Source organism: Castor canadensis, chromosome 16 (genome assembly GCF_047511655.1).
Source record: "Castor canadensis chromosome 16, mCasCan1.hap1v2, whole genome shotgun sequence".
Taxonomy (NCBI): domain Eukaryota; kingdom Metazoa; phylum Chordata; class Mammalia; order Rodentia; family Castoridae; genus Castor; species Castor canadensis.
The window spans coordinates 48,902,773-48,974,861 of NC_133401.1; the positions used below are offsets into that span (position 1 = coordinate 48,902,773).

The 72,089-nt window shown below is 38.6% G+C and overlaps 1 long non-coding RNA gene across 1 annotated transcript; it reads left to right on the plus strand.

Moving 5' to 3' along the window:
- Positions 1-47,689: 47,689 nt before the first annotated feature.
- On the plus strand, positions 47,690-53,527 carry LOC141417847 (uncharacterized). The gene is made up of 3 exons (XR_012442479.1): positions 47,690-47,872; positions 50,389-50,551; positions 53,457-53,527. It is a non-coding gene; the product is annotated as an uncharacterized lncRNA (long non-coding RNA).
- Positions 53,528-72,089: the final 18,562 nt, after the last annotated feature.

The window sequence follows — 72,089 nt, forward strand, 5'->3', positions numbered from 1 at the left end:
CCTGGGCTGGCCTTGAATGCCTGATTCTCCAGTCTCAGCCTCCCAAGTAGCAGGGATTAAATGTATGCTCCACCATGCCTGGTTGCAATCGTCTTATGATCAGAGCATCTTTTTTCATGTAACAAGGCTGCCGGAATAGTATTCTATGTTAGTTTGTGGCCTTCAAAGTTACTTATGCAAAAACTTAGATGAAAATAAACATGGTTGTGTTTAGGTCCCTCAGGAACTGGCATCCAAAGTAGATGAAAAGACAGAGAATGGGTAAATGGGTCATTTATGATGTCTCTAATTTTGATTACTGACCATAGTTTAGTTATGGTGGCTTGCCACTTGTTTATGAGAAAGTCTCACAGTTTATATTTTCTTTTCCCTCAAAGTATAGGTATGGCTGTCTTTGCCTTTGTCTAGGCACTGTGCCTTTGAATTGGGCAATTGTTTGTCTCTTCCTGTTGCCAGTCAGGTGATTTGTTCCTGATTAGTAGGAAATAGTGTACTATTGCCCGTGTCACCACGGGCTCAGGGAGAACTTCTCCTTAACCTTCCAACTCTTTTCCCAAAGCTGTTCTGAACTCCCATCTGAGAGAATGTGACTATTTATTTTTAATTCAAAGATTTCTGATAAGTACATAGAAACCAGAAAATGCACCCAGAATTCAGACAGATTAGTAACTTGGTTCCTCAATGGAGAGACAGCCAACCACATTGATTCTCATTCCTTTTCAATGGTTGAGTTAAAGGGGAGTTACTGGTTACTGAATAGAGATAAGGAATCTCCATTCCTACACTTTTTGACTGGCTCTGTGACTATCTGGAGCAGTTGACTAGTGGCTTTAACTGTGTGAGGTCTCAGGGAGGAGTCCTGCATCTGGGAAGAAGCTGTGCTGGAGAGCAGAACTCCCACAGCCAGCCTGGGCCTTTCTCCCTCCCGTTGGGACTGCTCAGAGACACTGCCTGCCAGAAGGACCCTCCTCGGTGACCCCTGAGCACAGCAGTGCAGTATGTCTGTGTGGCACCTGTCAGCAACACACAGCACTGTCTGGCACTACTTTCAGTCCACCTGCTGTTGAGGCAGGGGCTCTCTACACACAAAGTAGCCTGCGAGACCTCGGCTATGGTTGAGAGCACAGATCGTCAATGGGGGTCCCACACATCATGGAATCCTAGGTACAGAGCAAAGCAAACCCCTGTGAGGCCAACCACATCTAGTCAACATGGGAGTCCCATGTGGCTAGTAATCATCATGAAGGAAAGCAGGGGTTGTTAAAAACATTGACACAACTTTCAAAGTTCAATGATCCTGGATTACATTAGAGTGGAGCCAATGGTGCCAGTAACAGGTCCTAATTAAGAATTCACATTTTTGAGTCAGCTTGGTGAGTGGGGGAGAGCTTTTATGACTTGTTGGTTTGTTTTCAGCTTATAAAACATTTTCTATTTTCTCCCACAATTATGTTCAATTACAATCTCCAAAGGAATATTTTGCATATGGACACTGTCTGACCTGTCTTCCCTGATGTGTCTTTCATGCTGCCTGGGAAGGTCATTTGCAGTATAGCAAGGGGCTGTTTGGCCCAAGAATTGGCCCAGTCACATAGACAACTAGTATAATGTGGCTGTATTCTTGGATCTCTTAACCAATCATCATGCTTGTCAGAAAATTGGGGGTGGAAATCAGAACTTTTGCTGAAAGATATATTATAACCTGCTGCTAATTATCTTACTACAATTAAGAAGTTGGGCCTGGTGGCTCAAAGCTTCCAATACAGAAAAATCAGCTGCCATTTTAGTTGAAATGCTCCATCCTGTGACCTGTTTTTAATTGACTTCCCTCCTCTTCATTCTTCAAAGCAGGGCTCTGCCAAAGCCACCAGTTTCTGACTTTGAAACTCCCTTGAAAAATGAGAAAAAAACAAAGGCCAAAAGTCAAGAGCTTTCAAATGCATACATTTTAGGCCAAATTTAAAAATGCCTTCTTTTGAGTTTTCAAAAGGTTACTTTTAGTGAGCTCTTTGATCTGGAAAAACAAAAACAGAAACCAAGACACCCCATATTTATCTTTTTTTAATACCTCATTTAACAATTGGCCTAGTCATAGATGTCTACTTTTCTAATTTTTTTTCTAGAGATTGAAGTTGAACACTTCTGATATGTAGAGCATAAAAGATCAACCTTTTTCCTTTGAAATAACTTTTTTTTTTACAATATAGTCTTTACACAATTGCCAGTGGCTGGCTCTGTTACCCTAGGTTACATGAAACATCATAAATGAGATCTTTGCTAAATCGAAGGGACAGCAGCTGTGGTGTTATAAGAGAACATGTCATAGTCTTTAACCACCTCACTTTGTTATATTCATATTGTGGAAATAGAATCTTAATAATTTGTCATGTTCAGACACACAGGAAGAATGATTGAAAATTTATGGAGGAAACATTTTATAAAGAATGTTTTATTTTGAAACTGGTTTCAAATCAATGCTCAAAACTTTAAAAATAAAAGTATTTCTTTAAAAAAAAAGCCAAGGAGACATGCAATGTTTTAATTTATTCAATGCCAGAATACAATGTAAGGCATTTAGTTTGGTTCCATTTATGGGTCCTCAAGTCAACGCTGGCACAGGTTTCTATCTTAGCACGACCTTATTTTGACAATGTTGAATGGTTTAGGTTATCTGTGTAGCAAATTGCAATGGAGAAAAAAAAAATATTTTCCCTCTATTCAACTTAGATTCATTGGCTGAAGTCTTATAAATTAGATTGACCAAAGGAAATTGACAAGAGAAAACAAATAGAACTTATTAACATGTGTATCACTTACACATATGGGAAAATTCAGTGAGGAGTAAGTCAAACAGTAGTTAGAAGTTGTCCTTCTGTAACATCCTAACAAAAGAACAATGCATTTTAGAGAAGTGACAAAACAAAGGAAAAGAGCTTTGAGTTTCTAGGGAGGCAAATTGTGACAAAATGAAAGGTAGAGAATTCAACTTGGTATAAAGATTCCTCTATTGCCATCTCTGGGCTAAGGGTGTAGAGCTATCTCTGGTGATTAATTTCTGTCCCTTCTGGCAAAGAGGGGAGGAAAGACACCTTTATACCTTCATAGCCTACTTTTAGGCAAATAGGGAGAGGACAGAGAGCTTTCTTATAGCTGCTTTCTTCTCAGTTGCCTACATTCTCAGTTGCCTACAACTCAATAATCCTGTGTCAAAGTTGCATATTTTGGGGTGGTAGATTCTGCCATCCTTTGGAATTTCCATTTAGAATGGGAAAAACAAATAATTTAGGCCTCACTCCAATCCTATGACAGTCATCATCTCTATTTAATAGATGTAGGGAGATTTTTGTAAGTTTAGTTTGTAGGTGAGTAAAGAAGAAATCTGCTGAGGGAAGGGGAAAGATGGTTGATAAGAAGTGTCCAGTGTTTTAATTCTATGAATGAGAAGAGTCAGGTAACACAGGAGAGACTATATTCTTGATGAGAAAGAAAAAGCATTGGGTATCATGAAAGAGGTGACAGGATAGCAGAAAATTAGAGAAATCCAGGCAACAGAGAAAAGTAGCAAGCAGTTCCAAACTCCTTCCTTGCTCCCTGATCACAAGGTAAACCTGACAGTCCTGATGACAGGCAGGCAATTCAAGCTATAAGATAAGCCTTCACCTTCTACAAGACTAAAACCCAGTGTGGAGATTTGATGAGGCAGAGACTGCTCCCATTTGGAAAGCTAGCCTTGATGAGGAAAGACATTCTATCGCTCCCCTTATCATGGAAGGCTACAGCAAGGTGCCATCTTGAAAGAGGGCCTATTGTTTGAGACTGAGCTTCTGTAGGGGTTTGAGAAAAGGAACAATCTCAGTTGAGGAAGTCTTGGGATACCCTGCAATGGTGTCTAGGTGAGAGATGGTCATGAGAGGTGATAGTGGGGTGAGAGGGAGAGGGTCTGACTTCATCTTGCAGAGTTCAAGTAGTGGGGAGCTCTGGCAGCAAAGAGCACAATGCTCAAAAGCTCTGCCCTCCCTGATGACCACTAAACCTGTGCTACAAAAGATACTGAAAAGAATCTTACACACAGAAAAGGAAGATAAATGCAACCATGAAAATACTGGAAGGAATAAATCTCATTAGACAAGTTGATAAGCAAAGGACGAGTAAGGAAGAATTAAGCACTATAGTACCAATAAAATGGGTGGAGGTACTACATACCTTTCAGTAATAACTCTGAATGTTAATGGTCTCAATTCTCCAATCAAAAGACACAGACTAACTAGACAGGAAAATTGGATTGAAAAACAAAACTTGACCATTTGTTGCCTACATGAAATGCACTTCACTGGCAAACACAAATACAGGCTTAGAATGAAAGAATAGAAAAAGTGTTCTAAGCAAATGGAGCCCAAAAAACAAGCAGGAGTAAATATACTCATATCTGACCAAGCAGACTTCAAACCCAAATTAATCAAAAGAGAAAAAAAAGATCATTTCATATTGACAAAATTAACAATCTACCAGGAGGAGATAAAAATTGTAAACATATACACACCAAACATTGGCATACCCAATTTCATAAAGCAAACACTATTAGACATAAAAACACAGATAGACCCTAAAACAAAAACTGTTTTAATTAATTAATTAATTTAATACCCTGCTCTTGCCAATAGACAGGTTACTCAGACAAGAAAATTAACAGTGAAACTTCAAAATTAAGCACTAATATAATCAAATGGATGTATCAGATATCTACAGAATATTCTACCCAATAACCATAGAATACAAATTCTTCTCAGTAGCCTATGGAACCTCCTCCAAAATAGATCATATCTTAGGACATAAAGCAAATCTTAACAAATATAAGAAAAATGAAGTAATTTCCTGTATTTTGTCAGACTGAAAAGGAATAAAACTAGAAATCAAAATAAAAGAGAAAGTGCAAAAATATTCAAAACACAGAGACTGAACAATTCACTTGTGAATTGTGGATCATTGAAGAAATAAGGAGGGGGAATTTTAAAAGTCCTAGAATTAAATGAAAGTGAAACAAAGCTTGTAAGAACTTTTGGGTCACAGCAAAGGCAGTGCAAAAAGAGAAGATTATAGCTATAATTGCCTTCATTAAAAAATCAGATCCCAAATAAATAACCTAATGATGTACCTCAAGCTCTTAGAAAAACAAGAAAAGCCAAATCCAAAAGCAGTAGACAGAAAGAAAGAAAGATCAGGGCAGAAATGAACAAAATGGAGACTAAAAGGACAATTCAAGAATCAATGAGATAAAAAAGTTTGTTCTTTGAAAAGAATAAAGTTTGACAAAAACTTAGCCAAACTAATCAAAAAGAAAGAGGAAGAAAACCCAAATTTATAAAATTAGAGATGGGAAAGAAGATATTGTGAAGACCACAAAAAATTCAGAGGATCCTGAGGGAATACTTTGAAAATGTATATCCTAATAAACTAGAAAATTAAAAAGAAATGGATAAATTTCTAGAGCATATGAACCTACCGCAATTGAAACATGAGGATATAAACCACCAAAACAGATGTATAACAGGCAATGGCACTGAAGCACTGACAGAGTCTTTCCACATAGAAAACCCCAGGGATGTATGGATTCACTGTTGAATTCTACTTGACCTTTAAAGACAAACTAACAACAATTTGCCTCATAAAACAGATTGGAAAGGAATACTACCAAACATATTCTATAAAGCCAGTATTACCTTGATACCAAAACAGTAAGGATACACCAAAAAAAAGAAAATTACAGAACAATTTCCCTAATGAGCACTATCACAAAAATTCTCAACAAAATAATTGCAAACTGAATTCAACAACACATTTAGAAGATCATACAGTGTGATCAAGTCAGCTCTATTCCAGGGATGCAAGGATGGTTCAACATAGACAAATCAATACACATAACATATCACATAAACAGAATAAAGAGAAAAATTGCATGACCATCTCAATAGATGCTAAAAATGTCTGACAAAATTCAACATTCCTTTATGCTAAAACCCCGAACAAGCTAGGAATAGAAGGAACACACCTCAATGTATTAGGCTACCTATGATCAACCTATAGCCAACATCATACTAAATGGTAAATAAAACTGAAACCATTTCCTCTAAAGTGAGGAATGAGATAAGAGTGTCCAATCTCTCTATTCTTATTCAATACAATGTTAGAATTCTTTTCTAGAACAATAAGCAAGGGAAAGAAATAAAAGGGCATTAAATAGAAAAGGAAGAAGTCAAATCATCCCCACATGCAGATAATATGATCCTATTATAAATAGGATAAAAACCCTAATGACTCCACCAAATTTTCTTAGATTTCATAAATACTTTTGGTAAAATAGCAGGATACAATATCAACACACAAAAATCAGTGTGTGTAAGAAACAAATCAGGAAAAATTGTCCCATTAACCATAGCCTCAAAAAAAAAAAAAGTTAAATACCTAGGAATAAATGTAACAAAGGAGGTGAACATCATCTAAATGAAAACTATAAACCTTGAAGAAATAAATCAAAGAAGACATGAGAAGATGGAAAGACTTCCCATGTTCATAGGTTGGCAGAATTAATATTGTGGACATGGCTAGCCTACCAAAAGTACTCTACAGATTCAATACAATACCCATTTTTCACAGAAATAGAAAACTCAGTCACAAAATTCATAAAAAATCCAAATAGCAAAAGCAACCCTGAGCAACAATGGCATTGCTGGAGATATCACATACCTGACTCTAATTAAACTACAGAGCCATAGTAACAAAAACAGCATGGTATTGTCAAAAAAAAGATGCATAGACCAATGGAATAGAATAGAAGATCCAGAAATTAGCCCACATAACTACAGCCACCTGATTCTCAACAAAGTTGTCAAAAAACTAGTTTGGAGAAAAGTCAGTTTCTTCAACAAATGGTGTTGGGAAAACTGAAGATCCATATGTAGAAGAGTGAAACTAGGCTCTTTTCTATCACCTTGTATAAAGCAATTCAAAATCGATTAAAAATGTAAATGTAACATCTGAAACTTCATAATTACTCGAGGAAAACATAGGAAAGGCCCGTGAAGATACAGGCACAGGTAATGCCTTTCTGAATAGGACTTCAATTCAGGAAATAAGAGCATGAATTGACAAATGGGATCATATCAAATTAAACAGTGTGCCCATCAAAGGAAGCAATCACCAGAATCAAGAAACAACCTATAGAATGGGAAAAAATATATACCAGTTATTTAATGGATAAAAGATTAATATCTAGAATCTATAGAGAGGTCAAAAAAATTAAACACCAAAAAAAGAACAAATGCTTTACTTAATAAATGGGCAAATAAAATGAACAGACAGTTCTCAAGAGAAGAAACACAATAAATATATGAAGAAATGTTCAATATCCTTAGCCATAAAGGAAATGCAAACCAAAACTACATTAAGATTCCTTCTCACCATAGTCAGAAGGGTCATCATTAAGAAAACACAAAAATAAAAGTTGGTGAGGATGAAGAGAAAAGGATCCCTTACACATGACCTGTGGGAATCTAAACTGTGCAACACTGTGGAAATCAGTATGGAGGTTCCTCAAAAGACTAAAAATAGGATGTCCAGAAGATCCAGTGGAACCACTTCTGGGCATTTATACAAATCCATCAAAGTCAGCATATAGAAGAGACACCTGCACACCCACGTTTATCATGGCACTATTCACAGTTGCTAAACTATAGAATCAGCCTAGGTGTCCACCAGCCAGTGAAAAGAAAGCGTGGTATACATATGTATATATATGTATATATACAATGGAGAATTTAGTCATAAAGAAGAAAGGAATTATGTGATTTTCAGGGAAATGGATGGAACTGGAGATCATGTTAAGTGAAATAAGCCAGACTGAGAAAGACAAGTACTGTATGTTCTCTCTCATATCTGGAATCTAGATTAATTAAATAAATAAAATGATACAAGTGTAAAACAGAGGGACTTTTTAAGGGTAGTAACCTCTGGGAGGAGAGAGAGGGTAGAAGGAGTGGACCAAGGGGGGTTTGAATATGATCAAGTATTTCCTATGCATGTATGAAAATAAAATAACAAAATGCTTTAAAAATTGTTTTAAAAAGGAAGAATGAGGACATAAGAAATAGCGATATACTGAGTAAATATGACCAAAGTATATTATATGCATGCATGGAAATATCCCAGTGAACCCCTGCATATCATTAATTTATGCTAATAAAAGTGGAAAAATTGAAAAAAGATGGCATCTCCTGGTCCACATCCTTATAGGCACTATGCACATCTTTTACCCTGTGTCCAGGCTTAATGTCGTAAGGGAGTGGGGTGGGGAAGTGTCTATTCTGTACCCTATTCTGATACTTTGGTCAAATTCCTACATGCTTTTTATTCTAGCACACTTGTAAGTCCCACACTATTGTGCCATTCAGATTCATTCACTGAACATTTTTAAGCACTATTCAGTATTAGACCCTTTTCTAGGTACAGGGGAGACAGCAGTAACAAGATAGGAAAGCTCCGTCTCATCTCTTGGGAGGGGAGAAAAAAAATATAGATTTGTCCAAGCCAAAATACTTTCTGTTGGTTGCAAGCATTGTGGAGAAGTAGACCAAGGCAATGTTTAGGTGTGGAGGTGGGTGGGAGGATGGCTAAGAGAGGGTAGTTTAGGTGACCTGGGATGTAGCTCTTTTCCTGGGTGGCCATCGTCAGTGTGTCCAAAACATGTATATTCATGTTTTATAAGTCTGTGCTGGCTAACATAGATTCAGTCTGTGCCTTGTATGAGGTTTTCATTTTACAGAAGGGGATAAAGAAAACAAATAAAGGGGCTGAGATATAACTCAGTGATAGAGCACTTGCCTAGCATGCTTGAGGACCTTGGTTTGATCCCCAACACTGCCAAACAAAAGCAAATGTAAAAACTTGGACAGAGAGGGGTTCCAGGATTTGGTCAGTGTCATCAGCTGATTCATGCAAAGTTAGGGCTAAGACCTAAGTTTCCTGACTCCCAGGATGAATTGAGTTCATACTAGTCATATCATATCATCACATCGTATCATATCGTATCATATCATGTCATGTGGACAACATCTCCACTAGCCATGCACCACTGATAGAGTGACGGGGTCTGCCCTCCCTGCCTTAACGATCAAGGCCAGGGAACGCAGCAGGGAGGGAGACATCATGTTCTTTTTTGCTTGTTTTGTTTTGTTTGAGACAAGGTCTCACTGTGCAGCCAGGCTGATCTGGATCTTCCTGCCTCAGCTCAGAACCACATTCCCTAACAGCACTCTTAGACTGGGTGTTTAAGGAAGGATACAGCTTGTCACAAACTTTCAGGCTATTGGTTAGAAAAGGGGGAAATGCAAAAATTGCACACATGTGTGTATACTTGTGGCAATGAGGCATGTTTTTTTTCAGACTGTAAGCACCTCTTGCTGTGGCAATTTCTTGTGAAGAATTACAAACGAAGGGTGTGGCAAGGTCCATGATTTCCAGACTGTCTGTACCACGAAACTCAGACATGTCAGTTTATACCAAAACATTCTTTTGGTCTGGGTCTCAGCAGTTCACCTTTCTGTCTCTGTAACAGAGACAGGAAGCACAAAACTGGATGAAGCCATGGCCATCAGTCATGTGTGCTAGACCCAGATACCTTGTGTGCATCTCATTGTGAATTTTACCCTTTGAGCAGTATTTTCATATAATCGAGAAAGTAAAGCATTTCGAAAATTTTTTCACTGTAGAAAGATTCCATGTCTTAGAAATTATTGAAGAACATGAAAAAATTTTAATCACTCTTTTCTGTTTGTCTGAAAGTAATCATTAGTAACAGTCTATTTTTCTTTGTCTGAAAATATATATATATATATATATATATATATTTTTGGTGGTACTGGGGTTGAACTCAGGGCCTCACACTTGTTATGCAGGGCTCTAGCACTTGAGCCGCACCCCTAGCTATTTTTGGTTTAGTTATTTTTCATATAGGGTCTCACTTTTTTTTGCCTGGGGCTGGGCATAGGCCTATATCCTCCTATTTACACCTTCCATGTAGCTGGGATTACAGATGTGTCCCATCATGCCTTGGCTTGTTTATTGAGATGCATCTTTGCTAATTTTTTGCCCTGGCTGATCTCAAACTGCAATCCACCCTGTATTGGGCTTCTTTTTTGTAGCTGGGAATACAGATATATACCACCACACCTGGGGCTCTGAAATACTTTTTAAAAATAAAAATAAAATGGATTATACTATAATTTGCTTTTTTACAGGCTTATTTAAAATTTTTATTAGTAGTACAATAATAATATAATTCAAGGTTTTATTTACTGTTTACTGCATCTCAACTGCAAAAATCCTCTGAAATTTGCATTTTGCAATTGAAGAAACAGAGCTTTGATAGTGTTCTTTCTCGATCCTTATGAGATATTTTCATTTGGGGACTTGTCTCACAGTGTAAGCTGTAGTTGAAAATTATGTTGACCCTCATCTCCCTTCTCAACTTTAAACTTTTCTGTCCAGATGCCATCTAATTTAGATCTCAAAGATGCCCTGGACTTAACTTGTCCCCAGCTCTGTGAAAGTATTTTGCATTGTGCCATCATGGCCTTCGTCTACACTGCCTGCTTAGCTGGGCTCCTGCAATCCACCCTCGACCTTCTTGAATTTATTCTCTGTACAGCAGCCAAAGGATAGTTTCAAAATGCAAATCTGATTATGCTACCATCAGTTTCTAACACTTGAGTGACTTTCCTCTGCTCCTTGTGTACAGATCAGAATTCTCAACAGGTTGCAAGGTGAGTCTGCCACTCACCTTGGTGTCACTGACATCCTCATGTCCGTTCACACAGTGCAGCCCCACTGTCTGTACCCTGATCACACTCACATGCTTTCAGTTCATTTAATTGAACGTATGCAGAATTTTTGCACTTGCTGTTCTTGACTGCGATGCCCTTCCCACCCTCTGTCTATCTGCCCAGATGAGTCTTACTTGTTCTTTAGAAGTCGGTTCCATCCCCACGTCTGTAGCTATGACTTCTCTGAACCTCTGTGACCACATCAGTTTCTGGTATTGATCACTCTCTTGGTACCATGCTAATCATTTTGTAGCACTTATCACTACTACAAATTAATTTGTAGTTCTATAATTCTTTGATTCAAGACTGCAATTCCATTTAGATCATAAGTTCCATGAGGCAAGACACATTTGTTGTGTCTACCATTATCTATCTTCTGGAGCATTGCCTTGGATACATTTATTGGTAAATGTGTGTTGGATGGATGAGTTATGTGACTTGCTTGAATTTACCCAGGTGAGATGGTACTTAATGCTATTTTTACTATCTGATAGTATCAGGAAGGCAAAAAGCACTAAACACTGATATATGAGGTATTTATCTACCAATGTTCTCCACCATTCCTGACCATTTCCCAAATCATGGAGCCTACCTTTGTTATACCACCTCTCTGTACTCCATCAACCTTCCATGCACACAAAGAGAGAGGCTTTTTCTGCTTGCTGAGAATTTAATAGTTACATCATTATTTGAATTCTTACTTCTGGAATGTGACCTTTCATTAATACCTAAACCTTGGGTTAAGAACTGGGGACTAAAATGAAGAAGAAATTATGTTTTAAGGGCAAAATATGGAGAGGGTAGAAGCAAAGTAGAAATGTCAGTGAGCGCAAGTTTCATAGCCCTCATGTCCATGGCATGGACAGGGAACATAGGAACCAGAGGGTATTTATACTAGTAGGGACCCTGCACCCCCTCTAACTCAACCTTTTATTGCAGATGTCCATGACATTCAGTTATTACAAGTTCCAGGAAGGTCTGGGAGGTGAGGAGCTCAGTGATGAGGCACACTAACCTAACATGCATGCACGTTCTATTCCAAAAATGAATGCACAAACAAATGAATGAATAAGCCAGTGGATCATGGCTGTAAGCCTAGCTTCTTGGGAGGCTGAGATGCAGAGGCTCTTGGTTTGAGGTCAGCCCAAAGAAATGTCAGACCCCATCTCAACCAACAGCTTGTCATGGTGGCATGTACCTGTCATCACAGCTATAACAGGAAGCTTAAAACAGGGGGATCACAGTCCAGGCTGGCCCTGGGCAAAAAGCAAGAGCCTACCTCTAAAACAGCCAGTATGAAAAGGGCTGGAGGCATGGCTTAAGTGATAGAGCACCTGTCTAGCAAGAGGGGAAGTCTTCTTCAAACCTTAGTACCACCAAACATAAATAAATAAATAAATAAAAATGAATAAAAGCTTAGAACTATACTCCCATATCCTTCCCTTGTAGAAGGTGGAATTCCCAAATACTCTTGTTAGCCTATCAACAAATACAAACTGAATGTCTACAAAAAATATATTTAGGAATACAAGAAAAGGAATTTAAAAGTTAGTGAATTCCTTCTCCTCCTCCTCTTCTTCCTCCTCCTCATAGCAGTATTTATTTTATACAATGTTTTATTGTGTGCAAAATATTTCTTGCCATGCAGTTCTCACAAAACCTTGGGAGAAGACAGAGCAGGATCCCCATCATGTGCTATGTAGGGCAGACACCCAAGAAGATGATATAACTTTCCCGAAGCCACAGGACAACTTACCGAGTAGCAGATCTCAGCCTCAGATTTAGATTTCTGGGCTCCCAGTTTGGTCCCTCCTTTTGCCCAAAGATGCTGTGTCAAATGTGAAAACGTAGGCTGTGATTCTCCAAAACTTCTGTGGAGTTTCTCAAGGGGTGGAGACTCACGTTCCAAGTTTAAGAGTGTGCTAGGATTAATGACCTTGACCTCTCCTAGGCTCAGCTGGGAAATGATGCCAGACTCCTGAGCACTGACTCTGTGCCAAATTCAGCAGGGAGCCTTGGATTAAGCTTTTCATGTTGACAGCAATTTTGTCTTGTGAAGATGCACAAGACCTGCCTGATGGGCTCTATTCATACCTGGGAGGATTAGAATATATTTCTATTTACAAACCTATAGAACTTGATACCTCTATCATAAAAAGAGAAGTATGGTTGCTTTGCAAATAATCTATGGTACTCTTCTATTGGTGAGTTTAGAATGTATTTTTCTTTCCAGATTCCATGGAAAGTGTTTGCTTCCCCTCTCTTTTAGCCAGCTGGATGCTGACATTGTCTTTCCTTCTCTTGATCTGACGTAAGTTCAATGTTTTGCTTCTGTGTACTCTTCCAGCTGGTAACCTGCAGGTAGTGGGATGAAAGAAATCTCTCTCAACTCAGGCAATGCATTGAGCCCCACCCCAAGCACAGACACACTTACTCACAAACACACACACAAACCCTGTGGAGTACAATAGTCTGACGCACAGGATACTCTCCAGAACGAGGTCATATTGCTTCCACCCACAGTGCTATGTAGGCTGGCTCAGGGCAGAAAAATTGGCTGTGGTCTGTGCAAATCAGCATCCTGGAAAAGGAAGGTCTGGGTCAAGAGGAAGGAATATCCCATCCTGAGGAAGAAAGATTAGGTTTGTTCTGTCGGATTGAATGTGGGCAGCTTATTTACAATGCACTGTGGCTCTTAATTTAGCCTGTTATCAATTTAAGATTACTAAACTGTATTTAGAAGAAAGACACATTCATTATTGTTATTAAGCAATCTAATTTTAGAACTATTACTAGAATAAAACCAGGAATATAGTAATATTTAACTAGAAATGTGACTAATAAAACTCCCCTTTCCACATTTGTGTACTTAATTACAGATTAAAAGTAAATAGTGAAACAGGAAAACTTCTTTGGGATGAAATAGCAAAAAATGAATTGTTTTTAGCAGGCATTCTTTGGATGAATGAACTCTCAAATGACAAATTGCCTTTTCATATTTGATTACATTTCATTTAGATTAGAAACTGACTCTACAGCATGTTCTTTTAATTTAGGCTGAGTGAAGACCAGGGACCATTCCTAGGAAACAGAACATGCATGGCCACTTCAGTACAGATAACTCCAAGCAACCCCAGATTTTGCAAATGTAGGGTCAGATATATGTGAGAAATTGAGACAGGTAAACTCAGGATACTTGAATCTTAATTGTGTTGTTATTGATATGGAGATTCTGTACCTCCTCTCCTCCTTTTTGTCTTTTTGTTTTGTTTTCTTGCCTAATTAGCCTTGGCTATACTTCCGAAACAGTGTTAATTAAAGATCATGATTGTAGTTACTTTTTTGTCTTCAATGACAAAAGTTCTGGTTGGCTTTAATCATGATGCTGGCTGAGTGTTTTTAAATTTGTATTCTGTCTCTATCTCTGAAATTGCTGTATATGTTGGTAATCACTGAAGAGAATTCTGGAGTAAGGAATTTATGACTTGCATGCATGGTTTAGGGCCTGTGTTGTTCTCAGTCCCTACACTCCTGCCTTCACCAATGGCTAATGAGCCTTGTCCAAGGCTCCAGGACTGGAAGGCCAGTCTCTTAATCTGAGTCAGGAAAAACATTTGAAAGTCTAGCCTCATGTGCTAGGCTGCAGGATCAAGATGTCTTTAATGCTAGTCCATCACTAACTGTGAGCTCTGATTCTGATGTGTGGATTTCTATATTATTTTCAAGTCTTACCTTGAATGGAGTTCTAATAAATGAATGTCTGTGGTTGACTTTTTCTCTCTGTAAGTTGCCTAGGTAGGGACTGGTTAATATGGTGGCTGTGGATAAGAGGATCTTGGTTCAAATTCTTTTTTTTTCTTTTTGTAATCAGCGTCTGTTGACATTGGGCAAATTATTTAATATCCTTGTGCTTCTGAAAATTGGAATAATAGCAGGAATTTTCTCACAAGTTTGTTATGAGCTTTACCTTGAGTTATCTATATTAAAACTTTAGAAGGGTACTTGGCACTTACTATAACACGACTAAATTCTGGTAGCTATTATTCCTCGTGGAAATATGATGGTATTGTTATACTGTCATCCACTTAGAGTTGCATCTGACTTCCTTCCATCAACCCTCCTCTCAGGAACGATGTCCACTATCTGATTCTCATCTTGGTCAGGGGATCTGCTCCTTGTTATTAGGCTCCTGTTGACAGGGACACTATTGCTACATGCTGGTTTTCAAGATGACACATGTTCTTAAACTGTCCTACTGTCTGTCTATCCTCCGGTTACAGTATTCTATCTGCTCAAAGACTCAGTGCTGGGTTTAATTCTACTGCTCATCTTCCTCCTCATTGTTGTGAGCCTGCCCTTGTCTAGAGAATTTAATCAGATTGTTCAGGATTTTCTTTTTCCTACCTCGCATACTCATTTATTTCCCATTAATGCTTTTCCAAATGTGACTGTGATTTTGCAATAATGGATATTGTCCCAACTCTGCAAAATCACTTTTACCTATCTTGAACCAGTTCACAAAGATAAAAATCAGTTAATTAAGTACTTTGTTCGGTTAGCACATATTTACTTAGCCTATATCCTAGGATTATCACCACGTCAAGGCAAAGTGTACGAAAGATGGGGCCAATTACCTTGAAGAAGTTATGGTTTAAGCTGGGCTCAGTGGTGCATATCTTGATCCCAGTTTTTGGGAGGCTGAGGCCAGAGGATCTTAAATTCAAGGACAATTTATGCTACATAGTGATTCCAAGTCTCAAAAAAAGAAAAGGAAGTTGCAGGTTAGCTGAATAAGACAATGACTATAATTATCCAAGGCCAAGCTTTTGAAATGAAGGTATAGAAGGACTGCCTGGAAGGTAAATGAGACCTAAATTGAATCAGACAAATTTAAAACAGAATACAATGAGTTTTCAATGTACTTTTCTTTTTAGAGTCCATGAAACAGTGTTAATCTCTCTCCCTCTTTTAATTAGCTGAGTGTCAATATTTTTTTTTCTTTCTTTCTTTTCTTCCTTCCTTAGTTCCTTCCTTCTATCTCTCTCTCCCTCCCTCCCTCCTTCCCTTTCCTTCCTTCCTTCCTTCCCTTCTCAGTACTGGAGTTTGAACTCAGGGCCTTGCACTTGCTAGGAAGGCATGTCTTCACCTTCTTTCTTTTTTCACTTGATGTGAACAAAGAAATGGACTTTCCAATTGGGGCATCAATATTTTAAAGTAGATACTAATTTGGTGATATTAATTATAATGAATGTAATTAATTTAATTGGTTTACTTAACTATTCTTATAACATTTCATGGTTTTCCCATATTTACATATTATCTACATCATTAATTAATAGTTTTCCTTAAATCCTTGCTTTTTGTTTAAGTAACTTTATTAGAAATTTATTATCATTATCTGAAGAGGAAAAGTGTATATCTTGCCATCAAAAGATAATAGCCAACAGGCACAATGGAGCATATGGAGTAATCCTAGCTATTTAGGAGGTAGAGGTCGGAGGATCATGGTTCCAGGCCAGCCTGGGAAAAACAAAGAAACCCTGTCTCAAAAACAAACACAAACACAACCAAGCAACCAACAAAAAATTAAAGATAATAGCTGAGTATATACACAACTATTAAAAAATGTTAAAGTCCTACAAATTATCTAAACCTGTCTCACATACACTCTTAGGGCTGGCTGGCCTTGCTGTTCTTGTGTTTCTTGGGGAGGAGCATTGAACAGTGGACTGAGGTTTCTGTATAAATACTACTTTGCGTTTCTCCATTTCCCCAATCCTCCCCTTCCCTCACTGCCTTCCTTGCTTTGTTAAATTTTCTTCATAGCCTTGTTAGTTTCTAATTAGTTTATTTATTTGTTTTCCTGCTTTCCTGTTTTTCATAACTAGATTGTTAACTTTATGAGGGCAATGACTGTCATGGTCACTGCTGTTCCTGAGGGTCTGGCGCACAGTAGGTAGGCAATTGCCTGACTTTCATGGTAACCTGGTGAGAAAGCACTATGACGTAAGCGTCTGGCACTGGGTGAAGTAGCTCTTTGTGCTAGCTCCATTCTTTGTGTCTTAATTTCTTTTCCCTGTGTCTTTTCGATGGTTTACTGTGTTTTTGGGCTTTGTTTACCTACTTGTGCTCATGGGACTTCTTCACTTCTATGAATTATTGAAAATCTTCACAACTGTGGGCTTATTTTATTGTGTTTATTTACTTCTTTTTTAAACAGTCAACTGACCTACCTACCTACCTAACAGGATGCTGACTGATTCTTCTGTTCAGTTGAGTTCCTGACTTGTCCCAATCATTATGTGCCCAGATGGCCAAAAAAAGGCCACAACATTTATTTATACAGGACAGGACTATCTCAATACAATCATCCTAGACACTGTGCTCTAATATTTTAAAAGTAAGTAATAAAACAATGGCAAGCACAGTTCTCCTCAGAGAAAGGTTAATTTGTGTCTCTCAATTTTAATTCTTGGAGACGGTACTTTTTATTCTTTGGAAGTGGATGTGTAATCATTTGGAATGTCCTCCCAATTTTTGTACCTTCCTTAAGCAAATAGATTAAGAATTTGGATGGATTCCTTATTTTCCTTGTTTTTCAAATATTTTCTTTAACATTCATATACTCTAGCAGATACCAATCAGAATCATTTGAACAGATAGTAGAATTTATATTCTAGACTAGGAAATCTTATATAGAATATTTCTATCTGAATTTTTATTCTTAAGAATTTTTCTACATTTTCCTTCCTAATTAGATAATGGTAGGTCAAGGGGATAAAAGTTCATTACTGCTTCCTGTGACAGATCTGAGGCCTGCTCAGGCTGGTTGATCACAGAGCCTTACTTCTTGGTGATAAATGACTCAGAGTCCACAATAAGGCTCAAGCACTTCCAAAGAAATCTTTCATGTCATGGAAGAGGAAACCAGATTGCAAATTTGAGGGTGGATGGTAATGATTAGTATTGGATGCTATTTATAATCAGTGGTACAGGAAGTTAATTAGTTTTTTTTCAATAGGGTGACTGAGCTGATCCCAATAGAAAAAGCACATATGATTTTGAAAATGAAAAATAGTTTATTATGGGCCAAGAAACCTCATGATTTTGGTACAGTTGGATAATGCATCCTAAGTGGTTAAAAATGACACAGATGTAATTACAGTTCAATCAGTCCTCTCAGTTATATTTAGAACAAATTTTATATTATATAATTTGATTTTTGTTGTTATCTGTCTTACACAATTTAGCAGCATTAATATGAAAAAATCTTTTCCACAAAGTTTGTGTGACTGAGATGTTCTTTCTGGACAACCATTGTAAGTATGTAGTTCTAAGTCTATTCAGCAGGGTCCCTAAATCTAAATATTATGATCTATTGCTACATTTTAAACCCTGTTTGTGGAGTCTTTCAAGTGACTTCCATTCTGTATGTAAAGGAAACCTGCCCTCTGTTCCTCCATCGTAGGAAATTTCTCCTCTCTCCTGGTTTTCCAACAGCAAGAATTGAGGCACAGGGGTTGCACAATTAATTGCATGATTATTTATAATGTACTTTATCATAATAAAATAAGAACTATGCAGTGTTTCAAGGCAGTTGGGCCTGAACTTGTGGAAATGGGTTCTTTCAAACTCTGCTAATTATCAATGATATAAAATAATGTTATGTTCTGCAAATATACAAATAACATTTACTCTGTGGAAACAAGTACCAATTCTGAATTAGTGGGTTGACAGAGATTGCAAATAACTCTGCTTGCTCCCAGAGAGTTATTCACAAATTGGCAAGATTTGGCTGATCACTGGTTGTGGAAAGGAATGGCCCTCCCAACAAAAGTGAAAATTGCAAGTGCTGCTGATACAGTGGCCCAAAGTCAGGGAGGACTCAGTTCCATTCTGAAAGATAAACTATCGGGACAGTAATCAGAGTGGTCACCTAGAAGGTGGCCCTGTCAAGGTAAGGCAATTTGCTTCATGTACATATTTCCTGTGGTTCTTACAAACCAACAGGTTGACTATGCTTAAGTGATTTGACCAAGATGACTAATGACAAGTCATTTAAATATTGACATGGCTGCAAGTCCAATGTGCTAGACACTGCTTTATCTGCAGTCTGACTTCAGTACTGTAGAACGCTTAAGAAGAATTTTTATCATCCTTATTTTTAAAAGGAAGAAATAAAATCTGAAAGAGAGGTCCCAAACATGCCCTCGTACTGTATGGGCAGCACAGCAGGGATAGGTGTGCTCGGTCCAGAGACTGAGATCCTGGTCCGTTCCATTGCAAGGCAGGCCTTCAGACAGACCAAGTTCGATGCTCTTCTCCTGTACTTGGCCACCATCACTCTGAATTTCCTCCAATAGACCATGAGGTCTTTATCATTTTCCTTTTAAAATTGTGTGTGTGCATTTTATAATATAGAACATTTTTAGGTTTATAGGAAAATTGACTAGAAAGTAGAGTTGTAGAGTTTCCGTATACTTCTTCCCTTGAACCCACAGATAGTTGACCTCTCTTCTTGACATTTTACATTGTGTGGTACACACTTGTTTAGGATGACTGATAGTCATCATTAACTAAATTTTGTAGTTTACATTAGGATTTACTTTTTGTGTTCTGAACCCACAGGGGTTTTTGACAAGTACACAATGCCGCGTATTCACCAATACATTATACAGTATAGTCTTGTTGTCCTAAAAGTCCTTTGTGATCCATCTCTTATCTCTCCCTTTATCCCCCAAGCTCCTGACAGCCACTCATCTTTTTACTATTTCTCTAGTTTTGCCTTTTTCACAACAGTTTATAGCTAGAATCATACAGTATGGAGTCTTTTCAGACTGGTTTCTTCAATGTAGCAACATGCATTCCTCCATGTCTTTGTGGCTTTATAGTTCACTTTTTATAGATGAAGGCTGTTCCATTCACCTACTGAAGAGCACTTTTGGTTTCTTCCATAATTACCGATTATGAATAAAGCTAGTGTAAACATTGATGCGCAGGTTGTTGTGTGGACATACAATTTCAGTTCCTTGGGTTAATTGAGCACGCAATTGCTGGATCATATGGCATGAGTATATTTACCTTTGTGAGAAACTACCAGCTTGCCTTCTGAAGAGTACTGTTTGCCTTCCCACAGCACTGAGCGAGCTTCTGCTGTTCAGCATCCTCACCGTCATTTGGGATTTTGGTTATTCTAAGAGGTGCACAGTAGTATCTTCATGTTGCTCTACCTTGTAATTCTCCGAAGACATACGATGTTGATCATCTTTGGTGAAGATCTTTAGTGAAAATCTGTTCAGATTTTTTTGCCCATTTTTATTGGGTTGTTCATTTTTTTATTGCTGTGTTTTCAAAGTTCTTCGCTGGGTATGCTAGTTCACTTCTGTAATGCCAGCTACTTGGGAGGCAGAGATACAAAGATCAAACTCTGAGGCCTGCCTGGGAAAACATTAGCAAAACCCTACCTCAAAACCAACTAAAAGCAAAAGGACTCAGAGTACAGCCTCTGATGCAGTGCTTGCCTAACAAGTGCAATGCTCTGAATGCAAGTCTTAGTACTGCAGAAGAAGAGGCCTTTGTATATTTTGAATGACAAAGCTTTATGGTTAGGTCTTTTGTAAATATCTTCCCTCAAAGTTCTGTGCTTTTTAATAGTCATGCATTCTAAATCCTGTGAAAGTGAAAGACTAATTCAGGAGGTCAAGTCATATTCAATGGAAGCAACAGTTATCATTTTTTTGTTTAAAGAAAAATTAACAGACAATAGAGATAACAAAACAATGCTATTCCTAGCATTGCATCTTCCACATTAAGTCCTGCAAAATTTCAGTTCTGTGAGAATTTAAAAGATTTCTAATGTAAAATAAGTTTGTGAAGAGTCAGATTAAAAACTTCAGGCCTTCTCAGAGCCTTTGTGCTGCTGTCCATTGCAATGGAGAGAGGGCAGTGGTTTGAACACAGAGCTCTTTTTTGAGGTGTGTCTAGAAGCAGCTGACAGGGTAAGTATTCTGTGTGAACCATGGATCTCTAGGCTGGAGCTCCACCAACAGCATCCTGAGCAGTGAGAAGGCAAAGGTCAGGTGGCTTCCAGGGTCTCACTGGGCCCCTCTCTTCCTCTACCCTTCTTCCTGCCTATACTGTTTTTATTCAGCAACCTTTTTTTTTTTCATTAAATTCTTTATTAGGGTAAATTTGTTGTACAGGGGAGATTTATTATGTCAATTACAAATAGGCTTATATCATACATTGGTTAGCTCACCCATTGTCTCTTCCTCTCTACCTCAACTCCCTCCCCACCTCACTTAAAGCAATTCCAAGAGGTTTCTTTGTTCTATTTCATATAAGTATATGAAGTCCATCAACCATATTCCCTCATCTTAATCTCCTTCATTCACCTTCCTCCCTCCCACATGTTCTCCCTCACTGTATATATTTTCTAGTCCTGTCTTTACTTACTAATATCTAAGTTGATGTTCAAAAGAGTTTGTTGATGTAGCCCCATTATGAGTCTACTTTACTTTGGTCCATCCAACCCCTTCCATTTCTCTCCCTTACCCCTTTACCTCCCAACCCTAAACTTTCCATAACTTTCAATACACATCCTTATATACTCTACCTATACAGATGTGATGTTTTATATTACTGATGCTCTATCATTCTCTGTTCCTTTCCTTCTTTCCCCGAGTTCCATAAAGTAGTTCCACCATTACTAACATGTTCTACATCTGAGTTTGTATGTGATCATTCTTGTTTTTGTGTATATGTTTATCTTTGGATCTATCTTCCTCGTATGAGAGAAAACATGTGGCCTTTGTCTTTCTGAGACTGGCTTACTTCACTTAGCATGATGTCCTCCGACTGTATCCATTTACCTTCAAACCCCATGTCATTATTCCTGATGGCTGAGTAAACTCCATTGGGTGTATACACCACAATTTTTTGATCCATTCATCAGTTGTAGGTCACCTGGGTTGTTTCCATAGCTTGGCTATTGTGAATAGTGCTGTGATGAACATCAGTGCACAGGTGTCTCTGCTGTTTTCTGTCTTATGTTCCTTTGGGTAGATGCCCAGGAGCAGTATCACTGGATCATATGGCAGTTCTATCTTTCAGCAACCTTTTCTTGAAGGCCCATTATGTAGAAGGAAGGAAGGAAGGAAGGAAGGAAGGAAGGAAGGAAGGAAGGAAGGAAGGAAGGAAGGACTTTCCCTAACTGATCAATTTCAATCTTATGGCTTTCTTTACAGATGATTCTTTTTTTTATTATTGTACTGGGAGTATATTGCGACACTTATAAAAGTTCTTGTACTATATCATAGTTGAACTCACCCCTTCCATCATTCTCCTTTACCCTCATCCCCCTATTCCTGGAATAGAATTTTATTGCTCCAGTATCATTAGTTTATGGGTAAAATAACATAATTCAGAGAGGTTAAGCGTGTTGACCCAGGACACATGGCAGAAACACTATTCCCAGGGATCCTAACCCCTTGCCTTCCTACAGCACTCAGTGTGGATGAGTAGTGTGAGCTAGAAATGGGCCTCTGTTGTTATACACCATGTTGCTGAGGTTTTGTTTTTTCTAACTGCAGTGTCAATAGCCCAGGCAGCTTGACTCTGTGTACGATGGCACATTAAACAGCAGATTCCATGTGCATATAGATGCCTATGTAGGGAGGAGGCGAGGGCAGCACTTCTGTCCACGTGGTCAGTGTTAACTGTTCACTGATTCAGGGATTCCTAGGACGTGTGTGTGTGTGTGTGTGTGCGTGTATATGTGTATATGTGTGTATATGTGTGCACACATGCATGTGTTTGTGTGTGCTGTTGTCATTGTGTCGTATTTAGATTTCATGGATTTTATATTCCTTTTTGAGACTTAGGCTCTTTTGGAAAAGTTTTTGATTTGAGAATTTATTTTGTTAGAGAATCATTTAAGAATCAAGGAAAATAATGGACTGCTAGAAATCTCAGTTAGCTAGTCTTTAATTACGAGCCATGTATTGGGGTAACAAAACTAAAGAAGAGAGTAGATTGATTCATTCAACGGCCTTTCATTTCTCTTTTTAATGGTCGAAGGTAGCATGTAAGAATCCCCATGTGAAGACTTTCATAAAAATTCTTAAAGAATGGTCAGGCGTCGTGATTCAGGCCTGTAATCCCAGCTATTCAGGAGGCACAGGTAGGAAGATAATGGTTGTAGAGTGGCCCCAGGCAAATCTAAAGCAAAAAGCGGTGGGGGAGTGACTCAAGTGGTACAGCAATTGCTTAGTAAGCACAAGGCCTTGAGTTCAAACCCCAGTACCACCAACAAAACAAAACAAAACAAAACAGAAACCTCTTACTTAAAAGAGTCTTTGTTGGGAGGTGGGGGGGGTGATAAAGGAGAATGATGGAGGGGGTGAATTTAACTAAGATTATTGTTAAGTACTTTTGTTAATGTCATAATGTACCCACAGTGCAACAATGATATGATAATTTAAAAAAGTTTTTAAAGAGAGGCTTTGGTGTTATAGAGTGGTATGAACTTCCAGCCTAGAGACCCCACAGCTCTTGGTATGGACGGACCTGAGTGTGCAGAGGGCCACAGAACTGGCTTGTCATCAAAGTGGCTAAGCCTGGATCTCCACAGGGGAAGTTCTGTTCTAGTCCAGATCCTGTTCTCAAGATGAAATGGAAATGATGTCTGAGAGCAGCATTTGGATCAGCACCTGGCACCGTTTCTACCAAATGTGACCTACTGGAAACAGACAGGAGGTGGAATTTTATTCTCCTATGTTTTTAGGCTTCCCAGAAACAATGCCATTTTTTGAAAATCTTAGCAACACTTTCAGAAGTTCCAGTAATTATTTTAGACTCAGTCGACTTGGCTAACAATAACACAGACTTTGGAAACATCCCAGGAGCTGTCTGCTGGAGAGAACACGGTCATGTACCTTATGATTCATATCTGACTACTGTCCTCCCCCCAAAATCCACAGGCACTTCCCTGCCTTGCGCTCTCCCTCGCACCTTTGCTCATCATAGTCCCACAGTCTGGGGTCCTTATTTCTGCCTTATCCTTCCAGGTTGAGTTTTAAAATGTCCCTATTTTCATGATAAGAAATGTAAACCCATGTTTATGTGCTAGCCCAACAATTCCACTCCTAGGTACTTACCCAGTCGAACTTCATACTTGGATCTGTAAAATCACTTGCACAAAAATGTTCACAGTAGCTCTGTTTATAATATGTGAAGACTACAAGTAACGCAAATGTCCATCGACAGTCTAGATAAGCAGGTGGTTCTCTATTCATGCTATGCATTCCACTCAGCAATAAAAGAACCCCACTGTTCTTCACAACACAAGGGTTCATGTGCTGTGTGAAAGATGTTAGAAACAAGCGTACACACAAAATATTGGCACTTATATGAAAAGTAAGCACATGGGCCTAACAATCTGTGGTGAGAGAGGTCAGAACATTGATTCCCTTTGACCAGGAGGACTGAGATTGACAGAAGAGGGCTTGGGGAAGCTCTATGACGGTCCAGGATGTGGGACCACAGTGTTTACTATACGTGTGCATTCACGAGACCTCCAACTGTAGCACTTAGGACCTGTGCATTCCACACGATGTAAACTAAAACTCAACCTACAATAAAAACATGAAAGGAAACACAATCTTTTCTATCTTTCCATCTTTTGCTCACTTCCCATCATTTTAGGCATTGTTTGGCTTTTCCAATCCCCTCTTTGCAAACTTTTTCTCATAAAGACAAGCTACATCCATGAATTATGCATCTCTATGTTCATCGAAGTCAATGGTTTACATCTCCTAGTTCTCAAGTCTAGCAATAGATTTAAAGTATTTGTTTTCAGTTCAAAGTATTTCAGACATCAGATGGAAGAGAAGAAAGGCACTTTAGGGGAGGGGAGAGTGGTTAAAGGAATGTAATAGAGGGGGTGAAATTGTTCAAAGTACACTGTATACATCTATGGAATTTTCAAAATGAAACCTCCTGTGCTAGTAACAATTCCAAATAAAAAGAAGAAAGATATTTTAAGCAATGTACAATTCAAAACATAATTCAAGAAATTGTGGCATGTTTTGTAGTTCTTTGGCTATCATGGCCAGGTGTTTCATTCACCTACAGAGGGCATTCTTGATACTTATAGTTTTTGGTTTTGTTTTTTTTTAGAGGCAGCTTTCCTTTTTCCTTTTCTACTTTTACTCACTCTTACTTGCAAGATCATATATTCATGTGATCTTCCTTTAAGACTCTCTTCCAGCAATGTCTGCTGAATCTCTTCTTTAATATTTCCCTAGACACGTCTCTTTCTTTAACTGAACTTGGAGCTCTCCTAACTGTAAGAAGTGTCTGGTTCAATTTGCTTCTCTAGTGCCTAGCCCAAGGTCTGAAAAACATGTAAGCATCAAGTAATGTTTACTGAATTAATTAATAAATGATGCTATTTTTAAAATGTGGTCATTGAAGTGAAAAGGAGGTATATTCAGAAGCAAGAACTTTTAGATGAGTTATATTTCTCAGTTTTCTTATGTGTCCCCTCACATCTGTCCCCTTTTCTCTGTGCTCCCATTCACGCTTCCTTGTATGACTATTTCATGGCCACATTGGTAGGGTATAAGTGTTCCTATCAACTTCATACTAAAGAAGTCTTTGAAAAAAAAGATGACATTTTAAAATGAAAGCAATTTGCATCTAAAACGGGATTACTTTTCAAAGGAGATTATGAGTCTTACACCTTGGCCTTTTACTTTCTGGAAGTCACTGTGTTTTTTACCAGGCATCTCCAAACAAAATATGTGCAGATTGGAATAGGCTTAAATGTAATATTTTAAAACAGCAACATGTCTGAAGGATCCAGAAATGAAATATGTCCATTTCTCTTACCAAGGAGCAGAAGGCAACATAAAGCAGCTGAAAGAATTAATTCACAGAAACAGTTGACATTTTCGAGCTGACTGCCTCTTAGAGAAAATGATGTCATTCTCCAACCGCCTAATGACAGTCATCAGCCGAAGAGGACACATGCTAATAAGGCTCATTGCTCACCTAGTTTTCTTCTTTTTTGTCTAGCCAGAATGTCCTTGTATGCTCATGATTTGGCACTGTGTTCCTAGAATAATTTTTAAGATGGGCTGGAGAGTGAAACTTATGGAATGATGCTTTTTCTTGTCAGAAAACTGAATTAATACATTTCCACCTTCTTTCTGTGAATGAAAGTCCTGTTTCCAATTTATTTATAAATATCCAACTTCCAGTTGGATTTTCCAATGTTTGGGAACCAGTGAGAAAAGACCATTGCCTCATGATTCAGAGGACGCTCTGACACAGCCACAAAAAAGAAAGGTGGTATAAAAATCTCAAGTTTCATTCTCACCAAAGAGTATTGAATTGGAAACTTTTAGAATACCCAGTATATGTTTCCTAGGTTTGACCTTACTCTTGGACAAATGATGGCTTTCAATAGAGTTTTCAGATAAATTCCCAAGGACAAGATTTGGAAAAGTGAGCAAGTATTGCCAGCTTAAGGGAATGACTAACAGCTCACATTCTCTTTTCTGACAAAGCTTTTGCCTCTAGTCTAGAACCAATCTGAAGGAAAAGAAGACCTGTTAAGTTTCCCAGGCCTCTCTGTCTTTGTGTCTTCCCTGATAGGCAAAACCAGTCAAGACTCTTCTGAACCAATGTGCAATGGGGACATCCCTACCCATACCCTGGCACCTGCCAGTCTCCTTTCCTAGCAAGGCCCCTGGAAAACTTCCCATTGTCTGCTGACCTGAGCCATGGATTTTGGTAGAAATTGGTGCACTGCAAGTGTAGGAGAACTGTAATTCAGAGTGGTATTTATGGCTGAGGAGGCTTTGCCAATGAGAAGGGATTCAATTCTGGCTGCAGAATTATGGTAGCTTAATGGCAGACTTGCTATTCCAGCTGCAGCCTGAACTCATGTTTGACCATGGACACGGGAACAAGCACAACGAGCCCCCTTTAATACTAGGGGAGACCCTCTCTTCCTGTGTGAACACCACTATTTTATTTGGCCATCTGATCTTGTTGGAAACGAACTTGTGGACAGGGAAGCTCAGACAACACCAAATAAATGCTTGAGAACAAGACGTATAAATGCAGCAAACAGGAGGAAAATGATCTCCTTAGAAACTGAAGGGCTCCAGACCATTCTAGAAATCCCCTACCCTAGAGGACAGGCCAGAAAGGTTATAAAATCAATGGTCAAGGGTGCTTTGACAATATTGTAATGAAAACGTAGGTCTTTGTCAAACATGTAGAAGCATAGCTTCAATAAAGTTAATGAGTTGGATAGTTTAAAACCTCTGGATAAAACATCTGCTGTCCTTTTGAAGTGGCTGTTTGTGGAATTAATCCAATTCATGCCGACTCTGTAGCAGCCCCTTCAAGGCTGTGGACCACGAACAAGATAAGAGAGATACACTCTTGCTTCAAAGGTATGCAGTCCAAACAGTGGATTAGTATGTGTGCACAAATAAGTTACATTTTGCAAGGCGCTTGTCACGTACACCCAGGTCTTTACAGCAACCCTGTGAGTTGGGTGTTGTTATTTATATATTTTTCCTCTGGTGCAAGCCTTTCCTTTTATCTGCACCCCAGTTTATTGTTTGTAAAGTGGGTATGTCAGACTAGTAATAACAATAGCTAAAATTTTGACCATGTACTATTTGCCAAGGGCTTGGAAAGCATTAGCTAATTTAATCCTCTCAGCATCCCTATAATTTTATCTGTTTTCACAGAAATGCAACAGCACATTGCAAAATGTACTTACGTGACCTGTGCCTTACAAAATGTAACTTGTTCAAGGTCAGCGGTTGGAACACCAATCAATTCTCAGGCTGTAAATCCAGTGCTACTTCCAAGACACCATGCAGCTTAGCTTCTGAATGATGGGGAAAGGTCATGGGGTGCCCACGAGAGGGAACCTCATTTCTGGCTGCAGAATTCTGGAAACTTTATGGCAGACTTGCTACTCCAGCTGCACCCTGACCTCAGGGTTGACCATGGACATGAAAATCAGTGCAGTGAGCTCCCTCTAGCCCTATGGGAGACCCTCTTACTCTTTGTGAACACCACCATTTTATTCATTCTTTCATCACTATTTTTTCTATCATTAAATGTTGAATTTAATTCAACATTTATTCTTGACAACTTCTCAAGTAAAGCAATCCTATTTACTATGGACTAAATTGTTGACGCAGTTTATCTCTAAAGCAGGTGTGATCTTACCAAGGGAAAGTCATTCAATGCTGCAGGTGTGGGGGTTGCAGTGTGGTGGTTGTCCATTGAGAGGCAGATTGGTTTTGGATAACGCCAGGGACACTGTTAATGGTCTTGGCTTTTCTTGCTACTATTTTTGTGTCTTTGGACGAACATTCTACTTTCTCTAGGTTCCTATCTATAAATATACTATGTCTTTGGACCTCAAATGACTGTTTGGCCTTCTCTAATGAGACAAGGGATGGAACTGTGAATGACTGTTATCACGCTCATTCATTATTAGGAAAAATCGATTTAAAAAAATACCCTTTAGCTTTTCCAGACATCATTAAAGGTTTCATTTTCTCCAGGCAAAAAAAAAAAAAAAAAAAAAAAAAAAATTCCAGAAACAACAATTATCATCAGAATTTCACAGCAAATAAAATTCACGTGGTATTCAAGTATGTAATTCTTAATTTTTGTAAAATTCACATACAGAACTTTGAAGAACTAGATGATTATTTTATAGGTGATATTAATTTTTTAAACTGAGAAAAGAGACTGTAGGTAGAATGGGTACAGAAGAGGCTGGTGAATTCCCTTCTCTGTTGGTCAGGACACTAACATTACACAGAGAGAATCAAGGTTTATGTGACTTTGAGCTGGAAGAGGTAGACTCCAGTCTCCATGTTCGCGGAAAGAGCAGATGTTTCATGGCCCAAGTAAAAATGAAAGAGTGTTCCAACTCTTCAGTTACATGGCCCAGGCTACAGAATACCAAAGAAACAGTGTCTGGAGAGTCCTGTTAGGTGATACCCTGGTCATTGTCTGATATACATGCTCTGCACTCACTGCTGCCAAGGTCTCAGCTTGCATCTCTCTGTTCATCTTCCAGCTCTGAATGGAAGCTTCTTGGGAAACATTTTCTATGCATGGAATGTATGGTGTTTGTCCAAGAGGGAAAAATGAAAAAAGAGCACAAAAAGCTCAGCAGAAATTCAACCATCAGGAGCAGATAACGCCTACACTTTTTCAAGGCCAGGTGGAAATGATTCTAAACCTGAGGTATTCAGTAATGCCAAGAACACTGCTCCCGTGGTCGAACGGGAGAACTTCCTTTCTTCCTGATTAAAAAGTGAAAAGTGTGGGGTGACAAGAACTATGGCTGTCTTCCCAGTCATAGATAAGCATTGGCTTTGTTGTCAGCTGAGTGACGACTCAGTTTGCTAATTGTTCTCCTTGTGCTGGACAGAGGGAGAGAAAACCTTATCCCCAGGCTCCTGTTACAAGCAGCAGACATTCCCCTTCCTGAGATGGGAGCTTTTGAGCTCTGTGCAACAGTCACACATTTGCTAGTGAAAGGAAGAGCAACACTAAAAGAACACCCAACATTCACACCAATGAATGATATACACTGTACCAGTGAACCTGAGTGTTGGAGCATTGTTGTCTAGCTTAAAAAAAAATGAGACAAAGACAGACAGACAGACAATAACAGAGGTTAACCAGCTCTATGACTAACAGAAGAAACACTCAAGAGAGGAAAGCAACCAGCGATTAAAGCCAGTCATTTATTTGAACTTTCTTGCTTCTTTTTGTATTTTTAGCAGTAGCTTTCTTTTTTTTTTCTTTTATTCATATGTGCATACAATGTTTGGGTCATTTCTCCTCCCTTTCCCCTGTAGCAGTAGCTTTCTTGCTAACTTAAGCATCCTATTCTTGAACTGGTTGAAGTATTTTTTAAAATCTTAACAGTTTGGTTGAGATATAATTTATGTCCCATGAAATTTACCCATTTACAGTATATGACTCAGTGGTTTTTAATGTGTGTATGGGTTTGTATGACACCACCATAATCTAATTTTGGAACATTTTATCACTCCAAAGGAAACCTAGGACCCATTTGCAGTCACTCCTCATTCCTCTCTTCCTATCACTCCTAAGCAACCACTAATCTACTTTCTGTCTTTATAGGTTTGTCTGTTGAGTCATTATAGGGAGATGAGCACTAATGTGGTCTTTGTGACAGGTTTCTTTCACTTAGTATAATGTCTTCAAGGTTCATCCATTTTGCACTAGGACTTTTTTCCTTTTATTGACACATGCTATCCCATTATATTAATAGAACACATTTTATTTATTTATTATTCAATCAATTGACATTTGGGTGGTTCTTACTCTTTGACTGTTATGGATAATGCTGCTATGAATATTTGTGTACTTTTTTTTTTCTGTGGGTATGTTTTCATTTCTCTTTGGTATTTATCTAAGCATGGGTGACATGATAACTCTATGTTTAATATTTCAAGGAAGTCCCAAACTTTTTCGAAGTGGCTATGCCTTCTTACCTGCAGTATTTGAGGGTAAGACAATTATTTTGTAATGTTCCACTGCTTATAGGATTTGAAAGCTTTGTACAAAGGTTAGAAATGTACCAGGCATTTCATCTGACATTTGTTTAGGGAGTTTACTTTTTCTTTCTAAACTACAAACATTTCTGTAGTCTAATGAGCAGATGCTACTAGCTGATGAAGCAGGAATGCTCATTTCTTATTTGATTTATAATGATCTTCAGTAATTATAGACAAATCTTACTTACCCAGCTTTCTGTGCGTATGTGGCTCTAGAGCACAAACTCCTTTCTTTTCTCTTTAAAATTCACATTCCCCACTGTTTTGTTAATGATTTGTTCTTTCATTCCAAGCCATTAATACCTGTTTCAAAAACAGGTCCCTATGTGCAGTTCAGCAAGTCTTCATCCACAGAAACAGCCACTCCAAGGCATAATAACAACTAATTTAAACAAACTAGCATTAAGTCTTCAGAATTGAAATGCATGTATTGTTCATTTCTACCTAACCTGGAAAATGGTAAGTATGAAATGAATTTTTAGTGTCTCAGATGTGACTCCATATGCAAATATAGGGACAAAGGAACTCCTCCCGGCCCAAAGTCACAAGGCCCTGTAATTTAAGCCTATAAAGCATACTGACAGTGAACAGGTTAAGGAAAGAAAAAGCACACGTGTTTATTAAAATCCACATGCACAAGATCCACTCAACTCTGAAGCTCACAGAAGGCGCAGATAGTGAGATACACTCTTGGAGGGGGCAGAATGTAGGGGACTGTGGGCATATGGGGGTACCTCAGAGAAAGCGTGCCCCTTTCAGTTCAAGAGAGCGAATGATGGGATTGTGCAGAGAAGGTAGTTGAAAGCACTGAACACGTCCAAATGTCATACTTTGGCCCATTGTTTTCTAAACCACAAACACCTTACAAATATAACTGGACAACTTTATATGATAAACTATTTATACAACAACAAAAGTTTTCTGGATTTCTTTCTTTATTGTGCTTCCTTAATGTGAAAGGTGTTTCGTGATCTTTCTGGTTCTTTTCTATGTGAATTTAGTTATCAGTTTGTCTTTAATTTCAACATTTGTGAACTGGTTATGCATCCAGCTGATCTGCATAACCCAATTTGGAGCAGCATCCTTAGTGAGTAGCAAGCTTTCTCTGTTCTCCAGGTAATATCGCCTCTGCCTCTCAAACCCAAGGCTTCTAATGACATACGCTGAAGGACAAGGCTTGATGTCAGGTTTTCCTTCCTTCTCTTTCCTCTCCATTTGCTGACCCTGGATTATGCAGTTACTCTACTGTTTTTAGTAATCTGGCCTCCTGTGCCAGACCTTAGCTGTCATACTATATTATAAGTGATAGTTGAAATGTTTCTTTTACATAAGGAATAATTTCTTCCCAGCGATCCTTCTAATATATTCATGGCTAACTAAAAATACTGCTGAATGCTGTTCTCAAGTAGAGTTTCAAGGTTAACATGAAGACTGTTATCACTTGCTTATGCTGCATAAAAATCTGTTTTATCTTTGTAATAAGCCTTTTATTAAAAGGCTTTGGCAATTCCTCTTCTACACTTGAGTTTTCTCAGGGTACCTTGCAGACTCTGCTTTGCTGGCAAGAAAACCAGTTATGATTATTCATAAGCCAGTGAGCATTTGTTTCTATTTAGAGTTAACAATTAATTTGTGATAATCAATTGTGACAGCAAAAAGGATTTCAACTCTACTAGCAACCACAGAGAAATGCAAGTAATTTTGATAATGTCTTGTGTGTCCAGTGGAATAATTTCCTTATTACTGGCTTTTAGGAAGAGTTTATAATTAAATCAGAGAGAAAAAACACTGGAAGCCAACATTGTGTGACATTTATTTCAAGGGTAATGTCAAAAATTTCATGGATGGTCACTTAAGGCATTGAAAAAGCACAGATTAGAGAAAAGAAATAGGACATAAGAGGTTGTGTACATTTTCCTGCCTTTCCAAAGTAAGAAGGACAAATATAAGTAGAACTGTTGCCTTCACAGGTCACTTTAGCTTCTTTCTAAGCCAACAATGGATATGACAGAAATCTACTCCAATTTTTTCCTAATGAAATAATTCTCTTAAGTTTGCTTTTCGAATGAAATCTGTGTGTGCATATAATACACACATGCAAGCACTCACTAAGAATTTAAAAAATTATTCACCCAACTCCTTCTTTTCCATGTTTTCATACGCATTTTTTCTTCTTAAATAGGGCCACTGAAGCAAGGGGAATGCATTAACTGGATAATAAGATTAAAACTCTGTTTTATGGCAAATAGTTTGGGACTTTAGGGAGCCATCTTTGAAGGTAACAAATGAATGCCTGCTTCTTACTTTAAGCAGAGGTGATTGCACCGTCACCTAGAAATATGGAGACAATATAGAACGTGTGCACCACTGTGCACTCCATCCTCATTATAATGTGGCCTGGGGCTGAGAGCTAAACATTTTTCTAGAACATAATGAGCTGTGTACTGTAATGAAGGTGTTTGAAATTGATTTGCCTGCTATTTAGTATAAAAAGTCCCAGATCAAAGGCTCTGGCAAGCCCCCAGACACTTAGGCCTTCACAGACACAGGCCTTGGTGTGATGGTTGAGAGGCAAGTGGGGAGGAGTTGTGGCTTAGACAGAGCCAAGAAACCCGTCAAGCAGTTATCTAATCATTTGGATTACAAGTCACCGGACATCACTCACAGGCTGCCATCTGGCACTAGATGATTTTAAGGATCATTTTGAAAAATATTATAAGGATCAATTTAATATCCTTCTCAATTCTTAATATTTTAGCATTGCTCCTTCATCACAGACACGGCCACCCTCCCAAGTTAATTTGTAGAATGAATTTTACCGAGTGCCATTTAATCTTATTGCCATAGTTACAAACCAAGAAATGGAAGATCGCAAGGCTGAGCTGAAAATAGCTGACTTGGTAGAAGGAAAAGGACTCATTCTTATGCAAAGCCCTGTGCTCACACGGGATCCCTGATGCAGGGAACAATACAAAGTTCCATCCTCCAAAACACAAGCTCCCAGGCCCTCTCACTCTCCAGCACAGAGAAGCCAGAGGTTTGGACAATTCTGTAAAAACTAAAGATGAGATTCTGCCCTGCAGCCTGTTGCTTGAGCTTCTGTGCCACAGTTCATAGCCTGGGTATTCACACAGGCAATTGGGGGATCTTATACACACTTGCAAATCACAAAGAACACATGGAATGTGTGAAATTTAAGAAATGCTAAGTCATCTCTAAGTATTATTATTTACAACTTATCTATCTATTTATCCATCATCTATTTAATCTGTCATTTCTCTATCATCTACCTACCTATCTATCCCCTCTATCTATCTATCTCTCTATCATCATTTATCTAATCTAGCTATCATTCCTCTATTATCTATGTATCTATATCTATCTGTCATCTATCTAATCTATCATTTCTCTATTATCCACCTACCTACCTCCTATATCTATCTATCTACCTACCTACCTAGCTATCTATCTAGCTATCTATCTACCTATCTATCTATTTATCTCTTTATCTTACAAATTCTATTATAGAAAACAAACCCATAACCTGCATCAACACATGTATTCTATGGGAGAAACTCAGAATAGATTATATGGAAAGAAGTCTAGCTGTTCAACTAAAGGCCTGCCTTACTAGATTTTATATGTTATACTATACCTAGAAACATAAAGAGAGAAAGAGGAAGAGAAGGAATGTAAAGAGATAAAATGCAAATGAATGTGATTAGAATATATATGTAAGTATATATAAACACAAAATATGGAATCAAATTGATTAGAAATATTACTGATACACACACACACACACACACACACACACACACACACACACACATATTTTTGCCATACTGGGAATGAAGCCTAGGACCTTGTGCATAGTAGGTTAGTGCTCTACTTCTGAGCTACATCTCAAGCCCTAGAATTTATTTTAAGGAGAATTTTTTGACTTGCATAAGCAATCAGTTTCTAAGATTTATCTCAACCCCAAAGTCCTTTGATCTGATATTTAATGTACTAAAAACGCATGCTATGTGCTAATGACTTACAACATCAGTCTGCAGGATTCTTAGTCCTTAAAAACAATGAAATCATTTTCTTTCCACATTTATTTCATTTCCTTGGGCCTCTATTTTTCTCACCTGTAAAATGAGAGGATTAGACCTTTGAGATCTCTATCAGGCAGAAAATTCTAATTTAATTATTGTTTAATTTTCACTAATTCAGCCTGCAATTTATGACTTTGGCATATTTGAATATAATTTTATGGTATTTGAGCAACAATTCAAAAACAAACACAGTCACTTAAAGATTCTGAGTAAATGGGAAACTCAGCATGTATGTGACCAGGCAGCACAATGACTGCTTCTGTGCCTGTCAGGGCCGGGAGCCAGTCTGCCAGAGGCTGTATAGTGCCTGTTGGCCCCTGTGCAGCTTCTGGATGCTTGCTTTTATATGCAAAATTCTCAGGAGGCCTTTGGGAGTCCTGGGGAGCTGGCTGTTGAATGCAGGAGAGAAGATACCATGGTGTTCTCATTCTATAACCACCCCACAGTCGTTGCTGTGTGGGCAGTCTGGCCTCATGATTGTAGGATAAGGAAATTCTAGGCGAATGTTTTGTGGAGTGTGTTCTACTGGACTTTTATTTCCAAAAGCATGGGAATGGCTGGGTGAATCAAAGGAAACAGTCTTTCTTACTGCGGGGCTTTTCTAAGCCTTTAAAATGTCAGTTCCCCAATATGCAAGTTTCCCCAAGTGGGTTGGGGGATGCAACACTGCTTACTTTTCTTGATCACAAGAACTTTTATCCTCTGGCTCAGCATTAGTTAGTGCAATGACTGTGTCAGTAAATATAATTGGGCGGAGAGGCAAACAGGTTTCATTTTGGGGACCACATTGGGTCAGTTGGTAGAGAGTCCTGGCTCTGGTTAGGAGGAGAAGCTGGGGATGACAGATGTGCCATGGCTTTGCCATCCCCGTCTTCTTTGCAACTCTTTCTGAAGTTTTCAAGTATCACTTAATATAATTCCATGTCTTACTTTATTAGTAAATCCCAATATTTGGGATTGGAGTTTGACTGAATCTAAAATATTCTTGATCTCCTATAAGCTGGGAAATTTGAAGCTGTCAGTGGGACATGGGGGTGTAAACTCAAGGGTAAGGAACATGTTTAGCATGCTGAATCTCTGGCTTCCATACCTGGCACCAAAACAACACAAACAAAACATCCCAAAACTAAAAAATGCCATGGAAGGTCTCTAATGGAACCTTGTGACTTTCACTGGGATCCAGATTGGCAAAGGGGCTGTTTTTGCATCAGGAACTACCTAGAACCAAATGTGCAAGAGCCCAGAAGGGACCATGATGTATGCTTTCTGGGTCTAACACTTCACTCATACAAGTTCAGTTCAGTAAATCTCTATACCATATGAGGGCCTGTTCATCTATTTATTATGAGAGAGGAATTATGTTTGGGGTTATCTTTTTTGAAAATCCTGTGAATAAAACCTTATTGGCTATTTACTTACCGCAAATACCATTTATTTTATTATGTGGCATGCAAACTATGAAACATCACTGAAAATATAGTTACCACTACTTGGATTCTTGCGAATATACGTTATCACATTCTTTTTGGAGCAACTGAGCTGCAAGTACACATAAACCTTCTGAAACCCAGTTTCTGGTCATGTTAGGATTCTGCATGTTGAGTTTATGCTATCTTCTACAAGTCAGCATCAAAAATGCAGTGGATATAGACTGTTTAAGGCAGGATAAGTGTGGTTAGTGATGCATCACAAAATGTGATGGCCAAATTAATCCCCAAAATGTTTATGGAAGAAAGAGAATGTGATGAGAGGTGACTTGGGTGGGACCTAGGCTCTTGCAGGCTACAGAACTTCTGCCTTTCAGCAAACTCAGGCAAAAGGGGACACTCTGGGACTATGCTAGAATGCTTAGCGTAGCGAGTAACATAAAAGGTGCTTCTTCTCCCTCTGTGGTTTGTTTTAACCTAGAACCATTTCCAGGGTTCACAGACATTATCTACCAAAATATTGCTACTTCCTAGTGGCTTTTAAACCAACCCATTATTAGAAGAGTTGAGTAATACAGAAACTGGTACTCTGAGAAGAGCATTTGCTTGGGATTACTGGGGTCTTTGTTACTTGTGTTGGAAGCTTACCAAGGTTTCAACTTCATACATTTGACTGTGGCATCTCAGAAATAAAATGGCACATTATCTTTTCATGATATCTATCTATCAATCATCTATCATCTATAATCTATCTATTTAATCATCTATCTATCTAGGGCTGAAGGCATGGCTCAAGAGGTAGAGTGCCTGTTTTGCACTCCAATGCATCCAACCAAATAAAACTATGTATCTATCATTTATCTAGCTATCATCTAGCTACCTATCTATCTAATCTATCTATCATCTATTTGTTCATCCTATTCAACTATCATCTATCTATCTATTTATCTATCTATCTATCTACCTATCTATCCAACCTATGATCTATCTAATCTATCATCTATCTATTCTTCCTATTCATCTATCTGTCTGTCTATCTATCTATCTACCTACCTACCTATCTTCCCAAACTGGCCCACTTCCTATGCAAAAGAGGGATTGCTTAAGAAAAAACACTACACAGGCAACACTCAAAATAAAAATCAACTGTTTTCAAAAGAGAAAAAGACGTCCTACTTAACAACATGGTTACCAGCATTTTAAAATGTGCAATGTAAGAAATTCATCAAAATCATGCTTGCAAATGAATACATGATGGAAGGAGTATGGCTTAAACCTTAAATCAAGCACTCTCTTCCTAGCCCAATTTTTTTTTTTTTTGTCACCTTAACAGACCTTAAGGCGGAGATTGTGCTCAGATATTTGGATTTGAGACTCAATATCCAAATGGTTTGGGGAAGATTTACTCAAATTCTCCAGCTCAGGCTCACAGTAATTATTAAGGAAATGGTTTTTGAGCAGTGAATGAAAGAGAGGCAGGTAGGAGATGTGGGACCTTTGCTGGCTGTTGACTTTGGAGGCTGACATCTCAGCTCTTAGCATTCATCAAGTGTATCACAGATCCCAGTGTATTTTGGAAAAGGCAAATGTCATAAGGTAAAAGCTTATTTTAACTAATTCACTTATTTATTCTTTATCAAAAACTTCACTAGTGCATTTTTTTTCTTTATTTTAGAACAAACCTTGAAAAGGCACAATTTTACAAACAACTTATTATGTGATGCTATGGTCTGGAATTTCTTAAAACACTTCCAGCTAAAAAATGTTGGAAGAATTACTTTTCATAAAATATAACTATATGGAACATTTTTTGAAGGATGACTAATGAGTAAAACCAAATCTTTCCCCACTAATAGGTAATATAAAATGTTCAAACTATACAGTGTGTTACCAAATGCTGGATCCAGACATGCCCTGAATTGATATTTTGGCATATGTTGACATATAATAAAATGACTAAGAAAAAATGTAAAACCTGTTTAAATGGCTCAAGCTCATGAATGAGTGATTTAAAGTGAGGCCAGGATAAATAATGCCCCAGGAGGAAGAACAGAATGGAGGAAAATAATTGTTATTACTTAGAATGGGGCCATGGTTTTTTAGAAAAACCTTGGAGCCAGGCTTTGGGAAAGACAATGATTATCCTGTGAAACTTCACGAAGCCTTCTTCTTCCTGAGCACTGCTATCTTGCCATCCTAAATTTTATGTCTGTGTATCATTTATGGTCTAAATTCATTCATTAAAAGAATGTTACAGTTAAGTTTTTTTTTTTAATACTGCCTACAGTAGAGGACTTTTATCTGAAACATTGGAAGCTAGCAATTACTCAGTTAGTTAAAAGACATAGCAGGAAATCACACAACAAATCCTTTTTCACTTCAACATTTTATTTTTGGCGTTGGGGATAAAACTCAGGACCTTGTGTGTGCTAGGCAACTGAGCTAAAATACAGTCAACACTGTATTTTAATGTGACATGTGTAAACATACATTCATTCACTAATCTTTTCTCAACCAAACTATACCATGGTGCATTGTAACTGATTCACATTTTCAGGGTTTGTTTGAAATGGAGCAAGAACTTAATATACACACAAAGCAATTTGAGTGCAGAAATCTGTGTTTGTTGTTTTCTATTTTTCCCTTGTCTTTCACATTTTTCTAGCTCTCAGCTAAATTAGCAGCATTTTTTAATTTGGAGCAACTTAACCTTTCTTGATGTACTATTCCACGTTGTGCATTGGATTGTCACAAGAACTGCAATGATTTTTCTTGTTCCACTCTTTTTTTTGTCAATTGTAATAAAACAGGTATGAAGGGGAAAGTGTACAACTCAACTGGTAGAAGCCATTATCTGGGAGAGTCACCACAGCCTGGAGCAGGTAAGAGAGTTTTGACTATGGGTGTGACAAGCACCATCTTCAGAGTGGAGAATACAAGGGAATGAGATGTATTTATAGTATAGTGCAGGAGACTCATTAAACTAGATTGTTTTAGTTTTCTTTTTGTGATTCTGGAGATTGAACCTCATGTACCTAGATAGGTGCTTTACCAACGAGTCATGCCCCCTACCCATTAAATATGATTTTTGCTTATTTATTTGTATATTTATTTTTGGTGGCACTGGGGTTTGAACTCAGGGCCTCACACCTACTAGGCAGGCACTCTGCCACATGAGTCACTCTGCCAGCCCAAGATTTTTAAGAGAGTTCTGTACAAAGTAGCACAAGAGATAAAAGGTACTAATTTCGTCTGTTCAAAAAAAAATTCCCCAATCAGCAGAGTTCACGCTAATATTTCTCTTCTCAGACCCTGTCATTTTCAAATACACTTAATGTGCATGGAGAGAAAAGAGTACAAAGGAGACATGGACTTCTGTCAGGTTTAATATTATTAGAAAGCCTTAGAAGTTAGAAATCGTCACCTGTTGCAAACAGTGTGTATTACTGAGTGCTGTGCTTGCTGTTACAGTTTCTGTGGGAAAAAGTTTCTGTGGGAACTGATATCAAGGGCTATAGTAGGGACAAAGTTGCCCAATATGGATGACTTTGAAGTGGAACTGGAAATGGCTTTATACGTGTTTGACATAATGTCTACAACTGATTAATATTTACAATTAAATCGCACCAGGCTGAACTTGGTTTCAAAATACCTATTGTGTCGATCATCTGCACGGTATGCTTGAATTGATCCTTTTGATGACATTTCTAGGCTATCACAGGATGATTGTGGGGTCAACTACTGGATGGGATTAGAGCAGCTGTATGGCATTACAGGACATTTATGGCTTTTGAAACATGTGGGCTAAGCATGTGACAATCCTATTGCCTACCTATCATTATGACACAAGCATGTGAGCTGATAAGCTACGAGTGGATAGATTTTGTCACAAAGACTACACATGCTCTTGGAGAAGGAAATCATGTTAATAGGAAGTTTTAAGTCAAAAAGTAAAAATATACAGTATTCTATGAGACAGGATATTGTTTGTTGATGAGCAAAAGAAAGCAAAACGCCATAAAGTCTCCTTGGAATTTTTATACTATTACAACCTTAAACATTAAACATTCCTCTGACCATTCTCCTTTCAGTAAAGTTTTCTTTGGCTCAGGTGAAGAATTGACAAAGGGTTCTTCAATAGACTAGAAACTACACAAATTCAAATACTGACAACACGAACACATAGGCAAATAAGATAAAATACACATCTTGTTATATTAGTGGCTAAAATAATATAATATTTATGATACCTGGGTTTTTTAAAATCTATTTTTTATTACTGTTGTACTGGGGGTACACTGTGACATTTACAAATGTTCTTACAATATATCATAGTTGAATTCACCCCCATTATCATTCTCCTTCATCACCCCTTCCTCTACTAGTTGTTTTATTATGCAAAAAACCTAGTATGTGACTGAAATCTTTCAAATCATTCACCTTCTCCAGAGTCAACCAAGGGGGCCTCAGTCCTCAGTGGTACGCAGACCAGTGCTTGGTAACAAGTGACAACAAATGTCTGGGATATCTCCTCAGAGTAAGCTTATGATTAAAACTTGAACAAATCGTTATTGTTGGGGCTTCAGCCAGGCCATGTACCTTGGAATAGTGTGATACAGGTCTGCTAGAAGCCAGAAAATTAATCTTTTCTATTTGCTCTTTGTGGCACATTCTTCTGCTACAGATAGAAATAATTATTTACACTTTTACATTCTGTATTGTTGCCAGTTGTAATATCCTTGTCACCATGTTTTGATTGATGTGTATAATTAGAAGTATGTCTGAAAGGGAATAAGTTTTATTATGGCAGGATTCCATAAGATGAGGAGTACTGGATCTGGGTTTGCTAGGCCGGGACCAACATTACTGGTAATTTATAGACAAGATCAATTTTGTTCAGATAGCTATAATTAGCAATTCCAATATGGGATATTTTATCTGAAGGTTTATAAAATGGCTGTAAAATGATTGCATTTGTCTTTTGAAATAATAGCAGATAACTCTTATTGAGTACTAAGAGTTATACAGATATACAAATGAAGACGTTAAAGATTTTATTCTGATTGTTAATCAGGGAGTGAACCAGACAGATGTCATGACTGACTCAAAAGAGAATCCAGAGAATAAACCTACTTGTAAGTCAGAAATACTGAAACAAACATACAAATGGGGCAAAACATTCTTGTGTACAAAACGTGTAAAGGAAGTCAGTTAAACTTCTACTTAACTGGAAAGAATGTACATGCATACAGAAAAAAATTATTGTGCATTAATCTTTAACTATTTATAGCTTACAGAGTTGTAAGTCTGCTCCTAGGGAGTCAGAATCAGACATCCTGGGCAGGGAGCATCCTGGGCGGGGAGCGTCCTTGGATAATGTCTAGTTTCCTCTTATGCACAATGTGTCCTTACACCCCCATTTTAGGGATGATGAAATCAAGGTTCAAACAGGGCAGGATTTTGAATGGATCAAATTAATTAGTAGAGAATCTGCTGTGTTATTAGGCAGGGATGGATCTCAGCATGAGATAATCAAAGAAGAATATGTGAACTCCCTGTAGGTTTGAACATTTCTAAGACCTTGTAGAGAAACTAACAAGGAGGACCACATTGTGGTCATGTGTTTGATCCATCACCCTGACAATGGGAACCCCTTTTCAGCACATCCTATTCCAAAGAGAACAAAGCATGCACAGACAGTATAAATGGCATTAGAGCCACATCTGAAATTCCCCTTATTCTTGCCTCATGGACAGCCTGGAGAAACGTTTGTGATACGAAGAACGAGGTACCAAAGGGTCACACTGAGGCTGTAGGTGCCTGAGCTTCCTGCTATGTTTGACACTGTTGTTCCTCTCACTCAAACACAAGTCAAGACAGTCGGCACTCTGTGTGTACACTTTGTTATGTCAAAGTGTACACAGAGTACACTGCTGGAAGGAAGTTGGGACACGGATGGGGCAGAGGGTCCCTTTCTTGGGACCCTAATAGGTTGTCTCGATTCAGAGCACTTGCTTAGATGTTTCTCCACCTTGCCACTTTTCAGAACCTAGAAGGGTGGAGCCCACTCAGTGAGTTGGGAGAATAATAGGGAGTGGGCAAAATGCCATGCTGGTGGGCATGACAACTAATAAGTGGCAGAACCCATAGTCAAATACGCAGTTGTTTAATTCCAGACCCAGATTCTTAACTTTTCCACTGAACTTTTACCCTAGTTCTTTTAAAAAGCTGGATGGAAAAGGTGCACACTGACTTCTACACTGTCTCTAGTCTCTTCACTGAGTCACTCCTTGCTGGGATCAGCACTGACTATGCTTGGTAACGTCCTCTGCTGTTTACTGTGGAAGGGGAAGTTTTCACACACCTTTAGCAACCAAGTGACTTCACAGAAGTATAGACTGAAGGTGGGTTTCCACTGGATGAGGCCAGGAAACGTCCAGGGTGGCATCACCAAATACCACCAGCAGTGCCTTCTTTCTTACTATTAATTCACCTCGCCTTCAGCATCACAAAGGAGCTGCACCGGCTAAATAGATAAATAAAGCAACGAGATATGAGTCAGGAGTCTTGGACGCTGTCCCAGACCTTGAACACCATTAGCCTTTCTGTAGCCTTGTTTTTCTCATTAATAAAATAAGGATAATAGCATTTGACCTGGGTAGCATCTGTGCAATCATTTCCATGGAAGGATGAAAAGTAGAAAAATGGTGTGCATATAGGAAGGGATGCTGTGGGTAGCACAGCAGTGCAGATTCCGAGTGTCCAAACCAAGCAGAGATGCAGAGGAAGGCTAAAGAGATGTGAATGTTAGAGAATTCAGAAGGAGCCTTCGCAAGGCAACTATGTCAAGTGTTAGCTGGGATTCTTTCCACTGTAAGTAAGTGACCAGAAATTCAGCTCAAATGGTCTCGAGAAAATAATAGTATTTCCGTTTTTCTTTCTTTTTTTTGTTTTATTTGCATCACTGGGGTTTGCACCCTGGGCCTTGCTCTACCGCTTGAACTATGCCCCCAGCCTTTTTTTTGTGTTAGTTATTTTTCAGATAGGGCCTCATCCTTTTTTTTTTTTTTAAATTTTTATTGTTTTATTATTCATACGTGCATACAATGCTTGGGTCATTTCTCCCCCTTGCCCCCACCCCCTCCTTTACAACCCACTCGGCCCCCTTCCTCTCCCCCCAACCCTCTCGATACCTGGCAGAAACTATTTTGCCCTTATCTCTAATTTTGTTGAAGAGAGAATATAAGCAATAATAGGGAGGAACAAGTGTTTTTGCTGGTTGAGAGAAGGATAGCTATACAGGGAGTTGACTCACATTAATTTCCTGTGCGTGTGTGTTACCTTCTAGGTTAATTCTTTTTGATATAACCTTTTCTCTAGTTCCTGGTCCCCTTTTCCTATTGACCTCAGTTGCTTTTAAGGTATCTGCTTTAGTTTCTCTGCATTAAGGGCAACAAATGCTAGCTAGTTTTTTAGGTGTCTTACCTATCCTCACCCCTCCCTTGTGTGCTCTTGCTTTTATCATGTGCTCAAAGTCCAATCCCCTTGTCGTGTTTGCCCTTGATCTAATGTCCGCATATGAGGGAGAACATACGATTTTTGGTCTTTTGGGCCAGGCTAACCTCACTCAGAATGATGTTCTCCAATTCCATCCATTTACCAGCGAATGATAACATTTCGTTCTTCTTCATGGCTGCATAAAATTCCATTGTGTATAGATACCACATTTTCTTAATCCATTCGTCAGTGGTGGGGCATCTTGGCTGTTTCCATAACTTGGCTATTGTGAATAGTGCTGCAATAAACATGGGTGTGCAGGTGCCTCTGGAGTAACCTGTGTCACAGTCTTTTGGGTATATCCCCAAGAGTGGTATTACTGGATCAAATGGTAGATCAATGTTTAGCTTTTTAAGTAGCCTTCAAATTTTTTTTCCAGAGTGGTTGTACTAGTTTACATTCCCAGCAACAGTGTAAGAGGGTTCCTTTTTCCCCTGCATCCTTGCCAACACCTGTTGTTAGTGATGTTGCTAATGATGGCTATTCTAACAGGGGTGAGGTGGAATCTTAGCATGATTTTAATTTGCATTTCCTTTATTGCTAGAGATGGCCTCACACTTTTTTTTTATTTTGCCTGGGTCTGCCTTTGGACCACAATTCTCCTCCCTACACTGGTTTGCAAACATTTTTCCTGGTCTGGCCTTTAACCATGACCCTCCTATCTTTTTCCCCCAAATAGCTGGAGTTACAGGCATGAGCCACCATACCTGGCAGGTGTTTCTGTCCCTCCCCCCCACTTTTTTTTGACTAGGATAACTAAGAAGTCTAGAGGTGGGTGTGGCTTCGTGTGTGACTGGATCTAATGATCTAAAGTTCACAATCAGTACCTGGTTCTCTCCATCTTTATTTCCTGTCTTTCCTTTCTTCATTTCTAGACTTTGCTTCCCTTGTGTTGTCTTTGTTGTCAAGCAGATTTCATAGACCATGTAACCAAATGGCTTCTGGTCACTTTGGACTTATTTTGGAAAGAGTGGGCTTTATATTGTGCCTCCAAAAATTTTGGGATCCAGCATAATTGGCTCTCCTTGGTTACTGAGAACAGTTTTTGGTTGGGGGCCCATGCCTGATACTAGGATTGGATGCCCAGTGGATTAAAACAGGGGAGGAATAGATCCACAAAGAAAACCCAGGCTACTCTGCTCAGAAAAAGGACAAATTTGGCAATGCAGTAGTGGGAATATTTTGGAGGAGTTTGTGATGGAAAGAAACTTGAGTTACCTTTGTTGAGTAGCTGTGACAATCAACACAAAAGGTACATTAATTAAAATGTTCTTTTGCTCTGGAGACATTAGGCAGATGAAGGTCTCGGAGAAAATATGCCTCGGAATTTTAATACTAGCTTTATCAGAAATACTTCTCAAGGGAGTTATTAAATGAATATTTATTTAGTTGGATTTAAAAAATTTATGGCTGAGAGAATAATGAGAAGTACTAGACATAGTTCTCATAAGACATTAACTTGTCATTTACCAGTCTACCCTTAGTATCAGAAATGTGGAACTCGAGTTAAAAATACCATGGACTCAATTCTCATTTGAGAGAGGTTTTCATGATATTAGCTGATCTACTCATTCATTCAATAATTATTTATGGAAGTCTGTGTACAAGGCACTTTATAGTTCAGGAAAAATATTCAGTCCTGCTCTTGCTGTGTTAGTGTTTCCTGATTTTAAAAAAACAGATAAACTGAATAGTATAGTTAATCATAAAAGATGGAATTCAGCAGGAATATAGAAAGTTGCTCAACCTCATTAATACCAAAGAACTAAACATTGCAATAAAATTTCTTTTTCAGCTCTCCAAAAATGGTAAAAGTAAACTGATAATATTGAAGGAGGCAGTAGTAAGAATTATAGTCATCATGAAGGGAAAGAAAGCTTTCATCTATTAAAATGTAGAATATCCAGAAGAACTCATATCCCCAAATGTATGTTATGATGCTGTTTGTAATTGGAAGAAACACTTAAGGGCATAATATTCCAGAAAGAGAAGAATGGTCAAATTGGCTACAAAAAACATATACATTTAGATTGTTACACAGCCATGAAAAAGAATATATGTATGAATATATTTGTGAATGAGTAAATGCAAACATTTTGAGAATAAAATCTGCTCTAATCTAATATGAACACATAGACACATTGTATTTATTTACAAATATATTTCTAAAAACATGGAAATAATTCAACCTGTAATAATATCTTTCCCCCAGAGAGAATGTGAGAATAGAACTGGCTGTGGAGATGGTGAGAGAAAGCTTGATTTTTCTACATTGTTTGAAAGTTTACAAGAATGTTTTCATCTACTACACATTTAATTAAAATCCAATTAGTATTTAAATTAGAAATATGCATATAGTTATGACTATAACACATTTTGAATTTGTACAATTTATTATTAATTCTATCTATATAATGGACTTTATATTTTGATGTAATTTTATCTTTCATAAATGTAATTAATAGAAAAGTGTCTGATAATAGATTGCTTAAAAATAAAGAGATATCAAATAGGCTTGAAAAATCTGTGCTAATGTCACAGCCTCATGAAATTATTTACATTTAAACTTAGATTAATGAAAAGTACATAAACTTAAATATTTATTTTCTGTTTCACTAACCACATTTTAAGCACTCAGTAGCCATATGTGACTATGGGTTACCAGACTGGACAGCACAGACATAGAATACCTCCATCATTCGTTTATCAGATTCTTTGCCATCATTTGACACTGTGGCTTTCTTTGAAAACATAAAATGTAGTAACTCTGACCAATGGAAGGAAATAATCCCATACATTTACATTCATCATCTCTGAATATATCTAAAGTGAACTGGTGCCAAAGTAAATTTTCCCCCAACCCTTGAAGAATTTAGTATTTGGATACACTTAGGTCACCAACCTTTTTTTAAAGGTGCCCCAGACTCCCATCTGAGAGAAGAACTCTGAGTGGTGATGTGCAGTTGGAGTGCACTTTGCATAGGGGCTGGAGGGAGCCAGTTTCCTTGGAACTTTAGAAATATGGAAGTCAACCAGCTCCCTGTTTAGAAGATTTGCCACCTTGGCTCTTATGGCTTATAGGAGGAAACGTGAGGATTTCCAAAGTTCCCACTGGAGCTGTGGGGTTTGTCGGATTTTATCCTGCATTTTCTAGGCGATTTTATCTTTTTGGGGTTGTAATTCTCAGAGTGCAAATGTCTGATATAATACCTCCAGCTCCAAGAGAGGCTGCATGATAATGAGTGTGACCATGACAGATACAATCACATCAAGAAAACAGAAACTACTTCACCTTCAGGAATGAAGAGATTTAATATAAAGAATGGGCTTACATGCCCTTGCCAGGGTGGGGGATGAGGGTGCAGAGAAGGAAGGCTGTTTTCAGGGAATCTCAGGGAGCCACCACCAGAGACATCTTTGCAGTCTTTAGCCCCTGGAAGTTATTGGCAAAACCCCACATCATCTACCTGCCAGAATTGCTGCTGGAGAAATATGGCTTCTCTGTTTCTTTCTTATCCCTCCAAACCATGCCTGACTGCCCAATATTGGAGGACTCTAGTCTGAGCCTTGCATAGAAGGATCAGAAATCCACTTCTCAGCCCTTCTGTTCCTGCAGGGTGGACTAGCACTGTTGCTGCATGGAAAACATGGTGGCCCAGGGGTATCCAGCACACACCACCCCAGTCTATATTTGAGAGCCATGCAGCAGCATCTGCAGAAGCGGGAGCTGCACCTTTGTTTCTTCCAACATCTGCATTGTTTCTAAACTCTGTCCAGTAACTAGAATGACTGAGAGAAGAATTTATAGAACCAGAGAATTTCAAAGACTCTCCAAGTTCTTGGAGTTCAATCAATCCCAAATCTTGTTGCCTGTCAGTGTCCCTGAGAAGCGTAAAAATACAGATTCTTGAGCCCTACCACACAAGTAACTACTGAATCAGAATTTTGGTGATGGAAGAGGGAGTGGGATTGGGCGGGGTGGGGGGGCAGTCCTGGGAATCACCAATTTTCTAATGTGCTGAGGAAGCAACACCTCTCAGACCAGCTTTTGGAAAAGAGATGAATTTGTTTTTTCTCCTAGGGTTCTGGAAGATCATGTCAAATTTGTCTTAGAATAATGAGACTTCATTCTCTGCTACATCTATAAATTCAGGGGTTTTTTTACAATGGAAAAGTGTAGTCAACTGATAGTAGACTGCAATTCGTGAAGTCAATCCATTAACCTGAGATTGTGAAGATGCCCGCACAAGAGAAATGTTGATGAAACAGTAAGTACTGTCAAAGTTTCATTTTGCAGGGAGAAGGAAAGAGAACAGAAATATTTTGAAGCTATAGATAGAGATATAGATGGATAGATAGATAGCTATTTCTCCATTGTTAAAGGCCCATTGTAAATAATAAATATTTACTGCTATTATTGCAAATAAAAGACACAGAAAATACATACTGAGCTGATTATACTATTTTTAATTATGGAAATATGTATTTTGCTAACATCAGTTGTAAGACACAGCTGACATGAAGGGTGATCAGGGAGCTTAGGGGCAAGCAGGTGGTAGTTACCATGTTACCACAAGTATATTAAAGCTTCTTTTGTTCTTGTGATGAATTGGGTATTCTCAGGGAGCGTGCAATATGAACTGATTTCTAGTTTCTGCAATGACTACGGCTAATTTGTAGTGTGGTTAGAATATATGATTGTCAATACATGGTCTTCTTCATATAATTAAAGTGGGGGAGGAGTGACTCAGTAAAGGAAGCAAGAGATTAGTCTCTGTCCTTTACCATTTCACAGCCTAATCAAATTTGCTAAATATATGTGTGCTGGGTGAGCTCTCTTCTCCTCTCACCTTATGCCAAAGTTTTAAAAATGAATTTCTGCCAGAAGAATGAAACCACGTAAAAGTCACTCAGCCAGGTAAATTCTGAGAGCGGGCTTGCAAGAGCCATGAATTTGATGAATGATGCTATTTACAACTGATGAAATTTCCTCTTATGGATCTGTATTAAAATTGAAAATCTGTGAACTTTCCACCAACTTGGAAATTAGCTGGTTTTTAGCATGGGTTTGGAGCCATTGGACTTTGAGGGTTTAAAAAAATATTCATCTAGTGTCAAATATAAGAAACTTCTAGACAGTGATGTGAATATGGGTACATGAAGGGAAGGAGTCTGAACTTTTAACATTAGGAAGAAATTGTGGGGCTGAGCTGATCCTACAGCTGCAAGGAGCCTGGGAGGAAGGAAAGCGCTGGGCGATTAATCAAAGTGGCAAATTCATCTGATTTCAGGTTCAGATTTCTACATCCAAATCTGCCAAATATCAGAGTTGATTGTTTGAGGCAAGGAAGAGGAAACCTTTGGATAAGTGGTCAGAGAAAACAACTGGATTAGCCAAGTTACTCTTTGTGATCACTGTTGCAAAAACTGTAATTCGACTTTTTAAGGTCTTTGCATTAATTTTGAAGAGCAGTTCTCAATTTGTGCAAGTCAATAACAAAACCTTAAAATCAAATAAATTCTGTGAACATTTTATTAATAAAAATAGACATAAACTGGGCACTGGTGGCTCACACTTGTAATCCTAGGTACTCAGGAGGCAGAGATCAGGAGGATCTCAGTTGGAAGCCAAAACAGGAAAATAGTTCGAGAGACCCTATCTTGAAAAAAAACCCATCACAAAAAAGGGCTGGTGGGGTGGCTCAAGGTGTAGGACCTGAGTTCAAACCCCAGTACTGAAAAAAAAATACATAAAATTGCACATATAATTCAGGAACACTATATTAAGTTCCCTGTTGTAAATAATTAGAAAACAAACTAACATAAGTAGTAAACTGAAATTTAATATTCCATATTGTCCAGCCAAGATGGAGATTTTTCCTCTGTTACATATGATTAAAAAAAAAAAAAGAAATGCTTCCAAATTTCTGTGGGGATAAGATATTTGTTGTAATAAAGTCATGCCTTGTCTATTTTTAAAGCAACTATTTTCATGTCTACCTATTTGAAATGTAAAGTGTTATTAACATAGAGAGCTTGACTTTGGGTTTTGGAAGATCTGAAGTTGCATCCAGACATTGCTGGTTCCAGGCCTGTCCATGTCAATTGTGGTTCCTAAACGTTAGTATGCCTGAACATCAGGGGGACATCATTTCAATGGCAGGTTTCTGGGTCCAAGCTCTCAGGACATTGGACTCTATACGTGTAGCACGGGCCCAACAATCTGTTCTAACAAGTGCACCAGGCATTTATTATGTTCTTCTGACCACATTTAACCTGTTAGGAAGCTAATGTCCCACTTGATCTCTATTTTTATTTTTGTATAATTCTCTATCTTTAAATTTGCCCTTAGCACCCTACCTCTTTCTGAGTGCTGAGGGTAGAGCCCGTGGCCTTGCACATGCTAGGCAAGCACTTACCATTGAACTATGCCCTAATTGTTCCATTTCTTTCTTTCCAATTTTAATGTGTCTCTAAATATCTGTGAGAGTGTAATTTCTATTTTCTTATGCTTTATTCTCAATTGTATTAATAAAATCATTCTTCCCAAGGTGTTATTTTCTCTACCTCTTTTCCTTTTCTTTCTCTTCTCTTCTCTGGTTTTATACAACTGTTCTATAGAATTTTTATAGATTATGCTTACTAATTCTTGCCAATTCAATGGGGTTTTCTCAATGTAAAACACAGACTAGTGAAACATTTTCCATTTCTTTTTCTGTAGATGTGACAAAAGTACAATCAGCTTCCTTTTCTACTAATGTGTTCATTTATGTGTTGCATTCAGGGACTACTGAGAAAAGAAACCAGGCCAGGAAGAGTTCAAGACATCCATGTAGCAAGCCAAAGATTGTCATGGTCCTTTAGTATTTGTTTCAGGGGAAGCTGAACCCTTCTGCAAAACCAACACTTCATTCCCTTTCCTAATCGGGGATTTGTGTTCTATAAAGGTTTGTAATTCAGTTGATTCTAATGTGTCAAAAATTAAAATATAAATTACCTAGTTCAATATTTGCACATATTAGACTGCCAATATATATCAGATGAAAAATGTCTGACAAATGTTGCTTCTGCTGTTTTTGAACACTGCTGAATATTGTTTCCATATATGCTGTCATCTACAATGTACTTGTATATTTGATAAAGGAGACATATATAACAATAAATGAAAAATATATCTTTATTATTATCATTTATATGTGCTCAGATTTCATGCTCCTGGCCAAGCAGGACAGCTGAAAAAACCTAGTGGTTAGGAGAATGAGCTGTGAGGGCCAGGCATGGTGGTACACCTGTAATCCCAGCTATGCTGAGGTATAGGTAGGAGGATCATGGTTCATGGCCAGCCTGTACAAAAAGTATGAGACCCTGTTTAAAAAAATAAGTAAAAGTGCCAGTCACCTCTCATGCCTATAATCCCAGCTACTCATGAGGCTAGAGGAGATCAGGAGGATTGTAGCTCTAACCAGCCCCAGGCAAATAGTTTGCAAGACCCTATCTCAAAAAAATCCCTTCACAAAAAAAGGGCTGGTGCAATGGCTCAAGTTTTAGGCTCTGAGTTCAAACCCAAGAACCGCCAAACAAACAAACCCCTAAAAAGCAAAAGGGCTAGGAGGATACGTGGCTCCAGTAGTACAGCACCTGCATAGCAATTATTAGGCCCTGAGTTCAAACCCCAACCTCCTTCCTCACAAAAATAAATATATAAAAGAAAGAATAGGACAAAGAAACCTCTTGCAATTGCTTTAAGTGGGGCAGGGAGGGGCCTGGGGAGAGACAATGGGGGCAATGTAACTAAGGAATGATATGTCTAATCGGAATTGTGACTATGAATCCCCCTCCCCGCATATAAAGTATGTATAAAAATTTATAAAATTAAAATAAGTAAAAGAAAAGAAAGGAAAAAAAGTGATGTATTGTGTCAACTTGAGCTGAGTTCAAATCTGTGCACCAGGAGACCTGGGAGGGTAATTTAATGACTTCAAGTCTCAGGTTTTTCTCTAGGTAATAGGGGCAGTAATTGTAGCCCTAGCTTTGCTTGCTGTGACAATTCAATGTGAGGTCAAGGTGGAGGTTAGTGCTCGTCCTGATGCATGGTGATGATAGACAACTAGACATGGTATTACTCTTCCTGGACACAGACGGTTTGTCAGTTCCCAGAAAGTTCTCTGAGGAAGGGCTACAATGTAGCCTTTGCAATTATGCTCAGCACTGCTTCTCATGTTTAAAAATTATATATCAAGATGTTTATATTGCCTGGAATGCTAAACAAAATCAACAACACACCTTTAGAATCTCTGCTTTATTATCCAAGATACACAGTAGCTGGAACCCAACTCCAACCCTAGATTCACTCTTTCCATGGGAAGCACATGACTCTAAAACTGCCACGTGCTGCCTGGTCCTGAGTGAGTCACTCAAACTCTCTGAGCATCCTTCATTCACGTCTTTAAAAATGGGATACCATCCTATGTTATAAGGTTGTTGCAAGGATTGAGAGAACAGGGGAAAAGTTGGACTAGACACTTGTGTGATTGTAACTCACAACCACTGGAGCAGGGGTCGGCCTCAGGCTCCAAATCAGAACCATGGATAGTTTGCCTTCCTTCAGTGGTTGAACCACAGGTTTGTACCTGGTCCCGTATTCTCTCTTCTGGTCAGCTGGAGTTGGGACACAAACTTTAGTTAGTTGTGGGCACTGTACTTAAAAGGCAATGGGATCAACCAAAGATGTATTGACTATTTTTTACCACTAGGGACATTTTTCACTATGACAAGGAAAACCACTGGGTAGAGAGAGGACAAGTAAAGCCAACACTCAAAGATGAACAACAGGAATTTGTGCAATCCTGGAATCTGGTGAGAGAGATGCTGACTCTGGAACACCAAGCACTTGGATCTAATCCCTTGCCTGCCCATGTGTTAACATCTGCCCTCGGACGCTACTGATATTTTCCAACAGGTTTCTTTTTTTGTTGAGTTAGTTTAGTTATATTTCTCTTCATGCTTCTGAAAGCAAGCACCCACTAAATGCTAGTTTCCCTTTCATTTACTTTAAACCTTCATTAAATCATAATCAGGGCATAAAAGACGTTAGTCATGCTGTAGCTCCCGCATTACACAGGTAGAGAGAAACAGCACAGAAACTCCTTGAACGGCATGGCCAGTGAGTTAACAAGGGCCTCACCTATTGAACTCCATAAAATAAGGACTAAGGTGTGTGTGTGTGTGTGTGTGTGTGTGTGTGTGTCTGTGCGCACACATTTGTGTGTGGTGGTGGTAGGAGAATGGTGTTTTATATATTTTAAACTATCTGAAATTTTGTTCACATGCCTGCTTGAAAGCACTTCAAACTTCTATTTATTTTTTTATGGTGCTGGGACTCGAGGAATTTCTAGCTTTCACATACAGATGGAATGCTTCATTTGGAATCAGTTGCCTCTCTATTATTCTTGGTGAGCTGAGCTAGTGCTTAGTTGAGTCTATTCTCTTATATGAAAAGACACTGGGAATACATGTAGGACCTTCTGGATAGAAAAGGAATCAATTATAAGTGTTAGCATCTCTGATGACTTAATAAGATGGGCACCTTATGTGAAGTCATTTCAGCAATCAGAATCAGGGCCAGAGTCATGGAGAAGTCTCTTTTCATTTCTAGGCTACAAACACTGGAGGCAAATTCCAGAAGAGATAATCCATTCTCCTGCAAACTCAAGAATATAAACAAGAACATGCATTCTTTAGGATTAAAGATGTTAGTTTTCATGCATTTTTTTTCTAAAAGAACTAGACCTGAAAATATTCCTGGCCATATAGAGCCTTTCCTTTCTTCAACATTTGCTTTATTCCCTATAGGAAAACTGGGAACAACAATGATGATCCAATGACACACGTCTGTTTTTGGAAGCCTTGCCCTGGATAGGCGGTAGGTGGGAATGGTGGTGAGTGAGGGTGCAGAATCCACTAAGTAACTTCTGGTCCTTAGGAAAGGGTTTCCCCAGTGACCTACACAACTTGCCTTCACTTTTAAATTTTCTTCTTTTGTTGAGTTAAATTGAATTCCAAAAATATTTATGGAATATCTATCTTGTGAAGGGACAATGTTTTTAAGAATTGAGGTTGGAGAATGTTCTACAGAAATGAATACAACATATTCTTCATTGTTCAAACTATGAATATGTGAGGTATTTATTGAACAGTGCTAATTATGGTTTCTAGTTCACATTTTTTTGAAGAGTGGCCTTCAACCTTGGCTGGACACTAGAATCACCTGGGAGCTGTAATACCTCAGGCTGAGCTCCAGTCAAATTAAATCGGAATCTCAGGGGGTGACATCCAAGCCATGATTTGTTTTTTATGCTCTCTGTGTGATTTCAATGGGAGGCCAATCAGTAGGTCTTGACTGGGTTACAGGTGTGTTGTGAACTCTTGGAGCAACTGGGCAGGGACTGGGATAGATAGAGCTCACAGTTTGCTAGCTCTGGGCATCAGCAGACCCACAACTGAGCTGTGAAAATGTCTTTTATCTACCATGACATGCAGAAGGTTGAGGGGCACTGAAATGTCTTGTTAAAACTTTATAATAACACTAGAAGGTAAGCATTTGCTTTCAAATTTAATAGATTAACTATTTGAAGGTTTGTGACATCACAAAGCTGTATGGACCATGGTTTCCTCACACTGTAGCTTGTTAGGTATATGACAATGCAGCATGTGGAAAGCATGGTCTATGGTGACAGGTAAAATATGGTAACCTGATGAAATAGACATTGATTCCGCTCTAATGTCATTAGAGCAGGCTTCCTGGAGAATTTGTCACTGGAATTGGATCTTCATAAACCTGTGGAGTTCTAGAGGTAAAAATGAGATTTTACTCTAGGTTGATAGGGTGATCTAATTTGCCTTCTGAGATAAAATATTAGGAGCTTATTCTGTGAAACTTTAGGCATTTTACAAAGACAGGTACCTGAATAAAAGCCACAGCACCTTAGGTAGGAAGCTTATGTATGCTGGAGGTATGCATAATACAGTTGTCATTAAATCAGAGCATTGAAATAGGGTCCACTCAGAGGCATGGAAGGAAGCAGCAAGACATAAGCTGGTTTGAGGTTGGATTTCAGTGAATATAGAATATGAGGCTGATTAAATGCTGTTAGTTAGATAGTGATGAGTCAGGGAAGGCTTTTAAGCAGGGCAGTGATAAAGCAATCAATATAAACTCTACTCCTCACTATCTTTTCTTTTGTTACTTATCTAGAAAAGATCAAGAATTCCCAGTGGAAGTGTTAAATCAGGATCCTCTGGGAAGTTTTCTCAGTTATACTTTCTTTGTCTAGCCTGGGACTACGCCAGTCTTGGACTGGTCTGCAGAGTTCCTCAAACTATATTCAAAGTCAGGTCCTTCTCTGTCCCATTCCAATTTGATATATTCAAGTAGGGGACATAAGATATACAGATTGGAAACAATCCACAAGACTACTGTCAGTCTGTTTGGGCCCCTATAACAAATTTCCATAGAATGGATTTCTTATAAATCTTGAAAGTTTATTTCTCACATTGCTGGAGGTAGGAAGTTCTAGATCAAAATGTTGGCAGATTTGGTGTTTGGTGAGGGCTCACTTCCTGGTTTGTGGAGGGCTGTCTTCTCACTATGATCTCACAAGGTAGAAAAGGCAATAGAGATCTTAATCCTGCTAATGCAGGCTCCACCCTATGACCTGATCACCTTCAAAGCCCTTACCTCCAATGCTATCCCATTGAGAGGTTAGGAGATATTTCTATCTATCTCTATCCTTCTCTCTCTCTCTCTATCTATCGATCTACCTATCTATCATCTATGTATCTATCTATCAATCTATCTATTTTTTTCAGTACTGGGGTTTGAACCCTCAGTTCAAATTTCTGCTTTGCACTTGCAAGGAAGGCACTTTACCACTTGAGCCACACCGCCAGCCCTTTCTACTGGGTTATTTTGGAGATAGGGTCACTTTTTGCCCAGGTCAGCCTGAACGACAGACAATTCTTCTATTTTAAGCTCCCTGAAGTCACTGGGATGACAGGTGTCCACCAATATGCCTAGCTTTTTTCCTTTGAAATGGAGTCTTGCAAACATTTTTACTTGGGCTGGCTGGCCTGGAATCATGATCTTCCCTAGCTCAGTCTCTCAGTAGCTTGGGATGCCAGGTGTGAGTCACCACTGCCCAGCTGAGGGTTAGGATTTTATTTTATTTATTTATTTATTTATTTTTTCATTTTTCTTTTATTATTCATATGTGCATACAAGGCTTGGTTCATTTCTCCCCCCTGCCCCCACCCCCTCCCTTACCACCCACTCCACCCCCTCCCGCTCCCCCCCCTCAATACCCAGCAGAAACTATTTTGCCCTTATCTCTAATTTTGTTGTAGAGAGAGTATAAGCAATAATAGGAAGGAACAAGGGGTTTTGCTGGTTGAGATAAGGATAGCTATACAGGGCATTGACTCACATTGATTTCCTGTGAGTGTGTGTTACCTTCTAGGTTAATTCTTTTTGATCTAACCTTTTCTCTAGTACCTGGTCCCCTTTTCCTATTGGCCTCAGTTGCTTTTAAGGTATCTGCTTTAGTTTCTCTGCGTTAAGGGCAACAAATGCTAGCTAGTTTTTTAGGTGTCTTACCTATCCTCACCCCTCCCTTGTGTGCTCTCGCTTTTATCATGTGCTCATAGTCCAATCCCCTTGTTGTGTTTGCCCTTGATCTAATGTCTACATATGAGGGAGAACATACGATTTTTGGTCTTTTGGGCCAGGCTAACCTCACTCAGAATGATGTTCTCCAATTCCATCCATTTACCAGCGAATGATAACATTTCGTTCTTCTTCATGGCTGCATAAAATTCCATTGTGTATAGATACCACATTTTCTTAATCCATTCGTCAGTGCTGGGGCATCTTGGCTGTTTCCATAACTTGGCTATTGTGAATAGTGCTGCAATAAACATGGATGTGCAGGTGCCTCTGGAGTAACAGTCTTTTGGGTATATCCCCAAGAGTGGTATTGCTGGATCAAATGGTAGATCGATGTCCAGCTTTTTAAGTAGCCTCCAAATTTTTTTCCAGAGTGGTTGTACTAGTCTACATTCCCACCAACAGTGTAAGAGGGTTCCTTTTTCCCCGCATCCTCGCCAACACCTGTTGTTGGTGGTGTTGCTGGTGATGGCTATTCTAACAGGGGTGAGGTGGAATCTTAGTGTGGTTTTAATTTGCATTTCCTTTATTGCTAGAGATGGTGAGCATTTTTTCATGTGTTTTCTGACCATTTGAATTTCTTCTTTTGAGAAAGTTCTGTTTAGTTCACATGCCCATTTCTTTATTGGTTCATTAGTTTTGGGAGAATTTAGTTTTTTAAGTTCCCTGTATATTCTGGTTATCAGTCCTTTGTCTGATGTATAATTGGCAAATATTTTCTCCCACTCTGTGGGTGTTCTCTTCAGTTTAGAGACCATTTCTTTTGATGAACAGAAGCTTTTTAGTTTTATGAGGTCCCATTTATCTATGCTATCTCTTAGTTGTTGTGCTGCTGGGGTTTCGTTGAGAAAGTTCTTACCTATACCTACTAACTCCAGAGTACTTCCTACTCTTTCTTGTATCAACTTAAGAGTTTGGGGTCTGATATTAAGATCCTTGATCCATTTTGAGTTAATCTTGGTATAGGGTGATATACATGGATCTAGTTTCATTTTTTTGCAGACTGCTAACCAGTTTTCCCAGCAGTTTTTGTTGAAGAGGCTGCTATTTCTCCATCATATATTTTTAGCTCCTTTGTCAAAGATAAGTTGCTCATAGTTGTGTGGCTTCATATCTGGATCCTCTATTCTGTTCCACTGGTCTTCATGTCTGTTTTTGTGCCAGTACCATGCTGTTTTTATTGTTATTGCTTTGTAATATAGTTTGAAGTCAGGTATTGTGATACCTCCTGCATTGTTCTTTTGACTGAGTATTGCCTTGGCTATTCGTGGCCTCTTGTGTTTCCATATAAATTTCATGGTAGATTTTTCGATCTCTTTAATGAATGTCCTTGGAATTTTGATGGGAATTGCATTAAACATGTAGATTACTTTAGGGAGTATCGACATTTTTACTATGTTGATTCTACCAATCCATGAGCATGGGAGATCTCTCCACTTTCTATAGTCTTCCTCAATCTCTTTCTTCAGAAGTGTATAGTTTTCCTTGTAGAGGTCTTTCACATCTTTTGTTAGGTTTACACCTAGGTATTTGATTTTTTTTGAGGCTATTGTAAATGGAATTTTTTTCATACATTCTTTTTCCGTTTGCTCATTGTTAGTGTTAGAAATGCTAATGATTTTTCTATGTTGATTTTATATCCTGCTACCTTGCTATAGCTATTGATGATGTCTAGAAGCTTCTGAGTAGAGTTTTTTGGGTCTTTAAGGTATAGGATCATGTCGTCTGCAAATAGGAATATTTTGACAGTTTCTTTACCTATTTGTATTCCTTTTATTCCTTCTTCTTGCCTAATTGCTCTGGCTAGGAATTCCAGTACTATGTTGAATAGGAGTGGAGATAGTGGGCATCCTTGTCTGGTTCCTGATTTTAGAGGGAATGGTTTTAATTTTTCTCCGTTAAGTATAATGCTGGCTATAGGTTTGTCATATATAGCTTTTATAATGTTGAGGAACTTTCCTTCTATTCCTAGTTTTCTTAGAGCTTTTATCATGAAATGATGTTGGATCTTATCAAAGGCTTTTTCTGCATCTATTGAGATGATCAAGTGGTTTTTGTCTTTGCTTCTATTAATGTGGTTTATTACGTTTATTGATTTTCGTATGTTGAACCACCCCTGCATCCCTGGGATGAAGCCTACCTGGTCACGGTGAATAATCTTTTTGATGTGTTGCTGAATTCGATTTGCCATTATTTTGTTGAGGATTTTTGCATCAATGTTCATTAAGGAGATTGGCCTATAGTTCTCCTTTTTGGAGGTGTCTTTGCCTGGTTTTGGGATAAGTGTAATACTGGCTTCATAAAATGTGTTTGGCAGTTTTCCTTCCCTTTCTATTTCATGGAACAGTTTAAGGAGGGCTGGTATCAGTTCTTCTTTAAAGGTCTGATAGAATTCAGCAGAGAATCCATCAGGTCCTGGACTTTTCTTTTTGGGGAGACTCTTGATTGCTTCTTCAATTTCATTTTGTGTTATAGGTCTATTCAGGTGATTAATTTCCTCTTGGTTCAGTTTTGGATGATCATATGTATCTAGAAATCTGTCCATTTCTTTAAGATTTTCAAATTTATTTGAATATAGGTTCTCAAAGTAGTCTCTGATGATTTCCTGGACTTCCATGGTGTTTGTTGTTATCTCCCCTTTTGCATTCCTAATTCTACTAATTTGGGTTTTTTCTCTCCTCATTTTAGTCAGGTTTGCCAGGGGTCTATCGATCTTGTTTATTTTTTCAAAGAACCAACTTTTTGTTTCATTAATTCTTTGTATGGTTTTTTTGGTTTCTATTTCGTTGATTTCAGCTCTTATTTTTATTATTTCTCTCCTTCTATTTGTTTTGGGATTTGCTTGTTCTTGTTTTTCTAGGAGTTTGAGATGTATCATTAGGTCACTGATTTGGGATCTTTCAATCTTTTTAATATATGCACTCATGGCTATAAACTTTCCTCTCAAGACTGCCTTAGCTGTGTCCCATAGGTTCCGGTAGGTTGTGTTTTCATTTTCATTGACTTCTAGGAACTTTTTAATTTCCTCTTTTATTGCATCGATGATCCATTCTTCATTAAGTAATGAGTTATTTAGTTTCCAGCTGTTTGCATGTTTTTTGTCTTTACTTTTGTTGTTGAGTTCTACTTTTACTGCATTGTGGTCAGATAGTATGCATGGTATTATTTCTATTTTCTTGTATTTGCTGAGGCTTGCTTTGTGCCCTAGGATATGATCTATTTTGGAGAAGGTTCCATGGGCTGCTGAGAAGAATGTATATTGTGTAGAGGTTGGATGAAATGTTCTGTAGACATCTACTAGGTCCACTTGATCTATTGCATATTTTAGATCTTGGATTTCTTTATTGAGTTTTTGTTTGGATGACCTATCTATTGATGATAATGGAGTGTTAAAGTCTCCCACAACCACTGTGTTGGCGTTTATATATGCTTTTAGGTCTTTCAGGGTATGTTTGATGAAATTGGGTGCGTTGACATTGGGTGCGTACAGATTGATGATTATTATTTCCTTTTGGTCTATTTCCCCTTTTATTAGTATGGAATGTCCTTCTTTATCTCGTTTGATCAATGTAGGTTTGAAGTCTACTTTGTCAGAGATAAGTATTGCTACTCCTGCTTGTTTTCGGGGGCCATTGGCTTGGTAAATCTTCTTCCAGCCTTTCATCCTAAGCATATGCTTATTTCTGTCAGTGAGATGAGTCTCCTGTAAGCAACAAATTGTTGGATCTTCTTTTTTAATCCATTTTGTCAAACGGTGTCTTTTGATGGGTGAATTAAGTCCATTAACATTAAGCATTAGTACTGATAGGTATGTGGTGATTCCTGCCATTTAGTTATCTTAGTTGTTTGAAGGTTTGATTGTGTGTACCTAACTTGATGTTACTCTCTACTGTCTTGCTTTTTCTTATCCTGTGGTTTGGTGCTGCCTGCCTTTTCATGGTTAAGTTGGGTGTCACTTTCTGTGTGCAGGATCCCTTGCAGAATCTTTTGTAATGGTGGCTTTGTGGTCACATATTGTTTTAGTTTCTGCTTATCATGGAAGACTTTTATTGCTCCATCTATTTTGAATGATAGCTTTGCTGGGTAGAGTATCCTGGGGTTGAAGTTATTTTCATTCAGTGCCCAGAAGATCTCACCCCATGCTCTTCTTGCTTTTAATGTTTCAGTTGAGAAGTCTGCTGTGATTTTGATGGGTTTACCTTTGTATGTTACTTGTTTTTTCTCTCTTACAGCCTTCAATATTCTTTCCTTAGTTTCTGAACTTGTTGTTTTAATGATGATATGTCGTGGAGTAGTTCTATTTTGATCTGGTCTGTTTGGTGTCCTGGAGGCCTCTTGCATTTGTATGGGAATATCTTTCTCTAGATTTGGGAAATTTTCCGTTATTATTTTGTTGAATATATTACGCATTCCCTTCGCTTGCACCTCTTCTCCTTCTTCGATGCCCATGATTCTCAAGTTTGGTCTTTTGATGGAGTCAGTGAGTTCTTGCATTTTCTTTTCACAGGTCTTGAGTTGTTTAATTAATAGTTCTTCAGTTTTTCCTTTAATTACCATTTCATCTTCAAGTTCTGAGATTCTGTCTTCTGTTTGTTCTATTCTGCTGGATTGGCCTTCCGTTTTGTTTTGCAGTTCTGTTTCGTTCTTTTTTCTGAGGTTTTCCATATCCTGGCTGTTTTCTTCTTTATTGTTGTCTATTTTTGTCCTGAGTTCATTTATCCATTTATTCATTGTGTTCTCTCTTTCACTTTGGTGTTTATACAGTGCTTCTATGGTTTCCTTTATTTCTTCTTTTGCTTTTTCAAATTCTCTATTTTTATTGTCTTGGAATTTCTTGAGTGTCTCCTGTACATTTTGGTTGACCCTATCCAGTATCATCTCTATAAAATTCTCATTGAGTACTTGTAGTATGTCTTCTTTTAAATTATTCTTGTGGGCTTCATTGGGTCCTTTGGCATAGTTTATCTTCATTTTGTTGGAGTCTGGATCTGAGTTTCTGTTCTCTTCATTCCCCCCTGGTTCCTGTACTAATTTTTTGCTGTGGGGAAGCTGGTTTCCTTGTTTTTTCTGTCTTCCTGTCATTGTCCTTGGTGTTGTTACTGTGCCTGTACTGTGTGTAATTAAGTATTTTCTAGCTTGTAATAATAACAATGGTAATATTGAGAATGGAAGAGTGAGCTGAGATGGAAAGCAAGAAGTTAAAGAAAAGGGGAAAACAAATATACAGACAAGAGGGAGAAAGCAGAACAAGGTATCAGACAAGAGAGTTTCAAAGGTATAAACAGGGAGGGTTAGTGTACTAATCGACAGTAAGCTGAACAGACAATAGAGAGACAGAGAGAGGATTGAAAATCAAAGATAAAAAAATAAAAAATAAGTATATGAAAGTAATATCTATTTATAAAAATGAATTAAAATAAAATGGAAAATAGAAAATTTAAAAAAACAAAAAAACAAAAAAAAACCAAAAAACTTCCAAGTTTATATGCAATGCAATTTCAGTCTTAATAATTTGGATGTCCGTCTCAATCTCTAGTCCTGGAGTTGGTGCCTCAGATGTTGTTCTGTAGTTGTCTCATCAAAGGGGATGCATAAAGTAGAACAAAACTACACTCACACACACACAGAAGAAAAAAAAAAAAAAAAAAGCCCCACCAAGTGTCCCCAGTTCAAATGCAATACAGTTTCAGTAAGTTTTTTGGCTTGCAGGTGTAATTCGGTTGTTCTCTCATCAAAGGTAGGGAGAAAAAGAAAAAAAAGCATCTGGAGGCAGTTCTGAGAGTGGTATCTGCAACTGTGGCTTGCCTGCCTGCTGCTCTCAGCCTGTAGCTGGCGGCATTATTTATGCAGATCTCTGGGGTGAGCTAGCACTCACCTGGTCCCACAGGCTTTGTTTGCTCAGAGTTCTCCTGTGCAGGGGCCTCTGCTACAGGCTTTCCCCTTTCCAAGCACTGGGAAAGGTGACACTGCCCCGCGTTGTCAGGCCTGCGTGTTTATTTACAGTTCACGTGGGAAGTGGGTCTTCCCTCCTCTCACAAGCGTCCCCGCTCCTGGTTGCTGGGCGCGCGCCCTGCTCCCGCCAGAGCCTCTCTGACCCGCCCGGCTCGTTTATTTACAGTCCCGGGAAGGATTCCCTTCCCCCAATCTTCAGTGCTCAGGGCGCCCCACCCTCTTTCCAGCGTGTCTTAACTGTTCTTATTGCTTAGTACTCAGTTTCTCTTTTTTTCCCGGGTGGAGGTTAGTCTGTCCAGGGGGCTATGCTGCTCTGGCCCAGGCTTGTCTGTGGGGCTACCGCGGTACCGCGAAGCTCACCTGGTCCGCGTCTTCCCAAGCCGTATGGGCGCCAGCCACTGGCGGGCCCCGGGGGCCTTCCTCATTTCTCCGTTTAATGTGAAGTGGAGATTCTCTGCGCCGGCTGGAGATGTGGAGGAGTCAAAGTTATGCCTTTTCTCGGTGATTATGCCTGCAAAGTGTGTCTCCAGCGTCTCTCCAAGATTTCACTATAGGAGGGTCGCTTTCTGCTTACTACCTCTAGCCGCCATCTTGGAATTCTTGAGGGTTAGGATTTTAAATGTGCAATTTTTTGTGGGAGGACACAAATATTCAGTCTACAGTGACCACCCTCACTTCTGACATCAATCACAAATTCAGGGATCTCTAACATCACACTTGGTTTTGCTAGAACTCACAGATATCACAGAAAGCTGCTGTACTTATAGGTGTGGATTATTATAGGACAAGGTCATAGGTCAAAATCTGCCATAGGGAGAGACCCAAGAGGTGAGTCTACAAGGGTTCCAAGTGTGGAGCCTTTAGTTGTCCTCTACCACAGGAACTAGTTCTCTCTGTCTCTTTGCTGGATGGCCCTGGATGTGAAAGAGTCTCAAGAAGTTTAGAGCAGAGTAAATCATGCTCCATCTTTGAGGTGAAAGGATCCAAGAGGGCAGTGTCAGAGAGTCAGGGAGTACTGGAGATCTCAGAGGGTGGAGCTTGGGACAGGACCCCATAACATTGTTTATGAGCTTCTGGGATCACACCTAAGCCACACTTAGGTATAACTTATTCTGAATGGTAAACTATAGAATTTGAGATCTGAATTGTGAGATGTATCACTACCCATATCTCAGACTGGCCACTGGGCAGCAAACATGTGAGACAGATCCCAACAGCACTCCAAAGGCTGTGCAATTAGAACAAGGTTGAAACCATAACCTATGGGCAGCTGGTCATAGCTTGAAACCTGACTCTAGCCAGTTGATTGCCTACAAAAGCAAAAATAAAATTTAACATTTTCTGTAGGACTTAAGTAAGAACTGGAGTCTTATAACATAAATTCAAAATGTACAGGATACAATTTAAAATAATTTTGGAGGGTAATAGTCAGGAAAATCTCAACTTTGTAGGGAAAAGTCAGTCAACAGCTGCCAGTGCTTAAATAGTGTTCTGAGTTATCTGACTTAGACATTGAAGCAGATGTTATAAAAGTGTTCCGACAAGTAAGGCCCTTAAAAAATGGAAATATAGAAAATCTAAGCAATTAAATAGATGATATAAATAACCAAATGAAAATTTAAGAACTGAAAAATACAATAATTAAGCTTGAAAACTTACCTAGTGGAACAGCAAAAGAATGGAGACAGCAGAGGAAACAGTAAACTTGGGGGATTGATAAAATCATCCAATCTGAGCAAAAGAGGGAAATCAATAATAAAAGAAAAAAGAAAAGAAGCAAATTCTCAGAGATCTGTAGATAGAAAAGTCATACTGCACAATCTTATGGCTTATTCTAAAGCTGCCGCATAAAGACAGTGCAGGATTTACAAAGGAGTAAGTACGTGGAGCATACTAAATGCTCTAGAAAGATGCACACTCAAAGATGCTTGTTGTTGACAAAGGTGTCAAAAGGTAAATCAATAGGGAATGCATAGTCTCAGATGGTGAACATCTATGTGCAAAGACAGACCTTTGATCTAAACATATAATTTAAAAAATTAACTCCTTCAGGTGATAAATGGACAAATTAAGCATGGTGCATTTCTATAATGGAAAATGAAACAACTCAGGAATCAAAAAACAAGAGATGACTGATGCAACAACTAGGATAAATTTCAAAGGCATTATACTTGGTAAAAAATGCTAATCTCAAACAATTACATATTGTGTGATTTCACTTATGTGACATTGTCAGAAGGATAACACCATGCTGATAAAGATTAGTGGTTGCTAGAGCTGGAGGTATGTGTAGGTGTTGAGAGGATGTAACCATAAAAAGGAAACACAGTTTAAGGGGTGAGGAATTGTTCTGTATCCTGTAGTTTTTACCATATGGGTTAAGTCATCTTTGATGAAAATTCCATAATTAGAGCTTATAATAGTGGCAGATAATTTTTTTTTATCTTCCAAAATTTGGAGAAGATAGAGAGAGACACACAGGATCCAGGGAAAATGGCCGTTACCTATTAGGGTGATATGGTCCAAGATGCCTTAGAGGATAGATCAGCAAAGTACTGTCCTCAGGCCCTATATGTCACGACTTTTGTGTGGCCCATGAGCTCAAATGGTTTCCTCACATTTTAATGGTGAACAAAAATCAAACTAAAAATCTTCCATGATACATGGAAAGTATATGAGATTCAAAATTCAGTGCCATGAATGAGATGTCACCAGAGCACCGTCATAAAGCTCTCCAGCTCTGTGATGTCTGTGGCCTAAAATATTTACTTTATCTGGTGCTTTATGAAAATTATTTGACAATCTCTATTTTATAAAATCCTTTAGATAACTGTTTATTTTTATTTAGTTGCGGAACCCTCAGTAAATTAAGTTTTACCTATACTTTGGCTTCATGAGTAACTTATGACAAATTTTTTGGAAAAATGACTCTTCTTGCATAAACAAGGTTTACTTTAAAATCCATAATATTTCATCTGTTGTCCCTGCTTTGCCACCACATCCTCAACCCCACTTCATCTTGAATCTGATCATTGATCAAGGAAAGTTAAAAAGTTCCCTTCAGTCTCATCAAAATATGGAGAGTCCATTATCATTTTTATTATCGGTGGGCTGCTTATGGAATCTGTGTATTAGAGGTTAATTATAGCAGTTTGTTCTGGGATGATAGGTTGTGAAACCAGAAGTTCTCAGAGGTAAACATTAAAGAATCTGATTTACTTGTTCATAAGCATACCATAAAATCTTCAGTTAAATCACATTTTATGACTATGGTCTCCAAGTTTTTAAATATAGCCTTTTGATTACTTCATAGTTGTAAAGGCTGACTTTCTTTTTACTATGTGGCAGTGAGTAATTTATAACGTCTGTTAAGTGAACAATATTTACCAAGTGCTATCAAACAAGATAAAGATATATTTCACTGTGTCTTTATAGCACTATAGATAGCTAGAGAAAATATATTCACTACTTATAATTTCACTACATGACATTATAACTCTATGAACTGCAAATCTGAAACAATTTTATTACTGTCCTACCTCTATTTATTCCTTGCTTACAGTGTGTTCTAAGGCCATTTTGGATGTCTTCTTTGGAAGGAAAAAAAAGGTGGCTTTACAATATGGCTTTCTTTAAGTGCAACCTAATGACTGTATTTCATATGTGAGGAAATTTATTTGTCAATCACATGTGATATACTGAATAACACTGTGACTTATGTTCACAATGAAAAGACTATATAAAATAATAACTTAAATAATAACATGTTTATTCAAAATGGTTCATAATTAAATGTAATCATGGATGGAAGCATATTATAAAAATGTAAAAATATCTTTTATAATTTATAGTTTCCTAAACACATTTGTATATGTGATCTTTGTTAATTAGAAAAGCATAGTATGAAATACACATGACTGATATAATCATCTTTATCCTATAAAGGAGTAAAATGAAGCCTATTCAGGAAGAGAGACTTCCCACCAACAATTTGTGAATGGTGATTGAGAATTGGAAAAGAGGTTGGGAGTTAGAATCCAGTGTTCTACTCCACTATTCTTTTATTCTTTTCCTTTGGTGGGATTGAGGTTTGAACTCAGGGCTTCATGCTTACAAAACAAGCACTCTACCACTTGAGCCAGACCTCTAGCACATTTTACTCTGGTTATTTTGGAGATGGGGTCTTGCAAACTACTTGCCCAGGTTGGCCTCAAACCACAATCCCCCTGATCTCAGCTTCCCAAATAGCTAGGATTATAGGCCTGAGCCACTGGCCTCTTACTCTGCTATACTCTTCTAACTATCTTATTCCTTATTAAGAAAGACACTCCTTTGTCTCATAAATGGTGATGTTCTTTTTAATCCAAGGATCGACTTCGGTATACCACAAGTCAGAAGTGCAATTATTTTGCTTAAGTGTTGCTTTTCCTTCATCTCTACCCTAGATACTTCTCTAGATCTTGGCTGTACAATGAAGTTGATTTATATATAATTTCTTGTCCGAATTTGGAAGGGAAAATATTAAATGAAAGTCTTCTATGATGATTGAAAACAAGCAAAACCCATTGTGGAGTTATAAGACAGCTTTGGGGATTTTTGTTCATGCTGTATGATTAGGATTGCTTCTATATTGATCTTTTTCAGCAGTCCTGAACCTCAGACAGTGTGGATACCACTGAAATTTTGCCTAACACTAGAGACAGATAGGTTTTCAAAAGTGGCTCACATAACTAAACTTACAGGGTACACTGAGGTGGCAAGTTCTAATTTCTCATCTAACAGTCTTTAAGCGTTAGATAAATGTGTTGTTATCTAAGATTTGTATTGTGATAATACTTTCCTTTAAAACATTCCAGTTGAACCATTGGCTCGAGAACTCAACCACCCTTTCCCTCTGTTTCCATGAGTCCAGATTCCTTGTCCTGCTTGTGTTCCTGGACACTCATGGATATGAGTGAATGGATGAAATAAATATGTGTACTATGGGAATCATTACACTCCTAGTTCTTCAAAGTCATGTTTTCCAAATTTGCTCTCTGTTCTCCTGTGCTTTTTCTTCTGGCACTTTTCCCCACTCTTCTATACCCCACCTTACTTTGATTTATGGGATCACTTGCTTGTTGCACTGAGCCCTTGCAAATGGTTTTGCAAAGGGAAGAACTCTGTTTCCTTAGAATTCACCCTTTCTTCATTTCAGCATGCCGTGTGTGTGTGTGTGTGTGTGTGTGTGTGTGTGTGTGTGTGTGTATTTATATATATTAATTCCAACCTTGGCTTTCTTCTTACTATTCTTTCATTTCAATATAGACATAGAGCCTCTAATATGTGCCAGATACTGTTTTAGGTTCTCAGGATACATCAAAGAATTAACAGAGTTGGGCACTGGTGCCTTACGCCTGTAATCCTAGCTACTCGGAAGGCAGAAATCAGGAGGATCATGGTTGGAAGGCAGCCCGGGAAAATAGTTTGAAAAAACTCATCACAAAAAAATGGGCTTGTGGATGGTAGAGTGGCTCAAGGGTGTAGACCCTGAGTTCAAACCCCAGTATCACACACACACACACAAAAAGGAACCAAACAGAGAAAACAAATCCATCTTCCAGTGGAGCTTGTATTTCAGTGGGATTTATAATTGGCATGGGATTTGGGGAAGAAGGAGATAGCAAACACCCAACAAAATTATCATTATTTTTTATCATTTTTACATTTACTCACATGTGAATACATTGCTTTGGTCCCCTTCCCTTTCTTCCCCTGCTCCCTTGCGGAACATGTTCCACCTTCTTGTTCTCCAATTTTGTTGAAGAGAAACCATAAGAGATAATAAGAAAGACATAGTTTTTTTGTTAATTTGAGATGAAGACAGTTATACAGAGAGATTCCTAGCATTGCTTCCATGCACTGTGTATGCAGCCCACATTGGTTCATCTTTGCCAGACCTCTTCACTACTTTCTGGTCTCCTTCCCATAGTGGCCTCTGCTAGTTTAAGATTACTATATTTGCTCCTTTACAGTAAGCAACATCAACCACATTCAAGTTTTAGGTTTCCTTTCCTTTCCCTATTCCTCCCATGAACGTTCTCCCTTAGTGTGTAACCCATGTCCAATAATATTACTGCATTTCAAAGAAAATTATTGAGCAAATCATGTAGCATATCCAAACAAAGCAAGAAGTCATGCAGATATCGGGGATGAGCATTCCAGACAGTGGAACAGGATCTAAGGTTAGAGTGCATCCAGTACATTTAGAAATGGCAAGAAGTCATTATGGCTGGAGTGAGTGAGTGAGTGAAGAGGAAAGTAGCAGGAACTGAGGCAGAAAAAACAAGGGGTGTGTGTGGGGGGGTCACAGTGACTCACAGGCTACTGTGAGACTCTGACTTCCATTCTTATCAAGAGGAAGATGTTGGGTATTGGATGAAGCCATGACCTGATTTATATTTCTTCAGCCATGTTTATTGAGGAGCCCAGCAAAGCCATTTTTCATTTCTGTTTCTTTTTGAAACATTGCTAGCACTTCCTCTTTGAGTTTCCATCTCTCTGTTATTGTACCCATCTCTTCTTTCATGTTGGGCACCTTTTCCATTGAGACCATAGCATATGAATCCTAGTTATTTAAAATTCCTGGTCTTATGATTCCAGTATTGCTGCTGTATCTGGGTCTTGTCCTGATGCTTTCTTTGATTGTTCAGGCTGTCTTTTTGTTTGTTTGTTTGTCTGTTTGCTTGTTTTTCTTCCTTTCATCATGCCTTGTAATTGGTTTTGAAAGCCAGACATGTCTGAGCAGGAGTTGGGCCGCATTGATGTAGTGGTAGTATGGGCAGCTAAAATTTCCTCTAGTATCCTGTTGTCTTCCTTGTTGTCTTTGGGTGTCCAGAGAGACTCCTTACTAGAGTCTAGGGCTTTCAGTTCTTTTTATTGTAATCCGCTGTTAGCATACAGAAGCCCCATTGATATGTGGTGAGGTACCAGAAAGGGAAAGTCTCTACAGTTCTTTGATTTAGCAAGCTTTAATTGGGTGTTTCCTTTCCCCTGTGTCAACTAGGCTCTGGTACAATGGTTTCCCTTAAGGGCAGGCTTGGCAAGGAACAGAGAAGTCTGGGACCATATCAAGATGGTTGCTTTTCCCCTCCTTCTAGAAGCACCTGGAGAGGCAAAAAAAAAAAGTGTGGGAACTCATCTATACCTGCCCTCATCAGAGATTTTATCTAATCTCAAATAGTGAAGCTGAGCCCCCAATAATTGATCACTTACAGTTTGAAGTGTTCTTAGATGGCTTTAGACATGGCCTTCTGCTTTGGGGCTTCTGCTCCCAGTAAGCTATGATTCTCAGTTTCTGCCTGTCTGTCACTCTAGTTTGGGAGGTGAAGGATGGGCAGCATTTGCACTATGACTTCAATTCTCTGGTGGGTATAAGAAGACTTGTTGATTTTCAGATCATTTGGTATTTTTTTCTTGTGAAGATGGAAATGATCACTTTTAAGTTCTTACATGTCAGAACAGAAACCAGAAGTTTAATTTTTATTTAATTAATCAATAGATTAATTTATCAGTATTGGAGTTTGAACTCAGGGCCTCAGACTTGCTGGCAGGTAGGTGCTTTACCAGTTGAGCTATGCCCCCACTCCAGCCCTTAAAATAGCTATATTGTAAATACACAAGTATGTCTTTAAAATCTATGTCATTTAATATTGGAAGACCTCTCAAGCATATTCCTTCATTTTTCCTTTTAGTAAAATTAGAGAAGAAGTAATTTGGTAAGATTATGTTCACTTTCATAGAGGAACAGAGACATAATTATTATTAATTTTAATAAAACAACACTTCGAGAGGCTGAGTCTCCCTTCAAATTCCAAGTGCCTTTGATTCTGAGTTGCTAGTTCTTCTCCCCTAGTTGAGTCACTGGTACTTGCTACCTAAGGGAGAGGATGGGACAGTTTTTGAGCTTCAAGAACATGTTTCAAAAACCTTGAAATATACAAGGTATAAAGTTTATGCCATAAAAAATAGATTTGGGAGAATGAATAAAGAGCCAGACTAGTTTTCCTGCAGATTAGCTAAGATTCTTGAGACTGTCATCAGGTTGGGGAAGAAGGAAGTATGATTGTGGTAGGTTTCAGGATGGGTGGGACCTGTGCTCTGACCCCTTGTCAGTGTGCAGGGAAGGGAAGATGAAGGGTTTGAGAGCTAGCATGAAGTGTAAGTTGCTGTGTGGGCACAATCTCCATCACAATCTCTGAAATTGATCTATGCGTGAAAGAGGCAAGGAAACAGCAGACAGGGTGGGCCAGGCCTGAGGAGACCTTGTACACAGATTGAGGACAGTGCCACACACTGCTTGTCACCTGAACTTCTGAGATGAAGTTGTCCATTTCACTAAGACACAACTCTGTTTTCCAAGTTACTATAGCTAAGAACAAGAGAGGTTTGATGACTGCTTTGTTTCTGTCACACCCCACATTCAATCCACCAGGAGACACAAACTTTCTATCTTTGAAATAGTTCTAGAATTTAACCACCTCTTGCCAACTCTGCCACAGGACAAAGTTTCCATCTTCACCGTCTTCCACACATTATTGCCATGAGCTGTTTAGTGCTTCCTCCCTTGTCCTCCTGCATATGACAGCCAGAGCGGTCCTTCTAGATGGTAATCCTGTTCTGTAATCCCCCACCTCACAATAGCCTGCAGGGTCCTGTGCAGTATGGCCCTGCATCCTCTTTCCCTCCCCCCTCCTTCCACTGTCCCCTTCACTCTGTTTTCTCCAGTTCGAGTCCCTGCTGGCTCTCTTCTTGTGTCCTGAACATAGGACCTACTCTTTAACCTCAGTCTACATAGTGCTTCATCCTGGAGTGTTTTTCGCTCATACCGACCCCTGACTACCTTTCTCACTTTACTTTTCTGCCCAAATGTACCCTACTTACGATGATTTTCTTGACTGCACTTTAAAAGCCAGTCTCTTGATTCTCTTTCTGTTCTTATTTTGCCTTATTTCTCTTGGTATTTTATATGTAATATGTATATTATGTAAACATCATATATGTGTGCACACATGTTATATGTTGTCTGTCATCTCTTACTAGACTATAATTCTGACGTTTAGTACTGTGCAAGTGACACAGTTGCCCCTTAGTAAATATTGGTCGAATCACTAAATGAATGAATGAGTTCACATTCTACTACTGAGGGTTTTGATACTCTGGCCAGGAGCATAACCTAGTCTCAGATAAACTATGAAACAGTTTTAGTCTGGGTTCCCTCCAAAACAGAGCCTCAGATAAAGACTATGTGAGCATAATTTACTTGGGATGTGCTTTTGGGAGCAGAAGAAAAGAATGGGGAGCTAACACAAAGACACTTACCACTGTCACTAGTCCCTGAAGGATCATCTGAGCAGGATCACCTCCCCTACTGCTCTAGGGTAGATGCTAGAGGGCATGAATTCCTTTGCAATTCTGGGATGTTAACACATAAGTGCTGAGTGAGTAACCATCATTATTTCACAGGTGTGGTGACATCAGGACAGCAAGTAAGTGGGAAGCTGAGGGTGTAGAGCTTAGGCCAAGGAAAGGTTCTATCAAATTTCTCATCTACCAAGCTGATCTAAGCCCACGCAGACTCAGCTGATGACCTGAAGTGAGCCACAAGAAGTGTTCAATACTTTCAGATTTACTCATTTCCTGCTTTAAGTTCCTCTCAAGTTGGTGGCCAGTCACATGCTTGCAGAGATTTCAAAGAAGGAAAACAACTATAGTCTCTGTTCCTTTATTCCCTTCTAGAATGTCTTCATTTTTTAGCCAGCAATTTGACTGGT